Below are 72,089 nucleotides of genomic sequence, written 5' to 3' on the forward strand. Positions count from 1 at the left end.
TACTATCATTCTTACAAAGATTCAGACAAGGAAACAATAGAGGCTAGTATAATTTTGCATTTATATATCTATAAGAAGGTTTTGATTGAAGTTGTAGAGGATCTACCGAATGACTTATATTTAAGGCTAGAAGCTAAAAGAATGTCAGTAATGGAATTAAACAAAATGCTAAAAGTTGAAGCATTATTGGCAGTGCACCCTATAAACTCTAGAGAGGAAAAAGATGAGCTAATCTTTGAGGCAAACCGGTCAGTTTTTGTCAGTGGACACCGGAAAGTGAGCCTAATGGCTGGTAGAGTTAAGGAGATTGTTGATGAGACTGCAGACAAATGGGATATCTTCAACATCACCAGTACATACAAAAAATCAATTGGATAAAGAAACTGATGAAATAACTCATGATGATACTAATCCAGAGTTTGAAATACTCTTCACCATGAATGTGGATACACGGGATATATGATGAGGTTCACCTAGTTGCTCAACACTTCATGTACCTCATGTTGCTCAATTGCACCAACTCACTAGGCCTAGTTGCTTTGTAGACCTTCAAGTCCTTCTCAATCTCCTCTAGGGCTTGATTCTTGTTCTTTCTAAGGTGTTTTCTTCAAGTGTTTAGGCTAGGAACCCTACCAATTCACAATGCTTCTCAGGTGCTCAATTATGGCTTCTTGGCCTCAACTTGTCAAAATGACCTCCTATTATTGTAAGATGTTGCAAAGGTGTGCAGGTGTCTAGTAACATGTTTTGTATTCATTTGGGGTCCATTACTAACTTGCAAACATTAGGTTTCTTATCAATTTCAAAATCTTGCCTAGAAAAGGGCTACATGGAAATTAGCCCTAATTAGGCCTCCAAATTTGGATTTCTAGGACTTGAAGGAAAATGATTCAAAGGAACCCCAATTAAGTTTGGATTTTATTCAAAGATACATCTATCTCTAGAGGATTTTTCTGGTTTTGGCCCCTAGTTTCACCGTTCAATGCATGAACCCAAAAATGAGGATTTTGAAGGGTTTACAAGGCCTTTAACTAGCAGTGAATGAACAAGTTGGGGTTTTGGTATCAAATGGCTTTGTCAAAGCTTCTCCTTGCATGGAAAAGTCTGACCCAGCTCCATGAACCCCTCCAAACTTTTAATTGGTGATTTGGCACACACCCCTACACTTAGCACTTCATTTTCACCTTATTTCCTCTAACCGGGTTGCTCTTGGACTCACCTAGAGTAAGGTGACAGTCATACTTAAACTCCTCTCAAGAACTTGAACATGCATATGTAAATTTTACAAGTTTTTTCCTACCATTTCCCAACTGGCCATGATGGAAGCACATGTGGAACTCATGGGGCAACCATATTTACAAGAAAATTGCTATATACAAGCCAAAACTGGTTGTTTGCAAACTTGAACAAGAAAACACTAATGAATAGTATTTACAAGAATATAAATTGAACCAACAACACAATAACACATAGGAGTAACTCAATTCATTTCTAGATCAATGGATTCAATCCATATTCAATTGCAAAATGAGTAAAATCAAGCCAAAATGCTGCCAACAAGAGTAAAAATGAGTAGTTTCAATTGTTGAACTTACATCACACACTTATCCAACCTTGGTAAATGTGAAAGAGAGGGTATATATAGTTTTCCCATGTGTGGAGTCATCCTAGGGCATTAAACAATCCCTAACTCCAATGCTAACCAATTCAGGACAAAAGTTGTCATGACAACTTTTTGCAACTTTGCAACTTTGCAACTTTTGGTCTTTCCAAACTACAAGACCTATTCCCAATCATCACAAATGAATTTTAAAATTTTCCTAATACCTATTTAACCCTCCCTAATTATTATACCAAGTTTTTACACTTTTGACCATCAAAAAGATCAATTGGCTACTCTAACTCACTATTTACAAAAAAATGCAAACCTAAGAAGAATGAACTCAAAGTAGGCCTACATTGACACAAAATAATAACTCTTGGACCCTCCTAGAGTCCTTATTCCCTACTCACTTGGCTAGGGTCAGTACAAGCCAAAATTGTGAAAGCTAATTTGCCTAAGTCCTAGGTGCTCCTGCACCATTCTCCCAAACAAAAGAAGATCATGTCACCTCTTTGGGAATCAGATTCTGATCAATTCCAAGCTTCTGAAAATCTATCTCCATCACCCATGTAGCTTCAGCATCATCCATGCACTTGTTGGCACTATGTGGACTAGCATGGCATTATGTAAATCGACATGAAGACATAATGATATTGTATGTTGTCATTGATGTCAATATCAGACATGGTCTGAACCAGCACATGTGATAGGTGAAGAGAGAGAGGAACCAGCATATGTATGAACTGGTTTATATGCCAAAGTGAAGCGGTATATTTGTTCAAGGTGAACCGGCATGTAGTTATGGGAACCAACACATGGAAACATTGTATGACTACTGGTTGGTAGGTAGCTTCCACTTCAAGATTTCTGGTTGGAGTACCTCAAATCTGTGTGACTCAATCGGTGATCTTTGTGTGATGAGTTAGCAGTATGATGGAGGACAGATCATGTTGCCATGTAGGCTCTGTGTGCGTGAAGGATCTTGCATGAAGATGACTATTCCTATCTACCTTGGGAATGTGCGAAGTCTATCAAATGGTGATAACGCGTGATGGGTTATCAGCCGCCATGAAATTGGTGGATAATGGATGATGGAGAATGTCTTAAGATCGATTCAAGATTGTTGCATTTAATGCAATATGATTCAATGGTCAGGATCGAACCATTTAATTTGCTTAACCTAACAGGTTTAGGGTTTAGGGTTTTTGCTACCGACCTATATGTTTCCTATAAGGTCAATGTTGTGTTTCTTTCTGAGGTGGTTGGCAAAAGTTGTGAGTGTGTATCCAAGGGAAGTGATACGTAATTCTTGCCAGACTAAAGGAGAGAAGAGATACCTGCAAAGTGAAAGTGCAGAAGGAAAAGAGGAGCCTAAACAGATCTACATTAGCATTGAATGCTATTAATAGATCATTGTAATTCCTGTTGATCTCTAACCACTTATACAGTTGTTAAATCCCCTAATAGGGTAGCCTTAATTGGCTTGATTCAAAATCCCTTAAATTTGGTGGTCCTAAGAGGCTTGATTCAAATCCCTTAACCGGGTAACTTGAGGCTAATGAGTTCTGAGAAGCTATAGAGATTAGGAGATCCTTTCAGCGATTGAGTTCTTGAAATCCTCTAACAAGGTGACCCTACCGGGTATCCCTTAACCCGGTGATCCCTAACAGGATCGGTTCCTAGCAGAACCTATTGTAATGTTTTTAACTGGACAAGCCTCCTAACAGAGCGGACTTCTAAAGAGTTCAAAAAGTAGCTTGTGGGTATTCATCCCCACCATGGTTTTTTCCTAGTTGGGTTTCCACATGAAAAATATGTGTGTCATGTGAAATGCTTTTGTCTTGTGATGCTTTGTTTTACCTGTTAAGAATATGAAGGTTCTATGTTTTATGCCTGTCTATAAAACATATTGAACTCACTATTGTGAAGATCTGATGGTTAAGTTTACCTATTTATGCATGAGAATATAATGATACTATAGTATTGAGCTATGTGGGTGGCTTATTGAGTGATCGGTTCATGACTGATTGAGCTATACTGGATGTTACCGGTTGCACTCTGTTTTACCGGTATCCTTGTTTGTCAGTCATTTGGGGTATTTGCTATCAAACCGGTTTTGGACTGTATTTGTGTTTGTACGGATTCACCCCCCCCTCTCAGTACCGGTTTGGTACTCGTGGTTCATCATTGAGTTATCAATTGGTATCAGAGCACTCCAGGTCCTCTGTGTTGTAAGCTTAACCGCTTGAGGAAAATATCCTAGTCAAATGATGAAGAGGGAAGGTCCAAAGTTTAACAGGGAAAATTTTGGTATATGGAAAGATAGGATGAAGATATTCATCAAAAGAATGGGTGTTCAACACTAGAGTTATGTTGAAAATGTATATCTTGTTCCTACCGGTACTCTCACCGATGACCAAAAGAGAGATATACAAGAAAATGGGCAAGTCATGGAAGCCCTCATCAGTAGTCTATCTGACATTGAGTTTATTGATGTTTAGGACAAGGCAAATCCCAAAGAGGTATGGGATGCTCTTTAAAATATTTATGGTGGTGATGAGCATGTAAAACAAGCTAAGGAAGAAAGCCTGAGAGGGAAGTTCGAAGACATGTGGATGGTTGAAGGAGAGACCATTCAGTAGTATGGAATAAGAATCAAAATAGTTGTTGGAGAAATGAAGAGTGCAGGTGGCAAAATAGAAGATTCCACTATGGTAAGTAAAGTCCTGAGATCCCTGTTGTTGGTCTATGCAATAAGCGTCGCTTCTATTCAGGAGCTGAGATCAATAGACAAGTCTAAGGTGTCCTTGGACTCCATCATAGCCAAGTTGACAGCCTATGAACTGAATAGTTTTGATGGCAGTGTTCAAAAGACAGAATCAGCTTTGAAAGCCTTTGCTATACCATCCAAAAAAGGAAAAGAGGCTAGCACTAGTGGGGAACCTAATCAGAATAGAGAAATGAAGGATGAAGAGTTTCTGATGGAATTTGAAGCTCTTCTTGCCAAGAGATTTCCAAAAGGGACTGGTAAATACAAAGGTAAGCTCCCTTTAAAATGTTTCTCCTATAACTAGATAGGACATATTGCTATGAACTGTCCCAATAGTGACAACAAGGATAAACTGGAAAGGTTCAAGAAATTCAAAGGAGGAAATCGGAGAAATTGTTTTGTGGCAGTTGATGAAGGTGTCACAGATGAGGAATTAGAAGATGAAGAGAATGAAGATATTGTGTTTGTTGCTGTAAAGGAAGATGTGGCAGACAAGAAGGCTCTTGTCTCCCAGTTTGATAATTTCAATGAGTGGATCATTGATAGTGGTTGTTCTCACCATATGACTGGTGACCAGAGCAAGTTTCTATCCTTAGAGGAGTATGATAGTGGTGTGGTTTTCTTTGGAAATGATGCACCATGCATGGTCAAAGGCAGAGGGTCCATCTCTTTGAATGGAAAGATTAGTGTTGACAATGTGTACTGGGTTGATGGTCTCAGACACAACCTTCTAAGTGTTGCCTAGCTAAATGACAGTGGCCTCACTCTGAAATTCAAGAATGGAGCTTGCAGAATCAAGGGAAAAGATGGTAAATTGGTGGCCACCGGCATGCAGACTAAAGGTAACTTATTTCATCTGAATGCAAATATAAGTACATGTCTTATGGCTAAGCTTGATGATAGCTGGATATGGCATAAGTGACTCTGCCATGTAAACTTTGATAACATTGTAAAGGCTAGTAAGATCAAGGCAGTTAGAGGGTTTTTGGTGTTGAGCAAACCAGACAATACCTTATGCAGAGAGTGTCAATTGGGGAAAATGTCTTCCTCAACCTTTAAAGGTAAATCTTTCACTACTAACAACTTGCTTGATCTTGTGCATACTGATTTATATGCTCCTATGAAAACTAGAAGTGTGCAGGGTGATAGGTACTTCATGATTCTCACTGATGACTGCTCAAGAATGATGTGGGTCACATTCTTGAAAGACAAGTCTGAAGCCTTTGTGAAATTCAAAGCTTTCAGAGCATTAGTGGAGAAGGGAAGCGGCAAAAGGATCAAGTGTCTCAAAACTGATCAAGGAGGGGAATTCACTTCTAGTGAAATCAACAAGTATTGTGAAGAATTTGGCATCAAGAGACAGTTGTCTGCCCCTCGGACTCCATAGCAGAATGGCCTAGTAGAGAGGAATAACCGGATAGTGGTTGAAGCAGCTAGAACCATGTTGATTCAAGGAAAGGTAGGTCACACCTTTTGGAGAGAAGCATTGAGCACTGCAGTCTACAGTATGAACTGGGTACTCATCAAAAAGGGTAAGGAAAAAACTCCTTATGAGTATTGGACTGGTAAGACACCTATGGTTAACTACTTTAAGGTATTTGGTAGAAAATGTTACATTAAGAGGAGTGAACATCAAGGCAAATTTGAAGCTAAATGTGATGAGGGAATATTTCTAAGATATTCCACCAAGAGTAAAGCTTTCAAGTGCTATAAAAATAAGACTCAGAGAATTATGGAAAGCATCAATGTAAGAGTTGATGAATCCTCTGAGAAGACTAAGGAAATTGACAGTGAGAAAGCTATAAATGAACCGGTTGCAACCTTCTAGGAACCAGTTGTCAGTCAACCGAGTACCAGTAATAGTGTTCCTGAACCGGTGAATGCTGATACTAATGAAGATGAGGATGAAGAAGAAAAGCAAGAAGAACCAGTTAAGACCATTCCTCGGTATGTCAAGTTGAATCATGATCCCAAGTAGATCATAGGTGATAAGGATGCAGGAATCCTTACTAGAAGAAAGATCAGAGAAAACTCATGTATGATCTCTTAATTTGAGCCTAAGTCATTCAAAGAGGCTCATAAAGATGAAGACTGGATCAAGGCAATGGAAGAAGAACTTGACCAGATAGAGAAAAATGGTACATGGTCCTTGGTACCCAGACCAGAGCATAAAAATGTCATTGGCACCAAATGGGTGTTTAGAAATAAGTTGAATGAGGATGGCACAGTGATTAGGAATAAAGCCAGATTGGTATGCAAAGGAAATGCTCAAGAAGAAGGAGAAGACTATGGGGAAACCTTTGCTCCTGTAGCCAGATTGGAAGGAGTTCGTATGCTTCTTGCATATGAAACTTTTAAGAGGTTCAAGGTATATCAAATCGATGTAAAATCTACATTCCTAAATGGTGTACTTGAAGAGGAGGTGTATATTGAGCAACCAGATGGGTTTGCCCTATCTAAAGACGGTGACATGGTATGTAGGCTACATAAAGCATTATATGGTCTAAAGCAAGCACCTAGGGCATGGTATGAGCACCTACATTCCCATCTTGTGAAGATTGGATTTGAGAGAACAAGTGAAGATAACAATATCTACTTGAAGTCTGAAGGAGATCAGATCCTGATCTGTGAAGTTTTTGTTGATGACATCATCTTTGGTGGAGATGACAAGATGAGTCATGAGTTTGCTGATGAGATGAAGAAAGAGTTTGAGATGTCACTCATAGGCGAGATTAAGTTCTTCATTGGACTGTAGATCCAACAGATGGAAGATGGAATCTTCATCACTCAGTCCAAATATGTCAAAGAGGTGTTGAAGACTTTTGGCATGGAAGATAGCAAACCGGTTGGTACACCGATGGTGACTGGTTGCAAATTGACAAAAGAGGATGATTCCGCAATGGTTGATGAGAAGGAATACCGATCAATGATTGGTAAGTTGCATTATGTAGTGCATAGTAGATCGGATATTGCACATGCAGTTGGCATTACTACAAGATTCCAAAAGAGTCCAAGAGAATCTCACTTGATTGCAGTCAAGCGGATTCTTAGGTATTTGAAGGGAACAGTTGACTATGGATTGTGGTACCCATACAACAATAATTTCAATCTGAAAGTGTTCACAGATGCTGATTGGGTAGGTAATGTGGATGACCGGAAAAGCACAACCAGTGGTGCATTCTTTCTCAATGGTAGACTAGTCTCATGGATGAGTAAAAAGCAGAGTTGTATCTCTCAGTCTACAACGGAAGTGGAGTATGTTGTAGCTTTCATGAACTACACTCAGACAATCTGGATGAAGCATGTACTAGAAGGCTTCAAGATCCCTGTATCTGAATTGGTAAGCATATTCTGTGATAACACAAGTGCTATCAATATATCAAAGAATCTGGTTTTACATTCTAGAACCAAGCATTTTGAGCTTAAGTATCATTTCTTGAGGGAAAAGGTTCAGAATAAAGAGATTGCACTGGAGCATGTGTCCAGTAAGGAGTAGTTAGCAGACATATTCACCAAGCCTCTCCCAAAGACAACATTTGTGCATTTGAGATGTGAATTAGGGGTATTGCCCCTTTAGGAGGTGAACTAAAAGTGATTGTTCCACATCAATCAGGTACTGGAAAGACAAATTTTTGGTTGATTGGTGTGTTGAAGGATGCTACTCCTTAGGGGGAGCAGCATGATGAAACAGTGATGATTGTACCTCCACTTTGGCATTGTTGTCAAAGGGGGAGAAGGAGTGAAGCAAAAAGATATTTGCAGCAAATGGGGAGAAGATCTGAAGCAGAGAAGATATCTTTTTTATATTGCCATCAATGCCAAAGGGGAGATTGTTGGCATTATGTGAATCGGCATGGCATTATGTAAACTGGCATGAAGACATAATGATATTGTATGTTGTCATTGATGTCAATATGAGACATGGTGTGAACTGGCACATGTGATAGGTGAAGAGAGAGAGGAACTGACATATGTATGAACCGGTTTATATGCCAAAGTGAAGTGGCATATTTGTTCAAGGTGAACTGGCATGTAGTTATGGGAACCGACACATGGAAGCATTGTATGACTACCGGTTGGTAGGTAGCTTCCACTTCATGATTTCCAGTTGGAGTACCTCAAGTCTGTGTGACTCAATCAGTGATCTTTGTGTGATGAGCTAGTAGTATGATGGAGGACAGATCATGTTGCCATGTAAGCTCTATGTGCGTGAAGGATCTTGCATGAAGATGACTATTCCTATCTACCTCAAGAATGTGGGAAGTTTGTCAAACAGTGATAACGCGTGATGGGTTATCAACCGCCATGAAATCAGTGGATAATGGACGATGGAGAATGTCTTGAGATCGATTCAAGATTGTTGCATTTAATGTAGTATGATTCAATGGTCGGGATCAAACCGTTTAAATTGATTAACATAATAGGTATAGGGTTTAGGGTTTTTGCTGCTGACCTATATGTTTCCTATAAGGTCAATGTTGTGTTTCTTTCTAAGGTGGTTGGCAAAAGTTGTGAGTGTGTATCTAAGGGAAGTGATGCGTAATTCTTGCCGGACCAAAGGAGAGAAGAGATACCTGCAAAGTGAAAGTGCAGAAGGAAAAGAGGAGCCTAAATGGATCTACATTAGCATTGAGTGCTATTAACAGATCATTGTAATTCCTGTTGATCTCTAACCACTTCAACAGTTGTAAAATCCCCTAACAGGGTAGCCTTAACTGGCTTGATTCAAAATCCCTTAAATCGGGTGGTCATAATAGGCTTGATTCAAATCCCTTAACCGGGTAACTCAAGGCTAATGAGTTCTGAGAAGCAATAGAGCTTAGGAGATCCTTTCAACTATTGAGTTCTTGAAATCCTCTAACAAGGTGACCCTACTGGGTTTAACCCTTAACTGGGTATCCCTTAATGGGGTGATCTCTAACAAGATCGGTTCCTAGCAGAACCTATTGTAATGTCTTTAACTAAACAAGGCTCCTAACAGAGTGGAATTCTAAAGAGTTCAAAAAGCATCTTGTGGGTATTCATCCCCACCGTGGTTTTTTCCCAATTGGGTTTCCATGTGAAAAATATGTGTGTCATGTGAAATGCTTTTGTCTTGTGATGCTTTGTTTTACCTGTTAAGCATATGAAGGTTTTATGTTTTATGCCTATCTATAAAACATATTGAACTCACTATTGTGAAGATCTGATGGTTAAGTTTACCTATTTATGCATGAGAATATAATGATACTGTAGTATTGAGCTAAGAGGGTAGCTTATTGAGTGACCGGTTCATGACTAATTGAGCTATACTGGATGTTACCGGTTGCACTCTATTTTACCGGTATCCCTGTTTGTCAGTCATTTGGGGTATTTGCCCCTCTCAGTACTAGTTTGGTACTCATGGTTCATCATTGAGTTATCAACCCTGCCATTTGATTAGGTGCTCCCAATAGACTTGATGTCTTGTCTTCTTGGCGATCCTTGAACTCAACACCTTCTCGGCCTTTGGATTTGGTTTGGCTGGTAACTGAAGATTGTTCACATCAACTGAAACCTCTGAGTGACTACAATCTAAACCTTGAACTGGTCCCTTGTATGCAACTAAGTCTGCTATGTTGAAAACCGGTGACAAGCCTATGTCACTAGGTAGATCCACCTTGTAGGCATATTCTCCATAATTGGCTAGAATGGCACATGGACCTATCCTCCTAATTTGTAACTTGTTTGGCACTCCTTTTTGTAGCCTTTCTTTTTTCAAGTGCACCATGACAAGATCTCCCTACTTGAAATTGGAGGTTCATTCTCTTTTCATCAACTTTTTGCTTGAGCTTGCTTGTCTTCTCCATCAATGCTTGTCTAACTGATTCATGGACTTCCTTCATTGATTGAGCAAAGTCCTCTCCATATCCACTTCTTGTTGTTGCACTTCCTAAGTCTCTCAACTCCAAAATTCCTCTTGGGTGCACACCATAGACCACTTCAAAAGGGCTCTTGTATGCATATTCCCATTGTGAGAGTACTTGATCCCATGTTTGACCATATTCCTTAGTAAGGCACCTTAACAAGTTTCTGAGGCTTCTATTCACCTCTTCGGTCTACCCATTTGTTTGAGGATGGTAGGCTGATCCAAAAGAAAGGTTGGTGCCAACCTTTTTCCATAATGTCTTCTAAAAATGACTCATGAACTTTGAGTCCCTATCTAAAACAATTCTCATGGGTAAGCCATGTATCCTCACCACCTCTTTGAAGAACAAATTGAACAATTTGGCAAGCATCATGAGTAGTCTTGCAAGGCACAAAGTGAGCCATTTTGCTAAACTTGTCCACAATGACATAAATGTTGTCATATCCTTGCTTTGTCCTTGGTAAACCTACTACAAAATCCATGTATATGCATTCCCAAGGTCTATTTGGTATGGGAAGAGGTTGGTATAAACTGACATTTGTAGAAGTACCCTTGGCCTTTTGGCAAACTATGCAATTCTCCACATATTTCTCCACATCTTGATTCATCCTTGGCCAATAATAGTATCTTTGAGCCAACTCTTGAGTCTTATTTACTCCAAAATGTCCACTAAGGCTGCCATTATGCTTCTCTTGAATAAGGTTTTCTCTCATTGAGCCTCTAGGAACACAAAGCTGCCCACCTTTGAATAATAGTTCATTTTGCAAGGTAAAATCAGAATAATCACTATGGAAGTGATTTTGGTATTCCTTACACACCTTGTAGGCACTTGAGAAGTCTTCATCCTCTGGGTATAAGTCTCTAAAACTATCCACACCTATGCTTCTCAATTGGATTTCTTGGACTGCCAAAAGTCTTCTGCTCAATGCATCAGCTACCCAGTTTAACAACCCTTTCGTGTGCTTAATGGTGAATGTATAGGCCTGCATATACTCCACCCATTTCATGTGTTTATGATTGAGTTTATCTTGTGAGTTTAGGAAACTCAATGCTTGGTTGTCCGTATAAACCACAAATTCTTTAGGTTGGAGACAATGTCTCCATTTCCTCAATACTTGCACTAAAGCATACAACTCAAGATCATAAGAGGAGTACCTCCTCTTGGCATCACTTAACTTCTCATTATGGAAAGCTACTAGTCTTTCTTCTTGGCTTAGGATGGCACCTACTGCAACATTGCTTGCATCACATTCTACAATGAAAAGTTTCTCAAAACTAGGCAACACTAGCACTAATTGGGTAGCTATCTTCTCCTTCAAGGTTTGAAAACCTTTTTTTGCTCCTTCACCCCACTAAAATTTTTCTTTTGCTCCACCTCTAATTGTGTCTAACATGGTTGCATATATAGCACTGAATTGCCTAATGAACTTTCTGTAGTACTAAGCTAGTCCATGGAAGCTTCTCACCTTTGTTGCTGTCTTAGGAGTAGGCCAATTTATAATGGCTTCAACCTTGCTTGGATCCATCTTGAGGTTTCCTTGAGACAACAGAAACCCAAGGTAAACCAACTCCTTCTTGACAAACTCACACTTATCCAAATTCATGGTTAGGTTTTCATCATACAATCGTTGTAATACATTTTGCAAATGATTAATGTGATCTGCCCTATCTTTACTGAAAAATGAGAATATCATCAAGATATACTACCACAAATTTACCTATGAAGTCCTTCATCACCTCATTCATGAGTCTCATAAAGATCCTCAGTAGCCTTAAATTTAGTTTTCCATACATCACCCTCCTTAATCCTAATTTGATGATAGCCACTCTTAAGGTAAATCTTGGTAAAGTACTTGGCTTCATCTAAACAATCCATTAGGTCTTCTATTCTAGGAATAGGGAACCTTTTTTTGATGGTGATCCTATTTATGGCTCTAGAATCAGTACACAATCTCCAAGTACCACCTTTTTTTGGTGCTAACATGGTAGGGAAAACACAAGGGCTAATACTTTTCCTAATTAGGCCTTGGTCTAAGAGCTCTTTGATTTGCTTAGCAATTTCAACGTTTTGTTGAGGAGTCATTTTATAGTCTGCCTTATTAGGCAAGGATGCTCCAGGAATGAAGTCTATTTGATGGCTTATGGTTCTTTTAGGAGGTAAGGTGGCTAGCTATCCTTCACTTACTATGCCTTTGAATTTCTTCAACAAATCTTTCACCTCTAATGATAAATCTTGTTGCTCTTTCTTGTCTTGTCCTTTGGGCTTCATCACGAGTACAAACCCTATACCTTGACCTTCCTCAAGTGTCTTTAAGAACTATTTTTCACTCACCAAAAGATTATTAGGACTTGCTGCCCTCTTTTCTCCTTCCTCAAGGATAGATTGAATCTTGAATGTGACTCCATCTTTCTTGAATGAGTATTCATTCTTGGCTCCAATATGGATATCTTGTCTATCAAATTTCCATGGTCTTCCTAAAAGAAGATGACATGCATCCATGGGTAGGACATCACACAACACCTTGTCCTTGTACCTTCCAATGGTAAAATCCACCCATGCTTGCTCATTGACTAGGACATGTTGGCCTTTGTTCAACCAAGTGACCCTATAGGCATTGTTGTGAGGTATCCTTTGTAATTTAAGCTTGCTCACTTCCTGTTCTAACACAATGTTGTCTATAGACCCTGAATCAATGATCACTTTGCACACTTTGTCCATAATCTTGCATTTGATCCTAAATAAGGACCTTCTTTGGCTTGGCTCTTCTCTGACTAGATCTTTGATCAATGCTCTCCTTATCATCAAGTTGTCACCTACCTCTAACTCTAAGGCAACTTCTAAAGTCTTTCTAATTGAAGACTCTTCTTAAAGATAGCTCACTCTTCTTTAACCACCATGTGATGATGATCCCTTCTCTAGACACCTGTATACTAGATGACCAAGTTGGTTACAATGGTAACACTTCATTGTTGCAAAGTTTGAGGAACCTCTACCTTGGAAACTAGATCTTCCTCTGAAACCACTATTGGATCCCCTTCCACTATTGAATCCTCCTTTAGTGCTACCACTATCTTGTTGCTCAGTAAGTTTAGACTCTCCTTGTGTTCTTTGTTCAGAACTTCTTCCTCCAAAGCCTCCCCTATGACCTCTATTGTCTTTTCCTCTACCACACCCCTATTGTTGCTTAAGTCATGTCTTCTTTTCAGTTTTTCCTCCACCTTAAGGGAAAGTTGAAAGGTTTGATGGACTATTTTTGGTCTCATTAGGCTGATTTCTTCTTGGATGTTCCACCGTAGACCATTTAGATACCTAGCAACCTTGAGACTCTCTTCTTCCACTGTATGAGATCTAAGGCTAAGTTTGTGAAACTCCTCCATATAGATACTAACATCAAGATCTATTTGTCTTAATTTTTGCCTCTTCCTATGAATTTGCACTTCATAGTCATCAGGGAGATAGACTTCTTTGATTTTGACTAACATCCCTTTCCAAGAAGAGATGGGTGCTTTGCCCATTTTCTTCCTCTCATCTTGTACAAATTGTCACCATGTGATGGAAGCTCCTCTCATCCTTGACTTGGCTACCTTGACTCTCTATGCTTCAGTTATGCCTTCACATTCAAAGTGCTTCTCCATACCTTCTATCCATTCTAGGACCACTTCTGCCTCCATCTTACTAGTGAACAATGGCAATCCTTCTAGTGATTTGCCACTCAAGGATTTCAATGCCTTCAGGAAAGGTTATTTCTCTAGGACAAGATCTAGTTCAGGTATCTTGTCTATCTCTACCACTTATTTACCCTTCCCTTCTGCGCCTTCCACCTTTACCAACACTTCATTAGCCTTGGTTTCAATTGCACCAAGCTTACTCTCCAATTCAATCAATTTCTCTTTCAGGAGTCTATTCTCTTCCTCCTGATCATCCACTTTCCTAGCCAACTTTGCATTGGTCATAATGGTGTTCTCTCCTATAGATTCCACTGAGGATATCAACTCTTCTAGCCCAAATCTTATAGGCTCTGATACCAATTTGATGGGGTTCACCTAGTTGCTTAGCACTTCACCTAGCTTGTGTTGCTCAATTGCACCAACTCACCAAGCCTATTTTCTCTCTAGAACTTCAATTCCTTCTGAATATCTTCTAGGGATTTATTCTTGTTCTTTTTAAGGTGTTTGCTTCAAGTGTTTAGGCTAGGAACCCTACCAATTCATAGTGCTTCTCAGGTGCTCAATTACGGCTTCTTGGCTTCAAGTTGTCAAAATGACCTCCTATTATTGTAAGATATTGTATAGGTGTGGAGGTGTCTACTAACATGTTTTGTATGCATTTGGGGTCCATTAGTGTCTTGCAAACATTAGGTTTCTTACCGATTTCAAAATCTTGCCTAGAAAAGGGCTACAAGGAAATTAGCCCTAATTAGGCCTCCAAATCCAATTTTCTAGGGATTGAAGGAAAATGATTCAGAGGACCCCCAAATAAGTTTACATTTTATTAAAATATACACCTATCCCTAAAGGATTTTTGTGGTTTTTTCTGATGGTTTCATCGTTCAATGCATGAACCCCAAAATGAGGGTTTTGAAGGGTTTACAAGGCCTTTAATAGGCAGTGAAGGAACAAGTTGGGGATTTGGTATCAAATGGATTTTTCAAATCTTCTCCCTACATGGAAAAGTCTAACCCAACTCCATGAACCCCTCCAAACTTTGAATTGGTGATTTGGCACACACCCCTACACTTAGCACTTCATTTTCACCTTATTTCCTATAGCCGGGTTGCTCCTGAACTCGCCTAGAATAAGGTGACAATCATACTTAAAATCCTCTCCAGAACTTGAACCTGCATATGTACAATGTAAAGGTGGTTTCCTACCAGGTCCCAACTTTCCGTGATGGTAGCATGTGTGGAACTCATGGGGCAACCATATTTACAAGAAAATTGCTATATACAAGCCAAAACTAGTTGTTTGCAAACTTGAACAAGAAAACACCAATGAATAGTATTTACAAGACTCTAAATTGAACCAACAACATAATAACATAGAGGAGTAACTCAATCCATTTCTAGATAAATGGATTCATTCCATATTCAATTACAAAATGAGTAAAATCAAGCCAAAATGCTACCAACAAGACTAAAAAATGAGTAGTTTCAGTTGTTGAACTTACCTCACACACTTCTCCAACCTTGGTAAATGTTCAAGAGAGGGTATATATAGGTTTCCCATGTGTGGAGTCATCCTAGGGCATTAAACACTCCCTAACTCCAATGCTAACCAATTTAGGACAAAAGTTGTCATGACAACTTTTTGCAACTTTGCAACTTTTGCACTTTTGGTCTTTCCAACCTACAAGACCTATTCCTAGTCATCACAAATGACTTTTAAAACTTTCCTAATACATATTTAACCCTCCCTAATACTTATACCATGTTTTGACACTTTTGACCATCAAAAAGGTCAATTGGCTACTCAAACTCACTATTTACACAAAAATGCAAACCTAAGAAGAATGAACTCAACCTAGGCCTACATTGACACAAAATAATAACTCTTGGACCCTCCCAGAGTCCTTATTCCCTACTGACCTGGCTAGGATCAGTACAAGCCAAAATTGTGAAATCTAATTTGCCTAAGTTCTAGGTGCTCTTGCACCATTCTTCCAAACAAAAGAAGATCATGTCACCCCTTTGGTAATCAAATTCTTATAATTTCCAAGCTTCTGAAACTTTGTCTCCATCACCCATGTAGCTTTAGCATCATCCATACCCTTCCATTTGATTAGGTGCTCCCAATAGACTTGATGCCTTCTGTTCTTGGCAATCCTTGAATTCAACACCTTCTCAGCCTTTGGATTTGGTTTGGCTAGTAATTGAAGGTTGTTCACATCAACTGAAATCTCTATGTGACTGCAATCTGAACCTTGAACTGGTCCCTTATATGCAACTTAGTCTGCTATGTTGAAAACCGGTGACAAGCCTATGTCACTAGGTAGATCCACGTTGTAGGCATTTTCTCCAGCTTGTTTGGCACTCCTTGCTGTAGCCTTTCTTAGTTCAAGTGCACCTTGAAAAGATCTCCTACTTGAAATTGGAGGTTCTTTCTCTTTTCTTCAACTTTTTGCTTGAGCTTGCTTGTGCTCTCCATCAATACTTGTCTAACTGATTCATGGACTTATTTCATTGATTGAGCAAAGGCCTCTGCATATCCACTTCTTGTTGCTGCACTTCCTAAGTCTCTAAACTACAAAATACCTCTTGGGTGCACACCATAGACCTGTTATCAGAAATGGGGTTTCTGTTCCCATAATTGGCTAAGTTTTTGAAATTTTGAATTAGACACACTATCAACTGCTTCAAGTCTATGTTAGGTCTTAAGGGTTTAGGGTTTTAATTTTAAATCGTTCAAAGTTTGATCAAAAAACCCTCTGGTTTCTATTCCTTCGTTACTTTATCCACTTAAGTAATGGGTCTTGAGGTCGTAAGAGGTGTTCCCCCCCATGTCATTTGGCTAGGTGGTTATTGAATTAATTGTAAAAAAATTAGGCCTTATGTCTTTTCTTCCTAATGTTGTCAGGCCCAGTAAGTTGCACGCAGCTCTCAAAGAGATCTATGGTTTTCTCTATTTTGTTAGGCAAAGTTGTGCGTGGTTTAAGACTCGTGAAATGGCGAAAGGGAAAAGCGTGTTAAATGGTGCACATTTGGTCCGGCTTAAAAGGGCTCCATCTCATTCAAAATCTAATAGCTAGCGTTATTTCACAGCTGAAACTTGCAAGTGAAATACCTTTCGTGAAATGGTGAAAGCATTTGGTGGGACCCTGCAGCAAAGACTTTCCAAGTGACTAAAAAGTGATCAAGTTCAATATGATCTGACGGTTCACGTTGTTTCGTGGCTGATAGGTGCTCAAAGGTTATGCCTCACGAAGTAGCAAAAAGGTTTTTCGGCCCATGAAAAGGGAGTTTTTATAAGAGCATAACAGATGCGCAAGTCTCATTTGATCTGATGGTTAGCATGGCTTCGCAAGAGGAAGATGCTCAATAGTTAGCTTTTGTGAAGCAGCGAAATGACATGGCACTCCAAGCAGGCAGTCCAGTTGGTCGAGATGGCGAGTAAGATGATGGCACGTGGAAGAAGGTCAAAATAGTCAGCAAGTCGGGTCTAAGGATTAAAAGGTGGGTCCTAGAGGTGAGTCATGTCGTGGGATAAGAAGTGACCTAGTAGATATAGGTGGCAAGGATGAGGTGGAATCAGATGTGTCCTCTTAGCGAATAAAAGGTGAACATGTCAGTTCGAAAGTGACTAGATGCTAGGTGGATGGAGTTGAGTCAGAGGGCCCACGTCTGCCAAATTCGGTCAAGTTGTTAAGCATCGAGCAAGTTAAGTATAATCTAACGATCCGCATTAGGTCACAATGGTAAAGTGCTCTCATTTTAAAACCCGCGAAGTAGCGAAAAATTTTTTAGGCCCCAGGGACAGATAAAAGCATGAAGTTAAAAGAGGATCAACTCCGATTCAATCTGACGGCTCACGTTGTTTCATGGCCATGATCCAACTGAGAGATATGCTTCACAAAATAGTGAAAGGAAGAGAAGTTTGGTCCAGGTGTAATACTAGATGGTGACGTGTTGATTGACATGTGGTGTTAGAAGAAAGTGAGGGCCCACCAAGGTGTAACCGGCGGTTATAAGGGAAAGACACGTGGCTGATGTTGAACTAAACTCGAACAATTTTCAAAGCTAATGGTTGAGTGCCACGTGGTATTCGGTAACCAATGAAAGAGGGGCGTAAGTGAAGCAAGCATAAAGGTCTCCCTTAAAGGATGAGCATCTCCGATTTGATCCAACGCTTCACATTGTTTTGTGGCCCAAAGTTGAAAGAAGGTTAAGCTATGCGAAATATTGAAAGATCGCTAGCCATCAAGATAGAGGCACGGTTAATGAAGAGGCTGACGGTCCCAGTGAGAATTAAATGGCGACCAGTTAAAGTTCCATCCAACACTTGGCACAACTTCGTGAAAGAAAAGTGCTCGGAGAATAAAGCCCACGAAATGGCGAAAAGGAGGTGGGGCCCGGTGCTAAGGCAAAGTTGTTAAGTCAATGTAAAGACCAATCAAGTTTCATTTGATTGGACGGTTGGCATGATTTCATTTAATAAAATTGCCCAAAGGTTATGTTATGCAAAATAGTGAAAGAGCAAAAAGGAAAAATGTGCAGGTATGTTGTGACCCGTTGGAGCGAAAAATTCGAATTCTCTCATGAATTCAATTCTGAAGGGATGGCCGAAGCATGCGGTATCAATGTCATAGTTAAGAGCTTGAGTACCATATATGATCTCATATCAATTGAGTGAAGGAATCATTCCAAATAATTGTTGCAGAGGAGCGGTTGCAGAGCTATTCTTCTTCAAATATAGAGCAAATTCATTCAGTGTAGAGCAGATTCCTTCAAGCAAAAAATAGGTTTTCTTGTATTCTTGTTTGGCAATTTCTTACCGGTGTGTTTTAATTGAGGTCTTGATTTGTAACAGAACCAATTGGGGGTAATAATTTAATTTCTTGCATATTTTAAGATGGCACCTAAGAGAGAATTTTCAGGGAAAGTTAATTACCAGGAAAGGGCCATTTGTGATGATTTTCTTGAACAATTGACATTGTCAACTAATCAAGCATCAAAGGTGAAAGAATTAGTGCCAAGAGCTCCTCATTTGAAAATAGGAGAAGGGTTATATGATAAGGGAAATTGGTTGAGAGATCCATAGGTTGGGTTGTCTAGGTTGGGGTTGTTCAAAGTTGGATTTGGCATGAGAAATTCCCCAGTCCCGCAAAATAGCATCTGGGAGTTAGATGTGGGAAAATTGGTAGTTCCAGGAGTATTCATGGATATGGATCTTCTGACTCAGATTGCGCACAATTATGATGTAGTCACAAGAAGCATTAGGGATATAAATGGGAAAACCCTCATTGAAATAAATAATGAGGAATTCAAAAGTGCTTTTGGGCTTAATGAGTTTACTAATTTTCTTGAACCTATCAATTTCAAATCACTAGCTCAAGTATATAGTGCACAGAGGAACCACCTTAGAAATGGGCCTCTTAAGGAATTATTTGTGAAGATAGGTGGGTTGATAGTTGTAGGACCTAACACTAAAGAGCCCTTCTCATTGAATCTGTTCACCCTTAGCGCTAAGGGATTGTATTGGTCACTCTGCTAGATGCTGAGGCAAATATGTCCAATCATTACATGCTAATGATTGCTCAGATTTTGAATCCTTTGATTATGCTTCTTTTATTATTGATGCTATCCATGGAGGGTTGATAGAAATAAAGAATGGGAAGGTTGATAGGCCTTTTGGATGGTATTCACTCCTCATGTATCTATTTTTATTCAAAGGTGGTGATTATTTTGCAAGTGGAATGGACCTTATAAAAGAGAAAGATGGAGAAAAGATGCCAGTGCAATTATGGAGTACAGTGATGTCGTGGGATAGAAATGATGCTAGTTTCTTAAAGTTTGATAAGTGTTTTGCATCAAAGATTAGGACTCTCCTCTGTTCAGAAAATCCAAGAATCCCCAAGGTTCTTTTGGAATTTATTAGACCAAAAGAATTTGCAGAAAATATAAAAATTGTCCATAATTGGGGTGATATTTACTTGTACCCTATCTCCACAGTTTTTAGAGTACTTGGTTTCAGAGGCACTCCATTTTTATTGCCCTATCAGGTCCCTCTCAAAGTAGGAACTGCAGAAATCCTTAGATAAATTGGTATTGTGCAGGAAGCAGATCTAACAGGCAATGGTAAAGGGACTATTTTCCCTATGGTTACCATAGCCAACCAATTTGTAATAACCAAGGGAGGTTGGAATTGTTTTGAGGATTTTCTTAAACCTTATCATTTGTCAACTGTAGTGTCCAGGTGTGTTGATCCTGAAGATTTCTTTAATGGCATGTTTAGAAAGAGAGTAGTGTGCAGAAGTAGACCCCATCAGTTCCAGTTTCTTGAAGACCTCATTAGAAATGAGTTTGATCTAGATGAGTAGGAGCTGAGGAAGGAAAAATGGGAGGCTTATAAAAAGGCCTTAGATTTTGTACATCAGTTTGATACCAGTTATGACCCATTCTCTATCTTTTTCCCTTTTGAGGAGAAAATAAAGTTCCTAATTCTTTGCTTTGAGGATGTAATGCAAACTCTGAAAGAAAAAAGGGAGGTTGTGATTAAAAACAACCCTCAAAAGATAAGAATGGTTCTAAGTAGGTCTGCCTCCACTAGAGCAATCCCTCTTGGTGACTATACATTGCACAAGAAGTCTAATTATAGTGTGTTGATGCCTACAATAGGGGATCCCTCTACCTCTAAAGGAAAGAGGAAGATACAAGATGTCATTGACATCCAAGAGAGCCCAAAGAAGTAGAGAGTAGGAAAAGAAATACAATCTGATACACCCTTGTACTCTCCATCCCAATCCCCTATTCATATAGGAGATGAATAGGCAATAGCTAAGCAACTAATATAGTTAGGTAGCCTGGGAGAAATAGCCTACACATATGATGAAGTAGAAGAAGGAATGCCAAAAGAGCCGCTTGCTGCTGAGATGAACATCACTACCAATGAGTTTAAGGGCCAGTAGTGGGATCCTAAGATCAAACAGGCTAGTGAGGACTTCTTGGCTGACAATAACTTTGGTACATCAAGAGAATTCATGTAGTTTGTATGGAAGCAAAACATTGACAAATACAATGCAAGATGTGAGAAGAGAAAAGGTGAGTAGCCTCATAAAGATCCAGCTGTGGCTGAGGAGGAAATAAAGAAAGAAATGATAGATGAGTTTAAGACCTTCACTCCTAAGCAAGGAAGAGATATGGTGGCACAAGCTGGATTACTCATTCTCCCTGAGTGGGACATAACAGATGCCTTGGTATTGGAGGCAGTGAGAAAAGAAACCAAACCCATGGAGGGAATCACTTTTAAAAAAAAAATGTTGCATTGGTCATGTGGTCCATCAAAAGAGATGAAAATAGGAGAAATAAGGACACCCCAGGGTCAAGTTACCTTGGTGGAATGATAGTAAAAATAGTGCAAAACACAAGGGTGGTGGAAGCTTCTAGCACTGTGCTAGAAATTGCAAAGTTTAGTGTTGTAGTAGCAGAAAGGGAAGCTAAGGAAAAAGAAGACCTCCAAGTCAAGTTGGAGACAAGTTTGAAGGCTTACAACAGTGCTAAGGAAGAGGTAAGGGGTAAAGATAACATCATTGCTAAGCTGCAAAGCCATTTGACAGGACAGTACCATCAAAGTGAGTCTTCAACACTGATAATCTCCTCTTCTCCTGCAAGACCTCCACCTACCAGCCCCATTATTGAGTTCCTGCCATCTTCAGCACCTTCTAGTTCTCAAATGATAGAGATCACTCTCCAAGAATTGGAGAATTTAAAATAGGCTCAAGCCTTGTATGCGAAGAAGTATGAAGAAAGAGTAAGGGCTACCATTTCAAGTTTTGCAGACACCATGAGTGCTTCACTATTGTACAACAATATAAGCAAGATTTTAGATATGTGGAATGAGCTTAATGGAGATAAGGCTATTTTGACACCTATTTTTGACAAGTGGAAGCCTAGAAAGTAGGATTTGGAGCTTATTTGTGTATCATATGATGAAGTAGGGGTTGATCCTATCATCAAATCCACTTGTGACACCACAAAGGATCTAGTAAAATTAGCAGAAGGGATAGACAATGCTGACATGAAAATCAACTTGTACAAAAAGGAGTACACTGATCAGGTTTTTGAATTGCTCCCAGGAGTTTTTGTCAACCCAAATCAATTAAAGGACAAACAAGTGTGGCTTAAGGAGTTAGAGGCCAAATTGTCAGCCAGAATAAAAGGAATTGTTGACTTAGATGATACTTCCTGTAGCGTCCTAAAATTGTGACACTTGCAATTTTGACTGTATTTGGGTCTTCACGATGGCGATGCAACACGAAACCTGAATGGAGACCCCGAAACTTGTTCATGACATCGAAAACTGCATTTTTCAGCACCCTGGCCTGATCCTCCTTGCACCCCGCTGTCCTTGGAGGTGGGACCATGGCGCCTAGCACCTTGGTCCTTCAGGACTAGGGCGCCCAGTGCTCTGGTCCCCCAGGACCATGGTACCCAGCGCCCTGGTCCCTGGCCCTATTTTGGGCCCGGTCTCTTTTGGGGCATCGGGTCTTTAAGTTTGCAAATTGGAAAATAATGTTTCCTGGTCGGCCTAAGGTCGGGAAAATCAGTCTATCAGCCCTAATTGACAAGTATATAAACTACTTTTCCTCTCCTAGAAAGAAAAAAAAAGAAAAAAAAGGGGAGGACATATGTGAGCAAGACGCGAAAGCGATATTCAAACATTCAAGCATTCCTTCAAGCAATTAAGCATTCTAAGTCTCCATTCAAGGCTAAGTGTTGCATTCAAGACAAGGATTCAACCATTGAAGAGGAGATCACATACAACCTACAACATACTACATACATTACACCTTCGCATGTAAGAATACAAACATTCTTACAACAAGGTATCAGTACTTGTTTACATTACAAACATTTACATTTACAGCATTCTCATTTCTTGGTTAATTCCAAAACCGGGGTTTGACCTAAAGGAAAACCCCTCATCCCTAACCCCCCAATCATCCTCTCTTTTCTATGTGTAGGTTGCAGGTACGCGGCTGTAATTGAAGATCTGGAATCCTTGTGTAGAGACGAACAGATCCCCCTTCGTTTCGCGGATTTTTCGGAGGACCGTGTGCACGCCGGGCGCCATCGTCCCATCAACTTTCGCTCAAATTTGTAGAATAGCACCATCTTGACATTTTACTGCTAATTCCAGGTCCGCAGCTTCATCCCATATCCCTATCTCTGTTTATAAACAAATCTTTCCTACTTTACATGCATTCCTAGTTCAATCATTCTATCTACATTTCTTTACAAAAGAGGGTATCCTTGATGTCTTAACCCTTGAAACTCATTTAGAATCCAATCTTGCATTGCGTGGGATTGGATCTTGTGGGTTTCAACCCCTCTTTTGAATGTAAAGTCTCCCCTAAGTGAAAACCATCAACCCTAGTGACTCTCCCTTCTCTCTCTTTGGAGTTGGGGAGGGGAGAACGACTAGGGTTCGATTTTTCCGCTTTACATTTTGGTGAACCCGATGTGAACATCCTCATTTTGAGTATTCATGGTTAGATCTAAAAATTTTGTTTCCTTAATTACATTTCCATGTTTGATCCTTTGCAAATTTTAGAGGTTGATTGCATAAAAACCCTAAAATTTTCTTTTTAAGTAATTAAACTTGTGAAATGTTTAATTGTTAATGCTTGTTTCAGATCTACCCTTCTATTGCAAATTGTCAATTCATATTTGTGCTTTAATTTTGAAAATTAAGTGGTTAAGTGTCAAAACCCTAATTTTTAAAACCTTCTTGATTCAACCTTTGACTGATAATTTGACTGATCAAAACACCTCCAAATCGGCTGTAACTTTGGATTCTGCAATAAAATCACAATATCTTTCATCCCTGAAAATTTGGAAAAAAGTTGCGAGGACCGTTTGCACCCCGAGCGCCATCGTCCCCGACATTTTTTCCGAAATTTCGGGAGCTAGATCTTACTGTATTTTTCTGCTAAAATCCAGAATTTTGGCTGATTTTATCAATTCTAACACTTTCAAAATTAAAGTCAAAGTTGGTCTAGCGATTGCTTGGATTGCGGCTTCTAATCATTCAAAAATTGTTGAAATTGAAATTTGTGTTAAAATTGTGTTTCTTATAGTCCTAAATCTGAAAAGTGTGTTAGCATTCATTCGAAATTTCAGTGTTTTATTCAAATTTTTGCAGTTTGTGACTTTTGAAATTAAGTGTTTAATTGCAACAACCTTGATTTCCACTTTCCAAATTCGAATTTTGCATGAAATCGAGTCAACTTTTAAATTTCAAAGCCTGCATTGCTTTCAGTATTCCTTCTAAAATCATAAAATTCAAAATTTCAGTTTCCCCCTCTTTTTCAAAATTCAAATTTTACATTTTTCAACAATCTTGGTAGGGTTCAATTTTGAGATTGCAACTTTAATTTGGCCTATCTACAGATCGTAAAATCACTCAATTTTTTCAGATTAGCTTTAAAATCATCATTACTTTCATCCCTAAAAATTTTGAAAAAAGTTGCGAGGACCGTGTGCATTCCGTTCGGCACGGTCCCGGACATTTTTTCCGAGATTTCGAGAGATTGTCCTGATTGCATTTAACAGCTTAAATCTAGGAGATTGGTTGGTTTTATTGAAATTTGCTACCTCTAAAATTCAAAATCTTCTCTCTTTCTTTAGTGCATGATTTTTACAACAATAAGCCCTACTTACACTATTCCCATTAGACAAAGCCTTAGAATTAAGTCTTTCCAAGGTGTAATTACCGAGGAGATGGAACCTAATTTGAATGGCCTTTTTAACGAGGACATGGGTAATTCCTCTAATCCTCTTAATGATGAAGAAGCTCTCCATGAGGTTTCTGTAGAACAACTTTCAAAATTGGATAACCAATTTGATGATTTTTGACAATGGATGTCTCAAGAATACCCCGATAGCGAAGCTCTTTCATTAATTGAGGGTCTAAAACTTATGGTTCAAAGTGATAAGAATGGAATTGATATTTTGCATGGTATTGCACACATTGTGGATTTGAATGTGATGCCGATGAAAAGTTGTGCCGAAACCTTAGGTTATACACAACCTCCTACTCAAGTCAATCATTCTATTCCTTTGACAACTCCTATTGCTAGTATACCTACTTTTACATCAAACATAATGACTACTTCAATACAAGACATTCCTCCTATGATCACCAGTCATGGGGGCAATCCTTCTTCTTCAATCAACCCTCTTCCTTCATTCAATCCAACTTCTTCATTCATTCCTTCAATGAGTGTTCCTATTATATCTCCACAAATGAACATGATGCAAGGGGGCAATTCATTTAACCATTCCATTCCTCCTTGTAGTGTTCCTCCTTTCCAATCATCTCCTATGACTAACTATCATAGTGTCCCACCACCTTACTCTCTACCTTCTTTCAATAACATAACACATCCATCACAATCTAACACGTCTAATATGAACTCTTCGACTGAAGCGACCATTAACAATCTTGCACAAACTGTCTCTTCTTTACAACAACAAATTGCCTCTATGAATCAATCTAAGTTTAGTGTGCCCACATTTGATGTGGTGAGCCCACTTTCTCTTGACATTGTTCGAGCTATTCCCCCTAAACATGTTGAAATTCCACATTTGGAGCTTTATAATGGTAAGGGTGATCCTCTAACACATGTTAAGACCTTTCAAACAATATGTACTGATTTTGCTTATGACCAAAGGTTGCTTGCAAAACTGTTTACTAGAACATTAAGAGATAAAGCCCTACCATGGTATTGCTCATTGCCTTCCTATTCTATTTCTTCTTTCGAACAACTTGCAAATGCTTTTATTCAACAATTTCAAAACAATATAAGTCCTAAAGTTACTTTGATTGATTTAATGCATTGTAAACAAGGTGTTAAAGAAAGAGTGACTGATTTCATTGGTAGATATAAGCATTTGTATGCTCAAATTTACTTTCCAGTACCTGACAATGATATTCAAAGAATCTTTATTTCTAATTTACAAAAAGATATTAGAGAAAAACTTCTATTTTCTGAGTTTACTTCTTTCCAACAGTTGTGCGCAACTCTTCACAATTATCAACTGACTGTGAGTCAAATGGAACAAGCAAATCCTGTGGCTCCGAGTGATAAGGGTGATAGTAGTCAACAACCATTTGGGAAGTTTAAACCGAATAGAGAGTCCATTAAATTCAATGAAAACATCATCAACAACAATGTGAATGCAGCATCAGGTGTGCCTCCTATTTCTAAGTTTTTCAAGAAAGAAAGAAAGTTTACTCCTTTGAATGAATCATTGCATAGTATTATGAATAAGTTATTGGAACAAAATGTGCTCACTCTCCCTCCTATAAAGAAAATAGATCCTGTAAAGATTAATTCACCCTATTTTGATAACAAATCATTTTGTCAATTTCATCGTCATCCTGGGCATGATACTGAAAAATGTTTTGCTTTAAAGGGTAAAATTCAAGATTTGATTGATAATAATACTATCTCTGTTTCTGGTGTGAATGATAAAGGCAACACATCTGTAGCTCCTCCTAACCAAAATCTTAAGATTTTTACTGATCCATTGCCTTCTCATACCTCTAATGCGATTGATACTACTGATTCCTCTGTCTCACCTGATGATCTCGTGTCTATGACTCCGAATGTGATTAACTTTGTAGAGCAACAGAAAATCCCTAAAGAACCTTCCATCACATTTGATTCCAGTGAAACTATCAGGGCACCTGATGGTCCTTTATATATAGTTGCAAAAGTCAAGAATACACCTTGCCGTGGAGTGCTTATTGATCCTTCTTGTATGGTTAATGTCATTACTGAAGAATTTCTTTTTACTTTGCAATTGAATCAAGTGATCTATGATGAAACAAATGTGGTTGTGAAACTATTTGATGCATTTTCTTCTCCTGCAATTGGTTCTATTACATTACCTATTGAGGTCCATAACAAATCCCTTGATCTGGACTTTGCTATTATTCCATCGTCCAAACAATTTCGTGTGAAGCTAGGCTATCCTTGGCTATCTTCCATGAAATCTATTGCTTCTCCTATTCACAAGTGTTTGAAATTTCCCCATAATGGTGAAGTTGTTACCGTCAATCATAGTCTCTTTAAACTAGCTGAAAGAACTTCTAGCGTTCCTATTGATTACTTTTGGCCTAAACAATTCCAATCTCTTCCTCCGCGAAGTGATCATCTATTCAAATCTTATCAAAAGTGGAAAAAAGATATGATCCTATCTCTAAGTGAACCTAGAACACCCAAACTTGACATTCCTATCGTTCTTGAGAAGGAAGTTCTTCCTTTGAAAGATAAAACTAATGTCTTTCCTCAAGAAGATTCCCAACCCATTCCTATGAATGTGACTATGCCTATATCTAATAAACTTCCTAAAAGTAGACCTATACCTCCTCGTCATAATGGACTTGGTCTCCTTCCTAAACCAAATATTCCTCCCTTATATGGAGTAGTTCCTCCTCCCTCCTCTTATGGAGAGAAGAGGCCTTCCTCTTCTCCTATTGTCCAACCTAAGAGACCACAACATAAACACCCAAGTGAAAAGGATGAGAACATTCCTCCTCCTCAATCTTCTCAACTTCCTACTAAGACTAGACGAAATCGTTCTGCACGTGAACGCCGACGAAAGCGTCGTCTTAGAGCTCAAACAGCTACTTTTCAAACTTTACAATCCCCAAAAACACCTTCAGCCAGTATTATTCCATTTTCTCCTCAGCCGATGATTGAGCCAAAATCTCCTAAACATAAGATGCATGATGGTCTTGATCCTGTGCGAGTTAAAGATCCTATTTTTATAAATCTTGATGATGATATAGATGAAAATGTTATTCATGATGAAAATGTTACTCCTGTTCATTCTGATAGTGAATATGAATATGTTGATGTTGATAACCATTTATCTAACGCATTTTCTAAAGCACTTATCCTAGCTCCTAGACAAGAACAACATGGCTCGGAACATGAACATAGCCCTTGTTTGGATCTTGTGATAGCTCCATCTGCTGTGTTGGATGTTCCTCCTCTAGCATGTTTCCTGCCTTCCCAAAATATTGATCAGCAAGATCGGGGGGTAGATGATGTGCTAGACTAGTTCATTAGCATAGCAGATTCTCTCCTCCTCTCTTGATCTTTTGTTACTTCTTCTATGTGTTATTCTCATTCTTCTATTTGTTGTCCTTAGTGTTGTCTACTTGAGGATGATGCAAAACATTGAGATCTCTTTTGGTCTCTCTCATGTTGACTCAAAAGACACATGTGTTCCCTTCTTCTAGGTGACCTTCCTTGATTGGGGAATGAAGAACAATTATGCATACATATATATGATATACATGAATTATCATACAACATACTGGCCCCGAGGAAAGTGAAGTCACCTTGTGCTTTGTGTTTTGTGTCTATTATCCTTGGGCTTATCTCACACTTGGGGGCTAAATCCTTGTGATAACGTGCTCCTTTCTCATTTCTTATATGTATCACTACCTTAAAGCAATCACCCCCGGTGAGGCATGTGCGATCGCTTTAACGTAGGGGGCATACATCCCGTCCATATCTTTTCAAGATACTTGAAAATTTCTTGACAAATTTAGCTTTGCCTTGAAAATTTTTTATATCTTTCTTGCATGACTCATAGTGAGGGAACCTTACTACTGATAGTCATGGTCCTCCCTCATGATCTTCCCTTTTACTTTGTCAATCGAAGTTGTAAGATCCTTAGCCCACTGGGGGCTTCATGTATATTGCCTCCTTGACGTGGTGAAAGTCTTTCAATGTTGTTTCCTTGTACTTTACCGGAAGTATGAGCGTACGCTTATACTCCGGCTAAAGTGGGGGCTAAATGTAGCATCCTAAAATTGTGACACTTGCAATTTCGACTGCATTTGGGTCTTCACGATGGCGATGCAACACGAAACCTGAATGGAGACCCCGAAACTTGTTCATGACATCGAAAACTGCATTTTTCAGCACCCTGGCCTGATCCTCCTTGCACCCCACTGTCCCCGGAGGTGGGACCATGGCGCCCAGTGCCCTAGTCCTTTAGGACTAGGGCACCTAGCGCCCTAGTCCCCCAGGACCATGGGGCCCAGCGCCCTGGTCCCTGGCCCTATTTTGGGCCCGGTCTCTTTTGGGGCATCAGGTCTTTAAGTTTGCAAATTGGAAAATAATGTTTCCTAGTCGGCCTAAGGTCGGGAAAATCAGTCTATCAGCCCTAATTGACAAGTATATAAACTAATTTTCCTCTCCTAGAAAGAAAAAAAAAGAAAAAAAAGGGGAGGACATATGTGAGCAAGATGCGAAAGCGATATTCAAACATTCAAGCATTCAAGCATTCCTTCAAGCAATTAAGCATTCTAAGTCTCCATTCAAGGCTAAGTGTTGCATTCAAGACAAGGATTCAACCATTGAAGAGGATATCACATACAACCTACAACATACTACATACATTACACCTTCGCATGTAAGAATACAAACATTCTTACAACAAGGTATCAGTACTTGTTTACATTACAAACATTTACATTTACAACATTCTCATTTCTTGGTTAATTCCAAAACTGGGGTTTGACCTAAAGGCAAACCCCTCATCCCTAACCCCCCAATCGTCCTCTCTTTTTTGTGTGTAGGTTGCAAGTATGCGGCTGTAATTGAAGATCTGGAATCCTTGTGCAGAGACGAACAGATCCCCCTTCGTTTCGCGGATTTTTCAGAGGACCGTGTGCACGCCGGGCGCCATCGTCCCATCAACTTTAGCTCAAATTTGCAGAACAGCACCGTCTCGACATTTTACTGCTAATCCTAGGTCTGCAGTTTCATCCCATATCCCTATCTCTGTTTATAAATGAATCTTTCCTACTTTACATGCATTCCTAGTTCAATCATTCTATCTACATTTCTTTACAAAAGAGGGTATCCTTGATGTCTTAACCCTTGAAACTCATTTAGAATCCAATCTTGCATTGCGTGGGATTGGATCTTGTGGGTTTCAACCCCTCTTTTGAATGTAAAGTCTCCCTTAAGTGAAAACCATCAACCCTAGTGACTCTCCCTTCTCTCTCTTTGGAGTTGGGGAGGGGAGAATGACTAGGGTTCGATTTTTCCGCTTTACACTTCCTATTTTGTTGTAACAATTCAGGAGATAGAGAGAATCAAATCTCATTACGGTTTTCTCAATTCAGAGGTTAACAAGATGAGAAATTCATGGAAAAGGTTAACCAAGGCTAAAGAAAAAGTGATTAATTTCGCATGGCTGGCTGATGATGTATACAACACATGGACAAGAAATAATGCCATCTAGGGTGTAAAGCAGTTAGAAGGCACTCCTAAAAAGTTAGAAGAGGTTGCAACCGGACAACAAGTAGAAGAAGCTGTGGAGGTCGAAAAGGACTTGTAACCATTTTTGTAAAAGATCTTTGTAACTTCTTCTTGAGAAGAAATGATTGTAACAAATTCTCCTAGGAAAGTCTGAAGCTTTGTGCATCCATATTGTTATAAATGGATACCAAGACTAGTAGAAAGATGATCGCAAATAATTGTAAGAAAATGCTGCAGAAATTTATCTGAGCTTTTCCAAGTTTTAATGGAGAATATTCGAAGGTTTCTTGTAATATTTTTTTGAAGAAAATATCAATATATATACCATTGGTTTTGGGTAAAACTTTGTGTTGTCTTCATATTTGTTTGCATGTGTTTATTGTTTCACTCTAAATAATCCAAGGTTATTTCATTTGAATAGAGGTTGTAAGGCAACTTTCAGTAGGTGTGTTTCTTAGCTTTTCTCTTCAGGAGGGAAATTAAAGATGCGGGGATCACTTCTACCAGTAAATTCATTATGAGATATTTTGAATCTTGATGAGCATATTTTACTTTGGTATGCATAAATTCTTATATGTGTTAGGCATATATAGGAATCTATAGAAGCCAAACTCATGGGATACTTATAGATATTTGACTGTGAGAGTATTATTTGATGACTCTGTGACCTTGGATAAGGCACTGGTATAGATCAATGTTGTCTATTACATGTTTTGTAGGTCAAATACTGAATATGAGTACAATTTTCATTCCTTTATTTCAATAAGTTTTAAGGTGATTAGATCCACTGGTTTTCTAGACTGGTTTGTTGTGGATTTATCTTTTAAAAGTGTGAATTTAGTTCACAAAGGTATACCTGCCTGGACTTAGAATAGGTCTGAAGTGTAGAAGGTTAAATCAAACCTTGTCATATGTTGTCCTAGAAGTTTCCTTCTCTTTAATATCTCTTTTGCACAGAGTTGTCATATTATTATAAGGATGTTGAAGTTAATTAAATTTTGAGAACAACAAAAGTGGTGACTCTGCTGGGGAGTAATTGAATTGTCAAAAGTCTCTAGTTAAGAAAGATTTATTTCATATTGTGGTGACTCGAGTGGGATAAGTCACACTAAGAATCTAGAAGCAGATTTTGTGCTTAAATTTATAAAGAAAATCATTGTGTTTGTGGAATTGCAGCATTTCATTAAAAGCTTGTTTTCATAAATCCCATAATTCTAGTGGGTGGTGACTTTGTTATCTTGGAACTAGTCCTTGTGAAATATAAATCATTTTAAAAGGAAAACAAGTGCAATGCAAGGGGGAAAAAACACTAGATCATTAATGAAGAAGCATCCTTGTGAAACTTTGCAAGAAGGTTTACCAGAACAGTCACGAAGGGGTCAAAAAAGATCAGTGCTAACTGAACCATCAAATGCTGCTTGGGTACAAAAGAATAATAATACCAGTAAGATGCCTGATCGACCTATTTATGCAAAGTTTAATTCTTCTTCCAGAGATTTTGAGCATGATATATTAGGTTTCCATTCTAGATTTTTTGGAAATGTTGATAATGCACATGCTTTAAATCAAGATTTATCCCATGTCAGTGTCTCTGCAAGAGATAGGACCAGTTCAAATGCAATTAGACACTCTGTGCCTAGAACAATCAATGGAAACATTAGTTTGATTGACATAGATCAAGTAAATTTATCCAACTCTGAGGAGGTTTTCCCTGATGAAGATGAAGTGTCACAAGAAATAGAAAATTTAAACAAGAGAGTTCACCATTTAATCTCCCTAAGAGCCCAAAAGGAAGCAAATAAGGAGAAGGAAATCAAAGCTAAATTAATGGAGAGAGATAGGCTTCTTAGACAAATAGCTGATCTTGAAGTGCTCAAGAAATATCATTCTTTCTCTTGCAATAAGAAAACTTAAATAAGAGATAATTACCCATATCAAAACCTTTTAATTTACTAGAGGAAGAGAAGAGGAAGAGTCATAATCATTCAATTTACTACATATAAGCATTAATATTTGCCATACTAGTCTTTCAAGTGGACAATCATTAAGATAGATCATAACCATGACAAGCACATATCATACTTTTAGATTCAAAATATTACCAACCAACCCAGATGGATTAGTCAAAAGAGTAAAACAAATCAAGAATGAAGGTACATACGACTCCCTTTTAGAGTAAGAGAAATTGTAGACCAAGACCTCAATAAGCAGACAAAACACCTATAATCATTCCCAAAACACCCACATCAAGAAGGTGAAAACAAGGTGTGAACACACAAGTAGGGTTTGTTCAATCACACCCTCACATCAAGGAGGACAAGCATACAACATAAGGTAGACACACACACACCAATTAAGGGCACAAGCGAAACCAAAGATCCCAATGTTGCAACATGAGCTCTGATACCAAATGTAATGCCCCGCCAGGAAACCCCAAAGGGTTTAACTTAAAAACACTCAAATGGAGTGTAAATATTTTTTTAAAAACAATAATAATTAAGAGTGTTAATAATAAGACACAACATTAAGATACATTAGAGTTATCTAGAGCTTAGATAACAAAGCGGAAGGCTAAATGAACCTAAGGAGTTTTCCCAACGTGATTACATAACCTTACACCTAACTCAACTCATGACAATTGATTCATTTAAGCTGGATATCTTAATTACGAGTTAATGCTTAAGACATGGATATAATATGTTCAATGAATTGACATTTTACAATTTAGGAAGCGTTCATCTATTATGATTGGAGATGAGGCTAACTTGAGGATATTTACTTGATGAATTTTAAATGTAGGCAACTTAAGAATTCTCCCATTAAGGTTTAAATATGGTTAACTTGACGAGTCCATCCATTTAGATACAATGTAACTAATATATCGAGGTTCATTTATTTAGGTTTAAAAATAACCAACCAAATGAGATCATCCTTTATAGTTAAAATATGGCTAATAAGATGAAATTCATTCATTAGGGGATAAGATGTAAACAAACAAAATGAAGTTCATTCATTACGGTTTAAACATAACCAACTATTAAATCATAGTTCATTTATAGAGGATAAAATGTAAATAGCCAAATGAAGATCATCCATTAGAGTTAAGATATAGGTAACTTAATGAGTTCACTCGTTTTAGTTAAAATAAAGTTAATATGAAGAAATACATTTGCTAAGATTAAGATATAAACAACTAAAAGAGTTCTCCCATTTTAGTTCAATTATAGCTATTATGATGAAGTTCATTTATAGAGGTTAAAATGTGGGTAACCAATTGAGTTCATCCAATCATAAAACTAATTAAATTCATTATTTAAAATTAACCATTAAATTGAATTCGCTACAACATAAATAAAGTGATCTTTTTAATTAATGATTAATCTCTTAAAAGAAACCTATTTATTTTGATTTCTCAATTACAAATGCGTAAATGAACACATTAAATTAAATTAAATACTTAGGATAGAATACTCCATTCTACCGCACGCAAGGCATGCAAACCAAGAAAGTCCACCAATCACATGACATGTAACCCAACGAAAAAGGAACCCTACGGACCACACATGACGCTCACCTGATCATGGCTAAGGCAAGATGAGAGTTTTATGACCACCTAATCCAAATCCTAAGGATGAAGGAGGTATACTTTGTTGGTATTCTGGTATGGAATTTTCATTGATGTCAACACCTACTTTGGAGATCCAACACCATTCACCAGCAATCAGTAAATTGTTCAAAACAGTCACTGGTATATGGTTAACTAGCATGATATAATGTTCACCGGTACCTGCATTGACATGGAAGACACCCGGTAATGTCAAAGACATCATGTGGACACTTTTCTTTGAAGTAATAATCATTGGCATATTCTTATTTGCATATTTGCTTTTACCGGCAAATAGGTCCAGGTTATCTAGGGTTACACCGGCAGGTTTATCTTTTCCAGATCAGCATGGCACACTATGGAGATGATTTATCATTGTTGTAAATGCATTAAGTCGACATGTTCAATCGGTTATTGCATTGGATATTATATTATTTGTAAAATTTTTTATTGTAATATCTTGTAGAGACGACCTACTAAAATTGGTCTTAGGGTATGATATAAATGTAAGATCTTATTTGTAAGATCAAGTGTGGAATGCAGAAAAAAAATTAAGGATATATGTGAGATCAAGAAGACATATACACGAAGACATCATTTGAAGGTGAAGTTAGGTTTTTATAGAAGCATATCAGCATTACACCGGTACTGAATCCAGCATATGAAGATGCTATTTTGTGCAGTACATTCTCATTGGATTTAACCATCCAACTGTAGTCAGTGTGACTCCCATTTGTGTTTGAGCAGTGAGCTCTAGGCTATTGGCCTTTCTGCATGTGCAAACCCCTCTTTGTACACTTACTATCTGCAGTAGTAACATCTAATTGTGGGTAAGGTTTCCCAGTGTGGTTTTTCCCCTTACAAGGTTTCCACGCACAAATATTTGTGTCATGTGTTGTGGATGACTTTATGTTTATGTTTCATGCATTAATTGTTACCAATATAGCAATTTTATGTTAACACTATTTACCAGCATACTTAACTATCTTACCGGTACTAAGCATTAAGTTGGTTAATAAGATTTTGGTTTGAATTTATTGGACATCTGATTCACCCCCCCCTCTCAGTTGTCCCCAGGACCTACAATTGGTATCAGAGCCTAGTCCTCTTTTTGCAGAAGTTTAACAACTTGAGGAGATCCAATGTCTACTAATTATTTCAGAAAGGATAGTCCTAAACTTGATGGAACCAACTATGGAATATGGAAAATCAGAATGGAGACACATCTGAATTGCATTGGTAAGGACATTTGGGAAGTTACTAAGAATGGTTATACTACTACTATAGCTGGTCAACCTGCTCCTATTACTTTAGCTAAAGATGAAGAAAATGATTGCAAAGCAAGAGAAGCACTTTTGAGCCCATTATTAGATCAACAAATCATGGGGTTATCAGATAGATCAACTGCAAAAGCTATTTGGGATCATTTGGAAACACTGAATGAAGGGGATTCCATAGTCAAAATTGCAAAACTTGAAAGCTTCTGAGTCAGGTATGAACATCTGAAAATGGAAGAAGATGAAAGAATTTCTACTTTTATGGAAAGAGTAGATGAAATTGTTTTAGGTATCAAATGTTGTGGAGGAACCTTGAGTGAAGATGGGATTGTTTCAAAAATCTTAACAGGTTTGCCACCGGCATATAAAATGAAGGTTACTACTATTAATGAGTTGAGAACAATTCCTAATACATTAGTAACTAGGGATACATTGATTGGAAAACTTTCAGCTTTTGAAATTGAGAAATTTGGTCCTGTTGCTACTATAAAAACTGATTTGGCCTTCATAGCATCAACATCATCTGCTCCATCTTTTGATAAATCAGACTGGAGAGCCTTTTATGCAAGAGAACTTGAAGAAACCAGGAAGGAGAATGAAGAGCTTGAAGAACTTGAAGCACTATTTGCAAGAAAAATGCCAAAAGGTCCAATTGGAAGTAAGTATGAAGGTAAAGCACCCTTTAAATGTTTCAACTACAATAAGATTGGTCATATGGCTTCAAGATGCCCTGATAGACATGCTAGACTAAGAGAAGAAGCTAGAAGGACATACAAACCTAATCTTGAATATCAGAGATATAGATTTAAGAAAAACAAAGACAAATCTTGTTACATTGCTGATGAAGGTGTGACTAATGATTTTGATGAGGATCCAGCAGACAACGGATGGGTCTTTGTTGCTATAACAGAAGATCAACTGGTACCTATTGCTCAACTGGTAGAACAAGCCCTAGCAGCTAAAGTGGAATCAAAGGATGAATGGATTATTGACTCAGGATGCTCACATCACATGACTGGAGACAAAGGTAAATTCTTGAACTTTCAAGAATACAATGGAGGTTTAGTAAGATTTGGAGATGACAAATTCTGTTCAATCAAAGGTCAAGGTTCAATATCTCTTGATGGTAAACACAACACTAACAATGTTTACTATGTTGAAGGATTAAAACATAATCTTTTAAGTGTTGGTCAATTAGTTGAGAAAGGTTTTCAGTTACAATTTAAAAATGGAAAATGCAAAATCATGAATAGAACTGGTTTGGAAATTGCAACCGGTAATCAGACTAGAGGTAATATCTTTCATTTGAATAACAGTGAAAAGACATGCTTAATTGCTCATATAGATGAAAGTTGGCTATGGCATAAAAGACTATGTCATGTAAATTTTGATTGCATGGTAAAAATCAGTACTTCTAAGGCAGTTAGAGATCTACCTAAAATTGTGAAACCTCAGAATACAATTTGCAAGAAATGTCAATTTGGAAAACAAGTTAGAGCTAGTTTCAAAAGTATTCCAGAAAAATCCAATAATGCTCTTGATTTAATTCACACTGATTTATGTGTTCCAGCTAGAACTAAAAGCTTACAAGGTGATAGATATTTCATGCTAATTATTGATGATTATTCTAGAATGTGTTGGGTTACTTTTCTCAGAGAAAAATCAGAAGTACTTGGGAAGTTCAAACTATTCAAAGCAATGGTTGAAAATGAAACTGGTAAGAAAATTAAATGTTTAAGATCAGATCAAGGAGGAGAATTCACATCCAGAGATTTTAATACATTCTGTGAAGTAAATGGAATCAAAAGATAGTTATTAGCACCTCAGACACCACAACAAAATGGAGTTGTTGAAAGGAAAAATAGAACTATTTTGGATGCAGCAAGAAGTATGTTATCAGAAGCAAATCTACCACATGTGTACTGGAGAGAGGCAGTAAGCACTGCTGTCTATACATTCAACAAAGTTACATCAAAGGTGAAACTGGTAAGACCCCTCATGAACTATGGTTTGGTAATACTCCTACTCTTAAGTATTTCAGAATTTTTGGAAGTAAATGTTATATTAGAAGAGATGAGTATATTGGCAAGTTTGATCCTAGAAGTGATGAAGGAATATTTCTTGGTTATTCATCTAAGAGTAAAGCTTATAGATGTTTTAATAAAAGATTACAAAAAATTGTTGAGAGTACAAATGTAAAGATTGATGAACAATTCAGAGGAACTTCAAGGTATATAGACTCTGAACCGGTAAAAGAAATTATGACAAATGAACCAACAGTAAATCCACCAGTATAGAATGATGATCTAGTTACTCCAGTATCATCAGAGGATACCATAGTAATTGAAGAACAATAACAAACTAAGACACCTTGGTATGTAAGACTGAATCATTTTGAAGATCAGATAATTGGAAGCAAATTTAAAGGAGTCATGACAAGAGGAAGATTAGCAAATGAAGAGGTATGTCTTATTTCTCAAATTGAACCATTATCTATCAATGAGGCATGTGAAGATAAATTTTGGATTAAAGCTATGGAAGAAGAATTAGGACAAATTGAAAAAAATAATACTTGGACATTAGTTCCCCGACCTGAAAATAAAAATGTAATTGGAACCAAATGGGTATTTAGAAACAAACTCAATGAAAATGGTAAGGTTGTCAGGAATAAAGCAAGACTAGTGTGTAAGGGATATTCTCAGAAAGAAGGAGTTGATTACAATGAAACCTTTACACCAGTAGCCAGAATTGAGGTAGTTAGATTATTCTTGTCCTTTGCAGCTCACAAGGATTACAAAGTTTATCAAATCCATATTAAATGTGCATTTTTGAATGGAGATCTTGAAGAGGAAGTTTATATTGAACAACCTGATGGATTTTGTTTGACAGATGACAATGATATGGTTTGTAGATTAAGAAAAGCTCTGTATGGACTAAAACAAGCTCCAAGAGCCTGGTATGCAAGATTGGATAAGTATCTTTTAAAAATTGGTTTTACTAAAGGAAATGTAGATAGCAATTTATATTACAAAGTAACTAATGATGACATCTTGATTATGGCAGTATTTGTTGATAATATAATCTTTGGAGGAGAAGATGGATTATGCAAAGAATTTTCTCTTAAAATGCAGCATGAATTTGAAATGTCTATGATTGGAGAAATAAAATTCTTTTTAGGATTGCATATTTTACAGACTGATAAAGGCATAATTTTGAGTCAATCTAAGTACTTGAAAGAGTTACTTAAGAAATTTGGGATGGAAAACTCTAAACCGGTAAGCACACCTATGACTACAAATGACAAATTATCTCAAAGGGATGAATCTACACCTGTCAATCCAACTAGATACAAATCTATGATAGGAGGTTTATTGTATTTGACACAAACTAGACCTGATATTATGAATGCAGTATGTATAGTTTCTAGATTTCAGAGTAATCCTAGGGAAAATCATGAATCAGCAGTAAAAAGGATTTTTTGGTACTTACAAGGCACAACAAATCTTGGATTATGGTATCCTAAAGATGAAAATTTTGATCTATATGCATACACAGATGCAAATTAAGCAGGAGATGTGGATGATAGAAAAAGCACCACTGGAGGAGAATTCTTTCTTGGAAAGAGATTAGTTTCTTGGTCAAGTAAGAAATAGAGTTGTACATCTTTATCAACAGCAGAATCAGAATATGTTGCAGTAGCAACAAACTGTACACAGGTACTTTGGCTTAAGCAAATTTTGAAAGACATAAAGGTAAAATGTAAGGAACCTATTACTATATATTGTGATAACACTACAGCAATTGATATATCTAAGAATCCAATATTACATTCTAAAACAAAACATGTTTCTATCAAACTAAATTTTCTAAGGGAAAAAGTTGAAGAAAAGGAAATAAAACTGGTTTATGTGAATACTAAAGAATAGCTTGCAAATATTTTTACAAAATCTTTGCCTAAGGAAACTTTTGAGTATCTCAGAGATCAGCTCGGAGTCTTACCTCCACCGATAGAGACTTAGACAGTTGATGATTGTCATCAACTGGCAGAATTAAATGGACAAATCTTTTATTCTGGTATTTGATGAGGAAGCTACTTCTCAGGGGGAGTAGTTGGTATATTGAATTGGTTGGTATTTTGTATGAACTTGACCTTTTGTGACTTTGGCATTTGATGTCAAAGGGGGAGAGATATATGGAAAAACATTAAGGAAAGATATATTGAAAAATGCATTATATTTTTGAGGAGAGATTGGTATGAGAGTTTGGTATAATTACTCCCAGGGGGAGAATTGGTTTTTGTACTTGGCATTTCTATTTTGGCACTTTGATGGTTTTTCCATCTTGTGTTGCCATCAATACCAAAGGGGGAGATTGTTGGTATTTTGGTATGATTTTGTCATTGATGTCAACACCTACTAAATACACCTACTTTGGAGATCCAGCAACATTCACCGGCAATCAGTAAACTGTTCAAAACAGTCACTAGTATATGGTTAACCGATGGGATATAATGTTCACCAGTACCTGCATTGACATGGAAGACACCTGGTAATGTTGAAGACATCATGTGGACACTTTTCTTTGAAGTAATAATCATTGGCATATTCTTATTTGCATATTTGCTTTTACCGACAAATAGGTCCAGGTTATCTAGGGTTACACCAGCAGGTTTATCTTTTCTAGATCAGCATGGCACGCTATGGAGATGATTTATTATTGTTGTAAATGCATTAACCCAACATGTTCAATCGGTTATTGCATCAGATATTATATTATTTGTAAAATTTTTTATTGTAATATCTTGTAGAGCTGACCTACTAAAATTGGTCTTAGGGTATGATATAAATGTAAGATCTTATTTGTAAGATCAAGTGTGGAATGTGGAAAAAGATTTAAGGAAGGATATATGTGAGATCAAGCAGACATATACTCAAAGACATCATTTGAAGGTGAAGTTAGGTTTTTATAGAAGCATATCAGCATTACACCGGTACTAAATCTAGCATATAAAGATGCTATTTTGTGCAGTACATTCTCATTGGATTTAACCATCCAACTATAGTTAGTGTGACTCACATTTGTGTTTGAGCAGTGAGCTCTAGGCTATTGGCCTTTCTGCATGTGCAGACCCCTCTTTGTACACTTACTATCTATAGTAGTAACATCTAATTGTGGGTAAGGTTTCCCACCGTGGTTTTTCCCCTTACAGGGTTTCCACATACAAATATTTGTGTCATGTGTTGTGGATGACTTTATGTTTATGTTTCATGCATTAATTCTTACCGGTATAGCAATTTTTTGTTAACACTATTTACCGACATACTTAACTATCTTACCGATACTAAGCATTAAGTTGGTTAATAAGATTTTGGTTTGAATTTATTGGACAACTGATTCACTCCCCCCCTCTCGGTTGTCCTGGGGACCTACATACTCAACCCTGCGAATCCTAATGGAGATGAGCCCCGCACCTAGGTGGTATAGTACCTACAATCTCCTGCACCCATGAGTCATGCAAGCATACATATATATATATATATTCAATGAAGGCGTTAGCTTGAGATTTACAACAAGAATTAGGGAACAATTACATTTACATAAGAATCAATGCAAAAGCACAATAATAGGTACGCACAATATTCATATAGTCTAATCTACAACATTACATAATGGTAAATCCACCATTCAAGAATCCCACGTAGGATGTCAACCAAGGTCAAATGGGTTTTACAAGGCCAACTAGGGTAGGGGCATTACAAAGGGCTCTCAACAACTTACTTGTTATATCCTTTTCTTCAATAGTTCCACCTTCTCCTTTGATTTGATTGACAATCTCCTTTAGTCTTGTACTGTACTAAGTTATGTTCTCACCTTCATTCATCCTCATAGATTCAAGTTGTCCTCTTAGACTATCTACTTTTTCTCTTTGAACATGTTCATCTCCTCCATATACTAATATGAGCTTATCCCACATTGCCTTTGCATCATTGCAGCCTTCTAGGTCATTAAACTCCGAATCAGTCAATGCAGATTTTATTTCAATCATTGCTTGAATATGTTCTTGCTTTGCCTTTATCTCTTCCATAGTCAATGGATAGGTGCTCGATGTAACAAAATCATTCTCCAAATAGTATACAACATATTCTCCAACTCTTGATAGATGTAGCTTCATCCTTTTCTGCCATGTAGAGAAACTTGACTTGTTCAGCTTCGGTGCATCCCTCTTATACATCTTTGGATCTTTAACTCAAGTGCCTTTAAACTTTTCCTTTCGGAGTCCAAAGCTGTGATACCAATTGATAGTTCTGATACTTAATATAAGTATAGATCTAATAGCCAATAAGATGAGAGGGGGGGGTGAATCATACAAACTTAATCATCCATAAAAACATCAGATTCAACCTCAGTAACATATATATCAGTAATATAACCAAAACTGTCAAACATGCAAACTCAAAAGCATATAAACATCACAAACCTCATAACACCAGATTTAACGTGGAAACCCAAATAGGGAAAAACCACTGTGGGATTTTGGACCCACTAAGAAATATACTCTTCTAGAGTATGCTCGGTTAAAAGCAAATCCTGTTAAAGATTACAAACACATTGCTAGATGTGACCAGGTTAAGGGATTTCCCTCAGATCTGTTAGGATCTTCACCTTGTTAGAAGTGACCTTGTTAAAGGATTTCAAACACTCAATCAGAATGTCACCTTGTTAGAGGGTTTTACAAATAAGACTGTTAAGTTCACTTGGTTAAGAGATTTTCTGTCACTTTCACAAAATAACAGTAATAAAAATCTATCTACAACTTCACATCTAAAATGCTAAAGCAGATTCCTATTTGTTCAATATAATGTAGACATAGAACTAATTTTGTCTATCTGCTGGGCTTCTATACTTTGTTATTCAAACAGGTCTTCAAGCTTCTGTGCTCGGTAGTCACTATGTAGCATCCCTGTGCATACACTTGCCTGCATACATTGTCTATCAACAGTTTCCTATTTATAAACAATTAGGTAACCGCTTAATCTCCTTGATCACATTTCCCATGATCAATCATAGCCATCGGATCTTCAATCTTGTCCAGGTTCAATGCATCTTTTGATCTAAAAACATTTTACCCCGCCTTGGAACTTGCATATTAGTCTTGGAACTTGTGCCAAGGTATTGCGGTTCAATCTACATTGTAGATCTTCATGTCGACTTTCCATTGCCTTAGATTCATTAACAAACTTCATCCATGGCTCACCAATCATTTAATCAGTTCCAGCTCATTAGCTTCCTTCATTAAATAATGCATGCAAACATTTAATGCATTTTGTTATAGCTCAGTTACAACTTGGTAGCAACTCAGTTATAACTCGAGGAATACTAAACTTCACTCGGTAGACATTCCGCCTTCATTAACCGATAGCGATAACCTTAGGGTTTATCGACTAGGTTCCTTAGGGTTTACCAACTAGGTTCCTTTCTTGGTAACATAGTATAGTATTAATTTTCACAATTTACAACATATGTATGATGTTAAAACAATCTAAACATCATGATCTCATCATTGTCTGACTCGGTAGTAGTTTCCCATTGAATACCTTATTCATCCCATTATTCATCAGATTCTTTCCTGTGTCTTTTACTGAAATCTTTATATTCTTTAAATCATACTTCTCAAGATATGGCAACATCATACTGAATTAGAAAAACAATTTCTTGACATCAATGACAAAATAATAATATCAAGGTAGTAAACATCTTTAATCAATTTTATCCATAATCATCAACAAGCTTCTCAATATCCTTATGAAATGACAACAATCTTTCATTGTCTGCTATAATGCAATATTGCCAACAATATGGGGTTAGGCTTAAATGATCTTCTAACTCTTTCTTCAAATATTGAATTTCTTTCATGACATCTAGAAGCAAAATGACCAATCTTATTACATGCAAAACATTTAAAAGGTGCTTTTCCTTCATACTTACTTCCTACTTGTCCTTTAGGTACTCTTCTATCAAATAGTACTTCAAGTTTCTCAAACTCATCATCTTCTCTCTTCATATCTTCCAATTTCTTTGCATAGAAATCTTTCCAGTCTTACTTGCCAGTTGTAGATGTAGATGCATGAAAAGTAGGTTCAGACTTCATAGCTCCAGAAGGTCCAAATTATTCAAGCTCAAAAGCAGATAGTTTCCCAGCTAAATTATCTCTTTTGATAGATGTATTAGCCATTGTTCTAAACTCATTAATAGCACTATCCTTCATTTTGTAAGTTGGTGGTAGTGCTCTTAGGACTTTAGAAACAATTTTATCTTTGCTCAGAGTTCCACCATAACATTGAATTCACATAACAATTTCATTTACCCTTTCCATGAATGTAGTAATCCTTTCATCTTCTTCCATCTTTAGGTTTTCATATCTCACCCAGTAACCATCAAGTTTAGAAATATTCACTATAGGGTCACCCTCATTACAAGTCTCCAACTTATCTCATTTAGCTTTTCTAGATGATTTATCAGTTAATCTCATTATTTGCTAATCAAGAAGTGCACACAAGAGGGATTATCTTTCTCTAAAATCATTCTCAAGCTCCTTGTCCAAGTTTGTCAGAGAAGGATTGTCAGATCCTGGATTATAGGGTATGACACCATTCTATGTGATCTCCCAAATCTCCTTGCCAAGACATCTCAGATGAGTCTCCATCCAAATCTTCCATACTATGTAATTTGTTCCATCAAGCCTTAAAATATCCCTTAGAAGATATGTCCAGAAGAACTAGATGAACTTGAACTATTAGTCACCATAGGATCTTCCTAAAGCGGTTAATCTTTCTGTAAAGAGGACCAAAGCTCTGATACTAATTGATAGACAGTTCAAATAACTGGAAGACAAATTAGAGGGGGGGTGAATAAGTTGTCATAGATTACCGGAACCATTAACAATTTAAACTTTAATACGGGAACCCAAAACATTAATATCAGAATACCAGTTAAACCAATTAAGCATAAATAGTAATCATAGAATAAAAGTCATCCACATAACACCAAGATTTGTACGTGGAAAACCCAGTAAAGGGAAAAACCACGATGGGAAGCCTACCCATAGTTAGATAATACTTTTGCAATAAGTATGTGAATTACAATTGAGGGGCCTGTACTTGCAGAATGGCCAACAACCTAGAGTGCACTTCTCATCACAAAAGGAGCCTCACTGAACTACAAAAGATATCATCTCCTATGCCTAAGTACAGTTTTGGTTAAACTGAATATCGGAGGACTAAATCCTCTTACATAAACCCAGTTTGATCTCCAATCATGGACCAACTCCTCTACCTAAATGATATTACATTATTCACACATTACATTCCTTGACCATGACCTCTAACGATAACCATGATAATCTACAATGAGATCTTACATCTATATATATAAACCCTCGAATATAAACAATCAGGTCGACCACCAGACAATAAAACAATTACATAATTACAAGCCATGTCGGCCTAAGGCTAAAAAAATAATATCCAACAAATAAGACATCCCAAAATTACATCAATAGGTGCTATCCACACATTTCATTAAAGTTGGTCCATAACCTAGATCAACTGGGACCCAGTATAGGTCCACAAGCCACAACAATGATCTCCATCCACCAAGTCTCAAACATGATCATCAAAAGCATCTTGAAACTCTACTAGAAGCCACACCAACATCAATTATGCAATTCATCAAAGATCACCAAAAGATCTACCAATGAAACCCTCACCGTAACCAGAAACCAAGCTTCTAGGAAAGCAAGATAGCATCCAATCACCAAACCAAAACCAACTTTCCAAATATGAGCATGATTACCATGAAAAAGCCAATTTCATCACCAAACTATACCAAAGCCTATCAGATCATGTCAGATCCAAGTTAACCAAAAACCACTCAGCCTATCGGGACCAGAAGGGTGCCGATAAAGCATCCAAACAATTAGTGTTAGCATCAATGACAAAACATCAATGCAACACACAATTAATTCCACCAAATGGCCAACATTATCATCTATAACAAGATCTCATGGCTGAGTGGGAGTCTCATAGTTAAGTGGGAGAAATGACAGAGGAGGGTAAATTGAAGGTAGAAAAATTCAATGGGTAGAGCTACACTTATGGAAAATGCAAATAGAGGATTATCTCTATCAAAAAGATTTATGGAGGTCGTTGGAAGGAACAACCAAGAAAGGAACAATACATGATGAGGATTTGAATATTCTTGATATAAAGGCATTGAGAACCATTTAGCTATTCCTGACACCATCGGTGGCATTCAATATAACAAAAGAAACAATGACTATAGAACTGATGTCCGCATTGGCTAAATTTTATGAAAAACCCTCAGCCTCAAATAAGGTATATCTCATGAAGTGTCTATTTAATCAGAAAATGATTGAAGGTGGATCTATGATAGATCATTTAAATGAGTTTAAATGATTGTTAGTCAGTTGTCTTCTCTAAAGGTAAATTTTAATGAAGAAGTTAGGGCTCTCTTGATATTATCTTCTTTTCCTGAAAGTTGGAATGGTTTGGTAATGGCAGTTAGTAACTCTATTTTTTGTTCAAATACCTTAAAATTTGATGATGTTGTTGGTATTCTTGTGAGTGAGGAAATTTGTAGGAAAAGCTTAGGTGGATCCACATCAGGTAGTGTTTTTAATTCAAAAAGCAAGGGTAGACCCAAGGAGAGAATAAAAGGTTCTGGAGGTCATGGGAAGTCATGAGGAAAATCAAATTATAAGAGATCCCAATCTAGAGGACCAAAAGATTGTTGGTACTATGGAAAACTAGGTCATTTGAAGAAATATTGTTGAACTCAAAAGAATAAAGGAGACAAACAAGAGGGTAATAAGGAGGTGTTGGCATTGTGTTGTCATTAATGTCAACTGTTATAGAAAACTGGTATAGCCAAACAATATAGCATGTTACAAGAATTTTTGTCACTCGCTTGCATAATGGAGATTGTGTATGCTAGTGGGAGTTTGTTGTTACCAGTATGTAGGTAGGAGGTGTTATGGGTATGGACATCCATCGGTGAGAAAGCATAAGCAAGAAAAGAGGCCAACTGAATGGAAGACAAACAAGAACTAAAGAAAATAAATTTAATGAATGCCAGATCATATAGACTGAAGAGGTGGATACAAAAATAGAAGCAGTATGGTTTTCATGTCCTAACTGGCAGAATAGAGAACTGAATGACATAAAGGTTAATTAATATAATTACACTGGTAGTATGTTTTAGTTGGTGACTGAGTCTGAATTGAAATAATCAAACGAGTTGGATGCCAATAGAGATAACACGTGGACTCTAGGTGGCAAACATGCAAAGGTTGGTTAAGAGTGCATTAGCGAGGTTGTTGCTTATTAGCTTGATATTAAATGTTGACTACAAAAAGCACAGATCAGATGCAGAGGATTGTGGATTGATGAAGATCAAAAGACAAAGATTTTTGGTGCTCTGATCAAAGCAAGAAATCTAATCACAAATTTGATCTGGAGAAGGAGACCGCTGGGTTAACAAAAATCAAGGTTGATGATGAGGATCCACTTTGCTAAAAATAGAAAATATGCATTGAAAGGATTAAAAAGGGAGGTGATGTTTGATTTGTTGCAGGCTGTCAATCCCTGAGATAAGATCTAATTTGATCTGCTATGGATTGTGGTTGGTGAAGAAAACCCTAGGTGCGTGAAGTTTGAATTCTGTGTTGGTGGGAAAGTATGAATATAAATATGCAGATTGAAGATCTATGTTAATTCTATTGTTGATGTTGGAGAAAAGAGGGTGATTGTGAGAGTAGAGAGTGATGAGTCTGAGTATAAGAGAAATATAGAAGTGACTAATGTTAGGTCCTGGAGACAACTAAGAGGTGGGGGGGTGAATCAGTTGTCCAATAAATTCAAACCAAAATTAACTTAACCAAAACTTAATGCTTAATGCCGATAAACCAAACTTTATGCCGGTAGATAGTTTTATCAATTAATTGCAGTACCGGTAAAGATTAATGCATGAAACAAAAAGACAATAAAATCTACAACATATAACACAGATATTTGTACGTGGAAACCTTGTAAGGGGAAAAACCACAATGGGAAGCCTTACCTACAATCAAATGATACTACTGTAGATACTATGTGTATACAATATGGAGCCTGCACATGCAAAAAGGCCAGCTACCTAGAGCTCATAGCTCAATCACAAAAATGGGAGTCACACTGACTACAATTGGATGGTTAAATCCAATGATAATGTACTACACAAAATAGCATTTTCATATGATGGATTCAGTACCGGTTTAGCTTTGATATGCCTTCTTCAAATACCTTCCTTCAATCTTCAAATGATGTCTATGTGTATAGCTCTGCTTATTTTTGCATATACCTTATTACAATCCTTTTTCCAATCACATATCAATCTCACAAATGAGATCTTACATTTATACCATAACCTAAGACTAATTGAATAGGTCAGCTCACTAAAGATATTATAATAAAATCATTTATAAATAAATCATTATGTGATGCATCATGTCAGCTCAATGCATTTACAATAATAACAAATCATCTCCATAATGTGTCATGTTGATCTGGAATAGATATGCGTGTGGGTGCATAACTTGAACCTATTTGCCGGTAACAACAAATATGCAAACTCGAATAGACCAATAACCAAATCGCCAAAACCAAGTGATCAAATAATATCTTCGACATAACCAAGTAGTCTCCAAGTCATTCCAAGTGTTGGTGAATAATATAACCTGTTCATGAATCAGATATCGGTGACTGTGCACAAATCACTGAACATGCCAGTGAACATAATCAATAATCTCCAAGTGCTGATAAGTGTTGACTAGTGTTAACAAGTGTTGACATCAATGGAAAAACCAATGCAACATATCCAAAATACCAACAACTAAGTGTTGGAGAATAACTTGTAAGATAGGTGTAACTGGCAAGGGTTGCAGTTACCAGAAAACTATCACATAACACAACAGTTTGTTAAACTGAAAGTGTCTAAACTACTAATATTGTAGTAGTGAGACAAAGGAGAGTTAAACTGACATAGAATACTGGTTAGTGGTGTTACAAAATTCATTTGTAACAAGGTGTAGATTATTGTATTATGTTTATCTCATTGTATTTCTCTAAGTGGGTTCTCAATGTAGGGGTTGGTGCTCCTTTGGGTAGGTTCCCACAAATTTCTAGGAGTTGGTGCTCCTTGGCTTGGTGCCCTAATAATTTGTAAAATAGTTATTCTTATTTTGAGGTTGGATTGGAGTAGTAGATCTCTAGTAGCATTTCTCACTAAGGTTTTTCGGACTTTGGTTTTTCCTCGTATATTCTGTGTTATGTGATGTGATTATGTGTGTGATTGATTTTTATGGTTTTCACTCTTAACTAGTTGCACACTTGATTTGAAATTGTTTATAATCACTTATTTACCCCCCTCTTAGTGATATCTTGTGTTCTACAATTGGTATCAGAGCATTAGGTTCCCTATTGGTCAAAGCATTCTCTAGCTTGGGTAGATTATGGTTTAAGAACATAATGACAAGAAATGAATCCTCCTCCTCTAAAGCTCCCTTGTTTGTGTTAGGAACTAGGAAGCACAACTGAGAGGGGGGGTGAATCAGTTGTGAACCAATTGTTAATAAATTATAATCCAAAGCAAATTAATCCAACTTGAAACTTAGTGTCGATAAACCAAACTTAAGTGTCGGTTAAATAGATTTAAAGTTATAGTAGTACTAGTATAACTTAAAATTCATGAAACAGAAAGAGAAACAACATCCATAACACATGACACAGATATTTTGACATGGAAACCCTACAAGGGGAAAAACCATGGTGGGAAACCTTACCCACAATCAGATGATTCTACTGCAGATAGTAAGTGTATACAAATGGGGTCTGCAAATGCAGAAAGGCCAACTGCCTAGAGCTCACTGCTCAATCACAAAATATGAGTCACACTGACTACATTTGGATGGTTAAATCAAATAGTAATGTACTACCTCGGAATAGCATCTGCAATGCTGGATTCAGTATCGGTTTAAGCTCTAAACATGAGTGCAAAACACCTTCATAACCTTCCTTCAACCTTCAAATAATGTCTGTGTGATTCGCACAAGGATCTGCTTATTTTTACTTTTCAATATTCACACACACTCATCATGATGATCTTCAATAAGATCTTACAATCATTATACAAAACCTAAGACCTATAAATGAGGTCAGCTCACTAAAGATATTACAATTAAATCAATTACAAATAAGTCTTGATGTGATACAATATGTTAGCTCAATACATTTAACACATTATCCAATTAATAAACCATTTCCAAAATGTGTCGTGCTGATCTGGAATAGATATCATGTATCGGTCCATAACTTAGACCTATCTGCCAATAAAGACAAATCTGTCTACCTAATTAGACCAATAAGAAAAACACCAAATCCAAACATCCAATCCATGTCTTCAACATAACCAAATGATCTCAAGATGATAACAAGTTATCATCGCTGCTCGTGAACAATATATACTCCTGGTGAACATATACTGGTGACTGTGCATAAGCCACTAACCATGTTGGTAAACACAATGTGTCGGTTCAACAATTAACCAATATAATCCTAGTGCCAAATCAACAATGTAGACCTCCAAGAAGATAAGTGTTGACATCAATGACAAAACCAATGCAACACATGACAAAGTCATCCATAATACCAACAATCTCCCCCTTTGGCATTGATGACAACACTAGATGGAAAAACATCTAAGTGCCAAAAAATAGAATGCCAAAAACCAACAAACCAACAATCTCCCAAAATAGATCAATACAAAGTTCTGTACCAAAAATAGAAACCAAAACCAAAATACATCTCTCCCCAAAGTACAAAGTTTTTCCATAGGTATCTCTCCCCCTTTGACACCAAATGCAAAAGTAGTTAAGAATAAAAAATAGAACTTAACATACAACCAACTAGTCCCCCTCAGAAGTAGCTCTCCTCCATCAAAGCCGGAAAAAGATTTTTCTGTTAGTCTCTGTCAGTTTGATGCCAATCTTCATTATTCAAGTCTCTGCCAGTATGGAAATTACCCCAAGATTCTCTCTGAGATATTCAAATGTTTCCTTAGGAAAAGGCTTTGTAAAGATATCTGCAATTTTCTCTTTAGTATTCACATAAACTAATCTCACTTCATTTTCTTCAACATTCTCTTTCAAAAAATTGTACTTAATAGAAACATGTTTTGTCTTAGAGTGAAATACTGGATTCTTTGATATATCAATTGCTGTTGAATTATCACAATAAATAATTATTGGTTCTTTGCATTTTAGCTTTATATCCTTCAACATTTGCTTGATCCATAATACCTGAGTACAATTAGTTGTTGCTGCAACATATTCTAATTCTACTATAGATAATGATGTACAAGTTTGCTTCTTGCTTATCCATGAAATCAATCTTCTGCCAAGAAAGAATGCACCGCTAGAGGTACTCTTTCTTTCATCTACATCTGCCCAATTTGCATCTGTATATGCACATAATTCAAAATTTTCATCCTTAAGATACCATAAACCAAGATTTGTTGTGCCTTGTAGGTACCATAAAATCCTTTTAACTGTTGATTCATGTTTTTCTTTAGGATTTCTTTGAAATCTAGATACAATACATACTGCATTCATTATATCAGGTCTGGTTTGTGTTAAATACAGTAATCCTCCAATCATAGATTTGTACCTTGTCAGATTTATAGGAGATGAATCATCCTTTAATGTCAATTTATTTGTTGTAGTCATAGGAGTGCTTACCAGTTTGGAGTTTTCCATTCCAAATTTCTTCAAGAGTTCCTTCAATTATTTTGTTTGACATATGAATATACCTTTATCTGTTTGAGAAATCTGCAAACCTAGAAATTTTTTTATCTCTCCAATCATAGACATTTCAAATTCTTTTTGCATCTTGTTAGAAAATTCTTTACATAACTCTTCTTCACCTCCAAAAATGATATCATCTACAAATACTTCAATAACAAAAATAGGGGTACTTACCAGTTTTGAGTTTTCCATACCAAATTTCTTAAAGAGATCCTTCAAGTACTTTGTTTGACTTATGAATATACCTTTATTAGTTTGTGAAATCTGCAAACCTAGAAATTTTTTTATCTCTCCAATCATAGACATTTCAAATTCTTTTTGCATCTAGTTAGCAAAGTATTTACATAATCCTTCTTCACCTCCAAAAATGATATCAGCCACAAATACTTCAATAACCAAACTATCATCATTGGTAACTTTGTAATACAAATTACTATCAGCATTACCTTTTGAGTAATCAAGCTTCAAAAGAAATTTATCCAATCTAGCATACCAAACTCTCAGAGCTTGCTTCAAACCATATAAAGCTTTCCTTAACCTGCAAACCATATGTTTATTATCTGTCAAAGAAAATCCATAAGGTTGTTCAATGTAAACTTCCTCTTCAAGATCTCCATTCGAAAATGCACATTTTACATCCATCTGATAAAATTTATAGTTCTTGTGAGCTGGAAATGCAAGAAATAGTCTAACTGCTTCAATTATGGCTATCGGTGCAAAGGTTTCATTATAATCTATCCCTCCTTTCTGTGAATAACATTTACAAACTAATCTTTATTTGTTCCTGATTACTTCTCCATCTTCATTAAGTTTATTTCTATATACCCATTTAGTTCCAATTACAGTTTTGTCTCTAGGTTAGGGAACTAATGTCCAAGTGTTATTGTTTTCAATCTGTTCTAATTCATCTTCCATTGCTTTTATTCAATGTTCATCTTGACATGCTTCAATAACAGATGCTAGTTCAACTTGAGAAATTAAACATACCTCATCATTTGCCAATCTTCCTCTAGTCATAACACCTTGATTCTTATTTGCAATTATCTGATTCTCTGAATGATTCAATCTTACATAGCTGGGTTTATTCTGATTTGCATTCACATGCTGCTATTCTTCAGTCACAGTTGAGTTTTCTGATGATGTCAGTGTGAGTGGGTCTTCACTCTATACCGATGCAATCTATGTCGGTTCATTTATAATCATTTCAATTGTTCGTTCTACAAATCTTGAATCTCCTCTTAAATGTTCATCTATCTTCACATTAGTACTCTCAATGATTTTCCTAGTAACCTTTTATTATAACATCTATATGTCTTGCTTATAGATGAATAACTAAGAAATATTCCTTCATCACTTCTAGGATCAAATTTACCAATATACGAATCTCTTCTAATATAACATTTTCTTCCAAATATTCTGAAGTACTTAAGAGTAGGAGTATGACCAAACCATAGTTCATAAGGGGTCTTACCAGTTTCACTTTTGATGTGAAGTCTATTAAAAGTGTAAACCTCTGTATTCACTGCTTCTCTCTAGTACACATGAGGTAGATTTGCTTCCGTCAATATGGTTCTTGCTGCATCCAGAATAGTTTTGTTCTTCATTTCCACAACTTCATTCTACTGGGGTGTCTGAGGTACTGATAGTTGTCTTTTGATTCCATTCACTTCACAAAATGTATTAAATTATCTATATATAAATTCTCTTCCTTGATCTTATCTCAAACCTTTGATTTTCTTGTCAGTTTCATTCTCTACCATTGCCTTGTACATCTTGAACCTTCCAAAAGCTTTTGATTTCTCCCAAAGAAAATTATCCCAACACATTCTAGAATAATCATCAATTATTAGCATAAAGTATCTATCACCTTGTAGACTTCTTGTTCTTGCTGGACCACATAAATCAGTATGAATTAAATCAAAAGTATTATTCGATTTCTCAGTATTTCTCTTAAATGTTGTTATAACTTTCTTTCCCATTTGGCATTCCTTACATACCAGATTATGAGGTTTCACAATCTTAGGTAAATCCCTTACTCATTTAGTTGAATCGATCTTTACAATGCAATCAAAATTCACATGACAGAGTCTTTTATGCCATAACCAAATTTCATCAATGTGTGCAATCAAACATGTCTTATCACTAGTATTCAAATGAAAGATATTACCTATAGTCTAATTACCAGTTGCAATCTCCAATCCAGTTTTGTTTATGATTTTGCATTTTCCATTCTTCAACTATAACTGAAATCCTTTTTCCACTAACTGACCAACACTCAAAAGATTATTCTTTAAACCTTCTACATAATAAACATTGTCAGTATTATGCTTACCATCCAAAGATATAGTGCCTCTTCCTTTGATAAAACAAGCTTTATCATCTCCAAACCTTACTAGACCTCCATGAATTTCTTGAAATGATAATAATTTTCTTTTATCACCGATCATATGATGTGAGCATCCACTATCTATAATCCATTCATCCTCTTATTCAATTTTAGCTGCTAGGGCCTACTCTATTAGTTTGATAATAGGAGTCGGTTGATCTTCTTTTATTGCAACAAAAGCCCATCCGCTATCTGTTGGATCTTCATCTGAATCATCTTTGACACCTTCATCTACATAGTAACATGACTTATCTCTGTTTTTCTTAAATATGTATCTCTGATATTCAGGGTTAGGCTTATATGTTCTTTTTCCTTCCTCCCTTAGTCTTGCATGTCTATCAGGACACCTAGATGCCATATGACCAACTTTATTGCAATTAAAACATTTGAAAGGAACTTTACCTTCATACTTAGTTCTTGCTAGACCTTTAGGCATATTCCTTGTGAATAGTTCTTCAAGTTCTTCATTTTCTCTTATGATATCTTCAAGTTCTTTTGCATAAAGTGCTTTCCAATCAGATTTGTCAGATGATGATGCTTTGAAAGCAATATCAGTTTTGACTGTAGCAATAGGACCAAACTCTTCAAGATCAAATGCTGAAAGTTTTGCAACCAAAGTATCTCTTGAAACTGATGTATTAGACATTATTCTCAACTCATTAATAGCTACCACTTTCATTTTGTAAGCCGGTGGCAAAGCTCTTAAAACTTTAGAAACAATTTCATCTTCGCTTAAAGATCCTCCACAACATTGTATTTCTAAAAAGATACATTTGAAAGGTGCTTTACCTTCATACTTACTTCCACACTTAGATGCCATATGACCAACTTTATTGTAATTAAAACATTTGAAAGGTGTTTTACCTTCATACTTACTTCCCACTGGACCTTTAGGCATCTTCCTTGCGAATAGTGCTTCAAGTTCTTCAAGTTGTTCATTTTCTCTTCTCATATCTTCAAATTATTTTGCATAAAGTGCTTTCCAATCAGTTTTGTCAGATGATGATGATGATTCTTTAAAAGCTAAATTAGTCTTAACTGCAACAATAGGACCAAACTCTTCAAGCTCAAATTTAGAAAGTTTTCCAACCAGGGTATCTCTAGAAACTGATGTATTAGGCATTGTTCTTAACTCATTAATAGCAGTCACTTTCATTTTATAAGCCGGTGGAAAAGCTCTTAAGACTTTATAAACAATTTCATCTTCACTTAAAGATCCTCCACAACATTGTAATCCTAAAATAATTTCATTAACTCTTTCTGTAGCTAGGAAATCGGAAATCATCAAAGCAAATCAATATTAGTCATAGCTCAATCACAAAAGCAAATTGCAATGATGAATCCTAATTACACTCAATAGAGACATGAAAGCAAAACATTCAAAACTAAAAACTAAGCAAACCAGATGTAGATTCGAATGTCTTCTTCATGCGGCTCCATTGTCCTTCTTTCTTCTCCAAATAGCCTTTGTTTGTGGATCTCACCTTCAAGTGCATAAACCTAATGTGAAAGCAAGATTGACATTGGCACAAGAATACTCAAAGCGTGATTGATTCGACAAAGGGATTAGTTCGATAATGTGATTATTAGATTAGGATTGAAGAAATTCATCCAATTTATATAAATTGGAGAAAAGACAAGATTAGCATGAAATTAATATTAGAGGCAATTGATTTCAAAATGGGAAAATTGAGTGGAAAGAAGAAGGTTATGACACCTTCTATGTCATGAATTATGACATATTGCCAATGCAAAGGTCAGAAGACTAGAGGCTTATGACATCTTGCTATGCCAAAAGTATGACGCATGAGAAATTCATGCTTCCACCAAAGCACAAAAATAGGGAGAACTAGAGAGAAATTAATTAGGTGGAAATTAATTTTGACAAATTAGAAAAATAGGTGGAAATTAGGAATTGAAAAAATTAGAAAAATAGGAAATTAGAAATGATGAAATTAGGAATTTAAGAAATTAGAAAAAGAGGAAATTAGGAATTTAGTGAATTAATTAATAATTTCTCATTTATTAATTAATTCACAAAGAGGGAATTTAGAAATTAGTGAATTAATTATGAATTAATTCACAAAGAGGGAATTAAGAAATTGATGAAAAATTAGGAGATTAGGTAAATCAATTAATAATTTATCATTTATTAATTAATTCACAAAAAGAGGAATAATTAGTTAGCCAATTAAATTAAACATTTAATTGTGACACGAAGACCTAGGATAAATAAATAAATTATTTAACCTAGAGGGAGAAAATGGAGAGAAAATGACAAACAAGGTTAAATGAATAAATCATAAAACCCTAGAAGACAAATTAGGAATGGAAGGACGACAATTAGGTCTTGATATAAAATTGATTTGATGTTGACTTGATCATGATTTTGAATTGACAAAGGACCAATGCTGACAAACAATGTGATTGATAAATGCGCCAATTGACAAGGAACAATGACTAATTGATCCAAATTGACACAATTGAGAGAGATGATGATTGATGACAAATCGATCGCAAAATGATAGAATTGACAAGAAGACAAGGATCAATGACAAAACAGGTCACAAGACGACAAGATTGATGACAAATTGATCAAAAGACAAGAATTGATGACAAATCAATTGCATGATGACAAGATTGATAAGAGGACAAAAACCCTAATTAGGACTGACGATGTCCAAAATGATGACAAATGAATACGCACATAGAGCGACAGGATAAGATTGACCGAAATCATGACAAATATTGTTATCAACAAGACCAAATTTGAGAGCGAGATAAATGAAGAATATAGAAGAAGGACTTGATGCTCACAAATGATAAAGACGAAGTGCGTGACATAGGAGAAAATGTTAATGCGACGCAAAAACATAAAATAAGGCAATGCACAAATGTTAAAGTACGATTCCGCAAGCGTTGACCATTTTTGGGTGTCTACACTTTCCATAAATGCATAAATTCTTTCATCTTCTTCCATTTTTAAATTTTCATACCTGACCCTGTAACATTCTAATTTTGCCTGTTCTAACAATCAAACATAAAGCATCAAAGAGGTAGAGCAAAGGATAGATGTAAGTGCTCAAAAATATGAATCAAAGATCCAGAAGGAAGGGCCCAATCTTCAAGAAAGAGTTGATAAGAATTCCAATGATGATGCTTTTGTCTCATCCAATACTAAAGAAAATGAGGGAGACTTCAATGAAGCTCAGGACTATAACATTTCAGATTTTGAGCCTTTTTTGCTATTGAACAATGGAAGCCCTAAGCCGATCCAATGCAATTCTCCACCTAATAGTTTGGAAATGGTGGTTTTGGAGGGAAATCTTAATAATGAAAAACCTATTTGTGCCTGTTCTAACAATCAAACATAAAGCATCAAAGAGGTAGAGAAAAGGACAGATGGAAGTGCTCAATAATCTGAATCAAAGATCTAGAAGGAAGGGCGCAATCTTCAGGAAAGAGTTGATAAGAATTCTAATGATGATGCTTCTGCCTCATCCAATACTAAAGAAAATGGGGGACACTTCAATGAAACTCAGGACTATGACATTTCGGATTTTAAGACTTTTTGCTATTGACCAATGGAAGCCCTAAGTTGATCCAATGCAATTCTCCACCTAATAGTTTGGAAACGGTGGTTTTGGAGGGAAATCTTAGGATTCTCAATTCTAAAGAAGGTAAACTGAATAATGGAGGACCCAATGGAGGCATTTCAACTAGAAGCAAGAATAAGCAAGTGGCAGATGTTGGAAGTCATAGCAAAAAGAAGGGGAGACCCTCTCTTAAAAATCAAAGGGAACAAGAAAGTTGGAAGAGTCATGCTGATGGAACACATAGCTCCATTGAGTCAGCCCTATCCCCGGTTAAAGTATGAAGATAATTTCATGGAATATAAGAGGGCTGAATGCCCCACATAAGCAGGATGTGTTACAAAATATTATAAGAGATCATAAAATGGATGTTGTCCTTGTTCAGGAAACTAAGATGAGTAAGGATAAGGTGGAAAGGATTAGAATATTAAAAAATAATGGAGTTATTGGAACAAGTTCAAAGGGTGCTTCTGGAGGAACAACAATTTTTTGGAACCAAAATACTATTATAGAGAAGGAAGTCAGTGCAAATGTTAATAGGACCTCAGCTCTGCTTGAGCATATTAAGGATAGCTTTGTCTTCATTATCACTAATGTCTACACACCTAATTCTAAAGCTGGAAGATCTAAATATTGGAGGAGCCTTGCTGAAGAAAGACTAAATTTTGTTGATAAAAGTTGCATAATAATGGGTGACTTAAATACACCTCTCAAAGAGGATGAAAAGATGGGAGGCCTTCCTTTGTAGCTAGAGGGAAGACAAGATCTTATGTATTTTATTAATGATCAATCTCTTATGGATGTGGATCTCCAAGGGATTAATTATACTTGGACCAATCACAGAACTGGGTCAAATCTTATTGAAGTAAGGTTGGATAGAGCCATTTTTTCTCCTGACTAGATTTCTAAGTATAGTTTCTCTTTGGCATCAGTTATTAAGATTGGTTCTGATCATTACCCTATTTCTTTTACTACTAATTCTTTGTCTGCTAAGAGAAACTTCCCTTTTAGATTTGAAAAAGCATGGTTATCCCACCCGTTTCTGGAAATCTGTGTGGCTAATTGCTGGAATTTTGTGGTTGAGGGAATGACTTTATTTAGAGTAGAAAAACACTTAACATAATAAAGGCCAAAATCAAAATCTAGAAAAAAGAGATATTTGGTGATATCTTCAAGTGAAAAGCCCAAATTTAGACTGAAATTAAGGAGGTACAAGATAAAATTCAAGAGGAAGGGCTTTCATAGGACTTGAGATCTGTTGAAAATGGGTTGTTGTCTAAATATCACACAATTATTTCTAATGAAGAGAATTTTTGGAGACAAAGATCAAGAGCCTTGTATTTGAAGGAAGGTGATAAAAACACACGGTTCTTCCACTTGATAGCTCTAAAGCATAGGGCGGTTAACAGGATTTCCAGGTTATCTAGTATTAGGGGGATTTTATCGGATGAAAATGATATAAGAGAGGAAGCTCTAGATTATTTCAACAATATTTTGGGAGGGGTGGATGATGTGGATTACAGAAATCAAGACCTTCTTGTGCAGGCTATCACTCCCATTTTAATTGAGGAAGAAAACAAAAATCTCTCTAGGATTCCATCTAATTAGGAAATCAAAAAGGCAGTGTTTTCTTTTCAAGGAGATAAATCTTCTGCGCTGGATGGTTTTCCAATGTTTTTTTCCCAAATCTTCTGGCATATAGTGGAAACAGATATTTGTAATGGAGTTAAAGAGTTCTTTGGTTCTAGGAGGCTTTTAAAAGAATTGAATGCGACCTTCATCATTCTTATTCTAAAGGTTTCTGGAGAAAATTCTCTTAATAGGTTCAGACCTATTATTCTTTGTAATTCTGTTTACAAAATTATGTCTAAGGTTCTTACTTCTAGAATGCTGGAGATTCTTCCTAGGATTATTTCACCTCAACAAAATGGTTTTATCCTAGGTAGACAAATTTTGGATTCTATTATTTTTGTTCATGAAAATATTCACTCTTTGACTACTGCTAAAAAACATGGTTTTTTTCTTAAGCTGGATATGTCTAAGGCCTATGATAGAGTGAATTGGCAATTCCTTTTTAGAATTATGAAAGCTTTTGGGTTTGGGGAAAAAGTGAGTCAGCTATGTTCCCAATTGACGGAAACTTCCTCCTCTGTTGTTATTGTTAATGGATCCTCTTCGAGTTTCTTCAAAAGTTCTAGAGGTCTAAGACAAGGGGATCCCATCTCCCCTATATTATTTACTATATTAGCTGAAAGTTTGGGTAGATATATTATCAAAAATGTGGAAGATGGAAATCTCAAAGGACTGAAACCTTCATCTTCCAACTTAACCTATTCTCATGAACAGTTTGTTGATGATTCTATTACAATGGGAGAAGCTACTATTAGGGAAGTAAGAAATATGAAGAATGTTATGGATACTTATGAAACTACTTCCAGTCAAAAAACTAATTGGGATAAGAGCTCTTTGTTCTTCATTAATACTCTTGTTGAAAGACAAATAAGGATTGAGAGAGAATCCTTGGATGTAAAATTGTTGAGTTTCCTTCAACCTACTTGGGGCTCCCTCTTTGTTTTAAGACTTCAAAGAATTTTTGGATGAAGCTAGTTGATAGATTCAACTCTAAATTGGTTGGCTGGAAAGGAGCTATCCTTAGTCAAGCAGGCAAGGTAATGCTGCTTAAAACTACTCTTCAAAATTTGCCTATTTATGCCCTTAGTTTGTTTAAAATCCCTAGAAAGTTTGCGAAGGCAATTGAGAGAATTCAAAAAACATTTCTTTGGTCGGGAGTGGAACACAAAAATAGAATTCCCCTTCTTGCTTGGAACAAAATTTGTACTCCTAAGGCTTCTGGGGGTTTGGGTCTAAAGAATATTATTTCTATGAATAATGCCTTGTTAGCTAAACAAATCAGGAGAATGAAAGGGGAGGAAAGAGAATTGAATTTAATCTAGAAAAAGAAATATCTTTATATGCAACCTTCTGAGGAAGAATTTATGGATAACTCTTTTTTTAGTTGAAGGCTCTACAATCTGGAATGCAGTTCAAATGGCTATAAGTTGGGCTACTGCTAGAAGAAGGTGGAAATTGGGGAATGGAGGAATTATCAGATTTTGGGAAGATAGTTGGCTCTTAGACAAACCTCTGGAGGATATTCCTATCCTTAAGGAATGCAAAGAGGTGTTAAAAAATAGGTATGGTGGTTCTATTAAAGACTATTGGAGAAATGGAAAGTGGATTGAGTTCAGCCAGCAATGTCGAGGATTAGAGTTTCTTGAGATTCTGCTATCTTCTAAAATTTTTAGGGACAATGTGGAGGATAGTTTTATTTGGAGGGAGACTTCATATGGAAATTACTCTGTTTCTTTGGTGGTGGCTATCCACAACAAAGGGCTGGAAGAAACTCCTATGTGGGCTAAAGTGTGGATAAAAAATTTAATGTCTAGAGTTAATATCTTCTTTTGGATTTTTATCCAAAATAAGGTGCTGACTCTTGATAACCTCCAAAGGCTGGATTTGTTTTTTCCTAATAGGTGTTCTTTTTGTTGCAGGGAAGAGGAGTCTTCTTGTCACATCCTCTACCAGTGCACTTTCAGCCAAGAAATTTGGAAAATTATTTTTTGTAGGTGGAAGTTGATTTGGGTATTCCCGAACTATTTGGGGGAGCTATGGCAACAATGGTATTGTCCTAATTCCAATTCTAAGAATGTTGAGCTATGGAAACTTACTCTCCCTAATGTTATATAGAATATCTTGAAGGAGTGCAATAATAGGATTTTTAGGGATAAAAATACTATCCCTGAGGTTGTGGTGGATAAAATCTATAGAGGAATATTTGAATGTTTAAATGGAATAGATCATGGATTAGCTGCTAAAGAGGACTTTAATGAAAGGTGGAACCTTTCTAATATCAAATATGGTAAGGATAAGGGAAGGGAAGGTCTTGTATGGTGATTTCCATCTCAGGGATGGATTAAGGAAAACTTTGATGGGGTGTCTAAGGGGAATCTGGGTAAAGCTGGTTATGGGGGCATTGTCAAGAACTTTGCTAGAAGTTGCTTGGTGGCAGTTGTTGGGCCTCTGGGTAATCAAACAAGTCATTATGTTGAAGCATCTACAGCTTTGAATACTTTGATTATTGCTAAAAATGTGAATCATGATAACTTATGGCTCGAGGGAGACTCTCTATATATTATCAAGTGCTTGAAGGGAGAAATTGAGCCATCTTGGTCTATTGAAAATATTATTTTTAAAGCTAAAGAAATTATAGCTAGCTTTAAAAGTATTATAATTACACATGCCTTTAGAGAAAAAATTTGGTTGCAGATGGGTTGGCAAACCTAGGTGTTATTTCTGAGGCTCAAAGTATTTGGCACGGGGAAGGTAATATTAATTTTGATATTAAAAATCTTCTAAGAAATGATAGATTCATGGGAAAAGATGAATCGCACAATCAATCAAGCTAGTTGCAATGAGTAATCTTTACATTTATGGAAAGGTAATGATGACCTGGCAGAATTACAGAATCTTAATCAAAGATATTAATCTTTGGCACACTTTGTGGGTTAAAATTTTCAAAATTTTGAGAGGCGAGTGGAAGGAAGCTCCAAATTTGCAGAAGAACAGAGTTGGTATTGCGAATTTGAAAATGGGAGGGGATCTAAGGAGAGAAGAACCAGATAACATGTCCAGATGGAAGGAAATGCCAAAGGTTTGGACTAAGCTAGAAAAAGGGTTTATGACGAATTTCATGGAGAAGCTGGTCGATTATAACAAAGGCAGGGTTAATCTTGGAGTCACCAAAATCACTAAAAACTGGAGAAATGGATCTTTCAAAATTCATGGGGTTAGGTTCAAGTTGGATGCGGACCTCATACCTACAGTTACTAGTATGCCCCACTCAGGTCTTAATTTTTTCAGAGATTTGAAAGTTTCTAATAATGCGGTTAATATTTTTTTGCATAAGGAGAAGGAAAGGGCAAAAATTGGTAAAGGTACAAGAGGGTATTATGATGCGTCCAACATAAAGAAAATTTGGGGCTGTGTGTTGAATACTATCATGGAATACATTACTATGGAGGGTCGGTTTACCAGGGTCCACACATACCATTTCATGTTGTTAAATCATTTCAGGCACAAGAAAAGGATTTCCTTGCCCTACTACCTCTTCAGGTCACTATCGAGATCTCTTAATAAGAACAGTAAGAACCCTTCAACTTCGGTGCTTCATTATGGCCTCATTTTTCTCATTTATGAGCACTGCAAAATTCTTTCTATCCAGGAAAATAAGAAGTTCTCTGCGTCTCCGGGAAAGGGTAAGAGAAAGATGGAGGAAGGCGGGCCAAGCAAGGAAGAGTTGATTCAGAACAAAAAGAGCAAAAGTGCTACTGGGTTGAAAACTCAAGAGGACAAGGAAACTCAAATGGAGACGAAGAATATTTTAGAGGATATTGGAAAATATGATAGTGAGATGGAAACGAAGGATTCCAGAGGGGAGGAAAGTTGGAAAGAAGAGGATGTGGGGGAAGAGGAAGGAGAAGTTGAGGATGCTTCCGACCAAGATAGTCCTACCCATAGTGTTAGTTTAGTCAATTTCGATAGCCAGCCAAGGGAGAAGGAGGAGGAAAAAATTAATGAGGAAAAAGATATGGATTTTGAGCAGGAGAAGAATGAGCTCGAGCAAGAGAAGGACAAGGAGGACTCAAGCAAGGATAATGAGTTTGCTAGAGAAGGGTTAATTTTGGATAATCTCAAAAATCTCTTTGATGCTAGAATGGGCTTTGACAGGTGGACTTATGAATGTATCAATTGTTAGGTCCTGTAGACAATTGAGAAGGGGGGGGTGAATCAGTTGTCTAATAAATTCAAACCAAAAACTAATTAACCAACTTAATGCTTAATGTTGGTAAACCAGTTAAGTAGGTCGGTAGACAGTGTTAACAGTAAATTGCTATATCGATAAGGATTAATGCATGAAACATAAACATAAAGTCATCCACAACACATGACACTAATATTTGTACGTGGAAACCCTGTAAGGGGAAAAACCATGGTGGGAAACCTTACCCACAATCAGATGATACTACTACAGATAGTAAGTGTACAAAAAGGGGTCTACACATGCAGAAAGGCCAATAGCCTAGAGCTCACTACTCAATCACAAATGGGAGTCACACTAACTACAGTTAAATATTTAAATCCAATAAGAATGTACTGCTCAAAATAGCATCTTCATATGTTCGATTCAGTACCGGTGTAATGCTGATATGCTTCTATAAAAACCTAAATTCACCTTCAAATGATGTCTTTGTGTATACCTCTACTTGATCTCGCATATACCTTCACTCAATTCTTTTTCGCATTCCACACTTGATCTTACAAATAAGATCTTACATTTATACCATACCCTAAGACCAATTTTAGTAGGTCGACTCTACAAGATATTACAATAAAAACATTTTACAAATAATATAATATCCTATGCAATAACCGATTAAACATGTCATCTTAATGCATTTACAACAATAATAAATCATCTCCATAGCGTGCCGTGCTGATCTGGAAAAGATAAACATGCTGGTGTAACCCTATATAACCTGGACCTATTTGCCAGTAAAAGCAAATATGCAAATATGAATATACCAATGATTATTACTTCAAAATAAAGTGTCCACATGATGTCTTCAACATTACCAAGTGTCTTCCATATCATTCCAGGTACCGGTGAACAAAATATCCTGCCGGTGAACCATATACCAGTAACTGTTGCATAGTTTACTATTTACCGGTGAATGTTGCTGGATCTCCAAAGTAGGTGTATTCAATAGGTGTTGACATCAATGACAAAACCATACCAAAATACCAACAATCTCCCCCTTTGGCATTGATGGAAACACAAGATGGAAAAACCATGAAAGTGCCAAAACAGAAATGCCAAATACAAAAACCAACAATCTCCATTTCTCCCCCCTGGGAGTAACAATACCAATTTCTCCTTAAATATGTTTTTCAAAATCTCTCCCCTGAAATCTCTTACCAAAAAGATAATCTGTTTTTCCATAGATAGCTCTCCCCCTTTGACATCAAATGCCAAAGTTACAAAAAAAAAGTTCATACAAAATACCAACCAATTCAATATACCAACTACTCCCCCTGAGAAGTAGCTTCCTCATCAAATACCGAAATAAAAGATTTGTCCATTTAATTCTGCTGGTTGATGACAATCATCAACTATCTAAGTCTCTACCAGTGGTGGTATGACTCCAAGTTGTTCTTTGAGATACTCAAAATTCTCCTTAGGCAAAGGTTTTGTGAAAATATCTGCAAGTTGTTCTTTAGTATTCACATAAACCAGTTTTATCTCTTTTTCTTCAACTTTTTCCCTTAGAAAATTTAGTTTGATAGAAACATGTTTTGTTTTAGAATGTAATACCGGATTTTTAGATATATCAATTGTTGTAGTGTTATCACAATATATAGTAATAGGTTCCTTGCATTTTACCTTTATGTCTTTCAACATTTGCTTAAGCCAAAGTACTTGTGTACAGTTTGTTGCTCCTGCAACATATTTTGATTCTGCTGTTGATAAAGATGTACAACTCTATTTCTTACTCAACCAAGAAACTAATCTCTTTCCAAGAAAAAATGTTGCTCCAATGGTGCTTTTTCTATCATCCACATCTCTTGTCCAATTTGCATCTGTGTATGCAGATAGATTAAAATTTTCATCTTTAGGATACCATAATCCAAGATTTGTTGTGCCTTGTAAGTACTGGAAAATCCTTTTCACTACTGATTCATGATTTTCCCTAGGATTACTCTGAAATCTAGAAACAACACATACTGCATTCATAATATCAGGCCTAGTTTTTGTCAAATACAGTAAACTTCCTATCATAGATTTGTATCTAGTTGGATTAACAGGTGTAGATTCATCCCTTTGAGATAATTTGTCATTTGTAGTCATAGGTGTGCTTACCAGTTTAGAGTTCTCCATCCCAAATTTCTTTAGTAGTTCTTTCAAGTACTTAGATTGACTGAAAAATATACCTTTATCAGTCTATGAAATTTGCAATCCTAAAAAGAATTTTATTTCTCCAATCATAGACATTTCAAATTCTTGCAGCATTTCAAGAGAAAATTCTTTACATAATCCATCTTCTCCTCCAAAGATTATATCATCAACAAATACTTCAATAATTAAGATGTCATCATTAGTTACTTTGTAATATAAATTGTTATCTGCATTTCCTTTAGTAAAACCAATCTTTAAAAGATACTTATCCAATCTTGCATACCAAGCTCTTGGGGCTTGTTTCAATCCATACAGAGCTTTTTTTAACCTACAAACCATATCATTGTCATCTGTTAAAGAAAATCCATTAGGTTGTTCAATATAAACTTCTTCTTCAAGATCTCTATTCAAATATGCACATTTAATATCCATTTGATAAACTTTGTAATCCTTGTGAGCTGCAAAAGCCAAGAATAATCTAACTGCCTCAATTCTGGCTACCGGTGCAAAGGTTTCATTGTAATCAACTCCTTCTTTCTAAGAATATCCCTTACACACTAGTCTTGCTTTATTTCTGACAACCTTTCCATCTTCATTAAGTTTGTTTCTAAATACCCATTTGGTTCCAATTACATTTTTATCTTTAGGTCGGGGAACTAATGTCGAAGTATTATTCTTCTCAATTTGTCCTAATTCTTCTTCCATAGCTTTAATCCAAAATTTATCTTCACATGCCTCATTGATAGATGATGGTTCAATTTGAGAAATAAGAGATACCTCTTCATTTGCCAATCTTCCTCTTGTCGTAACTCCTTTAAATTTGCTTCCAATTATCTAATCTTTAGAATGATTCAGTCTTACATACCAAGGTGTCTTAGTTTGTTGTTGTTCTTCAATTACTATGGAATCCTCTGATGATACCGGGGTAACTAGATCTTCATTTTGTACTGGTGGATTCAGTGTAGGTTCATTTGTCATAACTTCTGTTTCCGGTTCAGAGTCTATATACCTTGAAGTTCCTCTGAATTGTTCATCAATCTTTACATCTGTACTCTCAACAATTTTCTGCAATCTTTTATTAAAACATCTATATGCCTTGCTCTTAGATGAATAACCAAGAAATATTCCTTCATCACTTCTAGGATCAAATTTGCCAAAATACTCATCTCTTGTAATATAACATTTACTTCCAAAAATTTTGAAATACTTAAGAGTAGGAATATTACCAAACCATAGTTCATGAGGGGTCTTACCGGTTTCACCTTTGATGTGAACTTTGTTGAATGTATAGACAGTAGTGCTTACTGCCTCTCTCCAGTACACATGTGGTAGATTTGCTTCGGATAACATACTTCTTGCTGCATCCAAGATAGTTCTATTTTTCCTTTCAATAACTCCATTCTACTGTGGTGTCCGAGGTGCTAATAACTGTCTTTTGATTCCATTCACTTCACAGAATGTATTAAAGTCCTTAGATGTGAATTCTCCTCCTTGATCTGATCTTAAACATTTGATTTTCTTACCATTTTCATTTTCAACCATTTCTTTGAATAGTTTGAACTTCCCAAGTACTTCTGATTTTTCTCTGAGAAAAGTAACCCAACACATTCTAGAATAATCATCAATAACTAGCATGAAATATCTATCACCTTGTAAGCTTTTAGTTCTAGCAGGTGCACATAAATCAGTGTGAATTAAATCAAGAGCATTATTGGATTTTTTTGGAATACTTTTGAAACTAGCTCTAACTTGTTTTCCAAATTGACATTCCTTAAAAATTGTATTCTGAGGTTTCACAATTTTAGGTAGATCTCTAACTGCCTTAGAAGTACTGATTTTTACCATGCAATCAAAATTTACATGACATAGTCTCTTAAGCCATAACCAACTTTCATCTATATGTGCAATTAAGCATGCCTTTTCACTATTATTCAAATGAAAGATATTACCTTTAGTCTGATTACCAGTTGCAATTTCCAAACCAGTTCTATTCATGATTTTGCATTTTCCATTTTTAAATTGTAACTGAAAACCTTTCTCAACTAATTGATCAAAACTTAAAAGATTATGCTTTAATCCTTCAACATACTAGACATTGTTAGTGTTATGTTTACCATCAAGAGATATTGAACCCTTATCTTTGATTGAACAAGCTTTGTCATCTCCAAATCCTACTAAACCTCCATTGTATTCTTGAAAGTTCAAGAATTTACCTTTGTCTCTAGTCATATGATGTGAGCATCCTGAGTCAATAATCCATTCATCCTTTGATTCAACTTTAGCTGCTAGGGCTTGTTCTACCGGTTTAGCAATAGGTGCTAGTTGATCTTCTGTTATAGCAACAAAAACCCATCCATTGTCTGTTGGATCCTCATCAGAATCATCAGTCACACCTTCATCAATAATGTAACAAGATTTATCTTTGTTCTTCCTAAATTTGTATCTCTGATATTCAGGATTAGGCTTGTATGTTCTTCTAGCTTCTTCTCTTAGTCTAGCATGTCTATCAGGGCATCTTGAAGCCATATGACCAATCTTATTGTAGTTAAAACATTTAAAGGGTGCTTTACCTTCATACTTACTTCCAATTGGACCTTTTGGCATTTTCCTTGCAAATAGAGCTTCAAGTTCTTCAAGCTCTTCATTCTCCTTTCTAGTTTCTTCAAGTTCTCTTGCATAAAAGGATCTCCAATCTGATTTGTCAAATGATGGAGCAAATGATGTTGATTCTTTAAAGGCCAAATCAGTTTTTATAGTAGCAACAGGACCAAATTCCTCAATTTCAAAAGCTGAAAGTTTTCCAATCAATGTATCCTTAGTTACTAATGTATTAGGCATTGTTCTCAACTCATTTATAGCAGCAAGTTTCATTTTATATGCCGGTGGCAAACCTCTTAATATTTTTGAAACAATTTCATCCTCACTCAAGCTTCCTCCACAACATTTAATACCCAAAACAATTTCATTTACTCTTTCCATAAAAGCAGAAATCCTTTCATCTTCTTCCATTTTTAGATGTTCATACCTGACTCAGAAGCTTTCAAGTTTTGCAATTTTGACTATGGAATCTTCTTCATTCAGTGTTTCCAAATGGTCCCAAATAGCTTTAGCAGTAGACCTATCTAATAATCCCATGATTTGTTGATCTAATAATGCGCTCAAAAGTGCTTCTTTTTCTTTGCAATCATTCTCTTCATCTTTGGCTAAGGTAGTTGGAGCAGTTTGACCAGCTACAGCAGCAATATAACCATTCTTAGTAACTTCCCAGATGTCTTTACCGATGCAGTTCAGATGCGTCTCCATTGTGATCTTCCATATCCCATAGTTGGTTCCATCAAGTTTAGGACTATCCTTTCTAAAATAATTAGTAGACATTGGATCTCCTCAAGTTGTTAAACTTCTACAAAAGAGGACTAGGCTCTGATACCAATTGTTAGGTCCCGCAGACAACTAATAGGTGGGGGAGGTGAATCAGTTGTCTAATAAATTCAAACCAAAAACTAATTAACCAAATTAATGCTTAATGTCAGTAAACTAGTTAAGTATGCTGGTAGATAGTGTTAACAGTAAATTGCTATACCAGTAAGGATTAATGCATGAAACATAAAAATAAAGTCATCCACAACACATGACACTAATATTTGTATGTGGAAACCCTATAAGGGGAAAAACCACAGTGGGAAACCTTACCCACAATCAGATGATACTACTACAGATAGTAAGTGTACAAAAAGGGGTTTGCACATGCAGAAAGGCCAATAGCCTAGAGCTCACTACTCAGTCACAAATGGGAGTCACACTGACTACAGTTGGATGGTTAAATCCAATAAGAATGTACTACTCAAAATAGCATCTTCATATGTTGGATTCAGTACTGGTGTAATGCTGATATGCTTCTATAAAAACCTAACTTCACCTTCAAATGATGTCTTTGTGTATACCTCTGCTTGATCTCTCATATACCTTCACTCAATTCTTTTTCGCATTCCACACTTGATCTTACAAATAAGATCTTACATTTATATCATACCCTAAGACCAATTTTAGTAGGTCTGCTCTACAAGATATTACAATAAAAACATTTTACAAATAATATAATATCCGATGCAATAACCGATTAAACATGTCAACTTAATACATTTACAACAATAATAAATCATCTCCATAGCGTGCCATGTTGATCTGGAAAAGATAAAGCTGCCGGTGTAACCCTAGATAACCTGGACCTATTTGCTGGTAAAAGCAAATATGCAAATATGAATATACCAATTATTATTACTTCAAAATAAAGTGTCCACATGATGTCTTCGACATTACCAAGTGTCTTCCATATCATTCCAGGTATCGGTGAACAATATATCGTGCCAGTGAACCATATACCAGTAACTATTGCACAGTTTACTATTTGCTGGTGAATGTTGCTGGATCTCCAAAGTAGGTGTATTTAGTAGGTGTTGACATCAATGACAAAACCATACCAAAATACCAACATCAATAACCTTGAAAAATATGGGAAGCACTGGGAAGAGGAGAGGAAGAAAGATGAAAAGGATTAGAAGTAGAGGATGAAGGATTTGGAGGAAAAATCTAAGAAGATGGAAGCTCATATTGAGAATCTGGAGGAAGGAAAAAATGCAATGAAAAACCTGTTGGTTATGATCCCATATATCTTGACTACTGTTACAAAGAACTTGGATGAAATCTCTAAGGTCCTTGAGGGATCCAGTACTCCTAAGCTAGTTGTGGACCTTGATATGGATGAAGATGCCATTGAGATTGGGATTGCGAAAAGTGCTCCTGGTGGAGCTGCAAAGAGAATGAGAGCGAGAATGAAGAAAGCGATTGTGGCTTCTTCAAAGGAAATCCCTAAACTTAGGGATAATATTAAATAATTGTATGGGATTAGTGGAAATTTGGCTAATGCCCTGAAAAACATCTAGTTGGTCCTCTTCTGGATTTGGTCTGTTTTTGTTGGTTGTTGCTGGTTCTGTGGGGTTTTTTGCTGGATTTTGATCGTATCTCTACTGGCTTTTTAGATGTTTGTTCCATATTTTTGCTTAATGCTTTTATATCTTAAGGATCTTTTGTAAATGGTATCGGGGCCCCTTCAAAACCCACTTTTACTTTAATAAAAAACATTCCAATTTTGCAATTTTGACAGTGGTATCTCCTTCATTCAATGTTTCCAATTTATCCCAAATAGATTTATTAGTAGAATAGTCTAATAATCCCATGATTTGTTGATCTGATAATGCACTTAGAAGTGATTCTCTTTCTTTGCAATCATTCTCCAAGTCCTTAGCCAATGTCAGTGGATGAGGTTGACTCAGAGTAGGACCAACATAGACATTCTTAGTCATCCCATATATCTCTTCCAATGCAGTTTAGATGTGTTTCCATTCTGATCTTCCATATACCATAGATAGTTCCATCAAGTTTTGGACTCTCCTTCCTAAAAATATTTGTTCCCATAGGATCTCCTCAAGCTGCTAGGCTTCTGCAAAAAGAGGACTTAGCTCTGATACCAATTGTTAGGAAACTAGAAGGAAAACTGAGAGGAGGGGGGCTGAATCAATTGTGAACCAATTGTTAATAAATTATAATCCAAAGAAAATTAATCCAACTTGAAACTTAGTGTCGGTAAACCAAACTTAAGTGCTGGTAAAATATATTAATAGTTATAGCAGTACTGGTATAAGTTAATGCATGAAATAGAAAGAGAAACAACATCCATAACACATGCCATGAAGATTTTGACATGGAAACCCTATAAGGGGAAAAACCACAGTGGGAAACCTTACCCACAATCAGATGATACTATTGCAGATAGTAAGCTTATACAAATGTTGCACATGGAGAAAGGCCAATGGCCTAGAGCTCACTGCTCAATCACAAAATAGGAGTCACACTGACTACAATTAGATGGTTAAATCCAATAACAATGTACTACCTCAGAACAACATCTATAATGCTGGATTCAATGCCTGTTTAAGCTCTGAACATGAGTGCCAAACACCTTCATAACCTTCCTTCAACCTTCAGATAATATCTGCGTGATTTTCATAAGGATCTGCTTATTTTTCGCTCTTCAATATTCACACACACTCATCATGATGATCTTCAATAAGATCTTACAATCATTTATACAAATTCTAAGAGCTATACATGAGGTCGGTTCACTAAAGATATTACAATTAAATCAATTAAAAATAAGTCTTGATGCCATTCAATATGTCGGCTCAATAAATTTACCACATTATCCAATCAATAAACCATTTCCAAAATGTGTTGTGCTGATCTGGAATAGATATCATGTACCGGTCCATAACCTAGACCTATCTGTCAATAAAGGCAAATCTGTCAACCCAATTAGACCAATAAGAAAAACACCAAATCCAAACATCCAGTCCATTTTTTTGACATAACCAAATGATCTCCAGATGATAACAAGTTATCATTGCTGCCAATGAACAATATATCCTGTTGGTGAACATATACTGATGACTGTTCGTAAGCCACTAACCATGCCAATGAACACAATGTGTCAGTTCAACAATAAAACAATATAATCATAGTTCCAAATCAACAATGTAGACCTCCAAGAAGATTAGTGTTGACATCAATGACAAAAATAATGCAACACATGACGAAGTCATCCATACTACCAACAGTTTGATGGGACCAACTATGCCTTCTAGACATAGAAGAATGGATAACTACTTGTCCTTTCTAGTTTTTGATGTTGGGATGTCTGTGAATAATGGGTATACTATCCCTAGTACTCCTCCTACAGATCTGGATGCCAAGAAGGAATATGAAAACAATGCTAAGGCCAAGAATGCTATTCTCAATGGATTGTCTGATAATGAGTTTATTAAGGTTATGCATTGCTCATCTGCCAAAGAAACCTGGAATAAGTTGAAGAGATTGTTTGAAGGAGATGTCAAGGTCAAGGAGGATAAACCACAAACATTAAGAGGTTAGCTTGAAGGCCTGAAGATGAAATATGAAGAAAATATTGATGATTATCT

This window comes from Cryptomeria japonica, chromosome 6 (genome assembly GCF_030272615.1).
Source record: "Cryptomeria japonica chromosome 6, Sugi_1.0, whole genome shotgun sequence".
NCBI classification, from domain to species: domain Eukaryota; kingdom Viridiplantae; phylum Streptophyta; class Pinopsida; order Cupressales; family Cupressaceae; genus Cryptomeria; species Cryptomeria japonica.